Consider the following 72,089-nt stretch of genomic DNA (forward strand, 5'->3'; position numbering starts at 1 on the left):
GTCAGCAAATATTTTTGAGCTCTTGCTAAATATCAGATCTAGTGCATAGATCTGGTCATATTACAGTAACCAAAGTAGACATATATGGTCCTCTCAAATCTTAGATTTTATGAAAGTAAGAGATAAATACAAAATTTTATATAAAATTACAACTGTGATCCATGCATTATTAAAAAAGGCTTAAATTATGCTTTTAAGTGTTCTTGTTAATAGACAAATAAATCAATGGAAAAAAATGGAGGGGGAAGAAATTGAACCACATAAATGTAGTCAACTCATCTTTGACAAAGGAGCACAAGTAATTCAAGAGAAAAAAAAATCTTCTCAACAAATGGTGCTGAAAAAAGTACACATTCACATGCAAAAAAAAAAAAGAAAGAAAATGAAAATCTAAACACAGACGTTATACCCTTCATAGAAATCACCACCTTGATGGCTAATCTTTTGTGTCAACTTCACTGGGCTGAGAGATGCCCAAAGACCTGGTAAAGCATTATTTCTTGGTGTGGATGAGTGGTTCCAGAGGAGATTAGCATTTGAAAAGATGTACTGAGTAAAGACCACCCTCACTAATGTGAATAGGCATCATTCAATCCTTGCAGAGCTGGCATAGAATAAAACTGGAGGAAGGGTGAATTTTCCTTCTGTTTGAACTGATACAATCATCTTCCTGCCTTCAGGCTTTGGCACTCCTGGTTTCTTGGCCTTCAGATTTGGACTTAGAATTTCATCATTTTAAAGGACATTTCTCAGGTCTCAGGACAGTAACTCAATTATCCAACTGGCTTTCCTTATTTTCCAACTTGAAGATAGTAGATTGTGGGACTTTTCAGTCTCAATAATCATGTGAGGTCAATGATCAAAATAAGACTCTTTGGATATCTATATCCATATCTTGATATCTCTATCTCCCATCAGTTCTATTTCTCAGCAGAAACCTGAGTAAAATAAATTCAAAATGAATCATTAACCTAAATGTAAAATGCAAAACTATAAAACTTCTGGAAATAACATAAGAAAAAATCTAGGTGACCTTCGGTTTGGCATGACTTTTTATATATAACATCAAAGACATGATCCATAAAAGAAATACCTGATAAGTAGGATTTATTAAAACTAAACACTTGTACTCTTTAAGATATTAGCAAAAGAAAACAAGGCAAGTCACAGACTGGGAAAAACTATTTGCAAAAGATGTATCTCATAAACAACTCTGACCAAAAATATACAAAATGCTTTTGAAATCAACATTAAGGACATGAATAACCCAATTAAAAAACTGTGACATTTAGGTATTGTGATTCTTTTTTAAAATATTTAATTGATTTTATTTTTTAAATACATGATAGTGGAATGCATTACCATTCTTAGTACACATATAGAGCACAATTTTTCATATCTCTGGTTGTATACAAAGTATGTTCACACGAATTCATGTCTTCATGCATGTACTTTGGATAATGATGTCTATCACATTCCACCATAATTTCTAATCCCCTGCTCCCTCCTTTCCTCTCCCACGCCTCTACCCAATCTAGAATTCTTATATTCCTCCCATGCTCCCCCTCCCTACCCCATTATGGGCCAGTCACCTTATATCAGAGAAAACATTCGCCATTTGTTTTGGGGGGACTGGCTAACTTCACTTAGCATTATTTTCTACAATGCCATCCATTTACCTGCAAATGCCATGATTTTATTCTCTTTTAGTGCTGAGTAATATTCCATTGTGTATATATGCCTACATTTTTAATCCATTCATCTACGGAGGGGCATCTAGGTTGGTTCCACAGTTTAGCTATTGTGAATTGTGCTGCTATAAATATTTATGTAATTCTTTAGCTTTGTTTTTTAGATGCAAGTTTATTATTACTATCTGGGGTCTTTCCTTGATTCCTATAAATTTCAGGATTTTTTTTCTAGTTTTGTGAAATATGTTGCTAGTATTTTATATAATTTCTGGAATCTGTAAATTACTTTGGGTAGTATGTGCATTTTGACAATATTAATTCTCCTAATCCATGAACATGGGAGGTCTTTCCAATTTATTGTGTCTTCTTTATTAGTGTTTGGCAGTTGTCATTGTAGAGGTCTTTTACTTGTTTGTTAAATTTATTACTAGTATTTTATTTTTGTTGTAGCTATTTTAAATGGGATTACTTTCATGATTTCTCTCTCAGCAAGTTTATTATTGGTGTATAAAAATGTTATCGATTTTTGCGTGTTGATTTTATATCCTACAACTTTGCTGAAATCATTTATCAATTCTAATAGTATTTTAGTAGAGTCTTTAGGTTTTTCTTTGTATAGAAATACATCATATGCAAACAGGAATTATTTGACTTCCTCCATTTCTATTAGTATGCCATTTCTTTCTTTTCCTTATTTCACTGCCCTGGCTAAAACTTTCAGTATTATATTGAATACAAGTGGTGAAAGAGGGCTTCCTTGTCCTCTTCTATCTCTTAGAGGAAACATTTTCAGCATTTCCCCATTTAGCATGATGCTGGCTGTGGATTTGTTATATGTAGCCCTTGTAATATTGAGGTATGATCCTTTTAATACCTAATTTGTCTGAGGTTTTTAGTCTACATATGATCCAACTATCAGACTTCTGGGCATGTACATAAAGGAAATGAATCTAGCACACTGAAGAGTGTCTGTTCTTCTCTGTTAATTATGAAACGGGTCACAAAGGCTAAGATAGAATCAACCTTGGTGCCCACCAACAAATGAATGGATTAAGAAAATATGGCATTGGTACACAAAGAATTATTGTTCAGTCATAAAGAAGAATGATATTCTGTCACTTTTCGGAAAATGGATGGAGCTTGGCATCATGCCACATGACTATAATTCCAGTTACTCCAGAGGCTGAGGCACTAAGATTATAAGTTCAAAGTCAGCCTCAGCAACTTAGCAAGGAGACCCTAAGCAACTCAGTGAGACCCTGCCTCAAAATAAAAGGGATAGGGATGTGGCTCAATCCCTGGTACACAAAAAGAAAAGAAAAGAAAAAAATGGATGGCACTGGAGGACATCATATTAAACAACAAAATAAATACTTAGACAAATATCACACATTCTGTCTCACATGTGGATGCTGAAGAGCCCATCTGAATGTGATATCTGGAGTTTGTAAGTGAAAAGGGGGAAGGGAAAAGGAAGTTTGGATTTTGTGTCTTAAAGCACAGTTAGATAGAAGGAATGAGTTCTGGTGTTACATAGCACAGTAGGATAGCCATAGTTTAGAACAAACTTTATATGTTTTATACAGATCTAGGAGACAGAAGTTTGAAAGTGCCAACCATAAGTAAATAACAAGGATAAGTAATTAGACTGAAAATCTAATTACCCTAATATGGAATGCATGCTATAATCATGTGTTAACACATATTCCACTGTACCCCATTCATAAGTACAATTATAGGTTAATCAAAATTACAAAATAAATGGGCAAAAACCTAAATAGACACCTCACCAAAGATGAGAAAATAAGCATATGAAAATGTGTTTATCATACTATGTCATTAAGAAATAGTTTGAGATGAGTTTCAGCAAATTAGCAAGTCTTCCCTCTCAAAATAAAAAAATAAAATAAAGGGCTGAAGATGTAGCTCTGTGTTAAAGCACTCCTATTTAATCCCTGGTATCAAAAAAATATTGAAAATTAAAACAACAATAATGTACTAGTGCACATCTGTTAGAAGGAACAAAACATCACACATTGACAACACTAAATGCTGGTAGAGATGCTGGACAACAGGCAATGTCATTAATTACAGGTGGAAATGCGAAATTATGCAGAAGACCTTAGAAGATAATATGGCAATTTTTTACAAAATTAAACACACTCTTTGTTTAGTCGGTGTTTTTGTGCTCTGACTAAAAGATCCTATCAGAACAATTGTAGAAGAGAAAAAGTTTATTTCAGGGCTCAGGGTTCAGAGGTCTTAATCCATCAAAAACTGGCTCCATTCCTGGGGGCTTGAGGTGAGGCAGGACTTCACGGCTGACGAGTGTGACAGAGGGACAAAGCTCACGCAATGATCTGGAAGCAGAGAAAAACTCCACTCCCCAGATACAAATATATACCCCATAGCCACACCCCCAATGAACCACTTCCTCCTGCCACACCCCACTTGCATCTAGCCACCGATCAGTTAATCTCATCAGGTATCAATTCACTGATTAGGTTAAGACTGTAACCCAATCATTTCTCCTTCAAACTTTCTTGCATTGTCTCATAGGTAAGCTTTTGGGGTATCTTATACAGATAGACCATATCTGTATCATAACACTGTTACTATAAGACCCCCAAATCATTCTCTCTGGTATCTACCCAAATTAGTTGAAAAGTTACATCTACAAGAAAACTTACATGTGCATGTATATAAAAGTTTTATTCATAATTTTCAAATATTTGAAGAAATAAAGATGTTCTTAGGTAGGTGAAGAGATCAAAAAACTGTGATAATCTGGGCAGTAGACTTTTATTCAATGCTAGAAAAAAATTAGGTCACAGGCCATGAAGAGACATGGAAGAGAATTAACTGCATATTACTATATGAAAAAAGCATTTCGGAAAAGACTATGTACAGTATGAGTGCAATTATTTGGCATTCTATAATTAGAAAAAACAAAGAGAAAGTTCAAAGATCAGTTGTTCACAGAGATTGGGGAAGAAAAAATTTATTGGTTGAGCACAATAAATTTTTAAGGTATTAAACTATTTTGTATATTACAAATGTAGGTATCTACCACTATACATGAGTAAAAATCTATAAAAGGTACAACACAAGGACTGAATGAACCCTGATATAAACTCTGGACTTTGGATTATGTTGATATGTCATATGATTTATCAATGATAACGAATGCATCACTCTGGTGAGAGGTAATTGAAATGGGAAAGCTCAGAGGGAGGGAATGCAGGGGTACATAGAAGATTCTTTGCTCAAACTTCTCAGAAAATAAATTCTATTACAACCTTTTGTTATTAAAACACACAGTGGCTAGTTATAGAAGTTTTCTGGTGGAACTTTTAGGGTCTTCTAGGTATAGAATCATATCATCAGCAAATAGTGCTAATTTGAGTTCTTCTTTTCCTGTGTTTATCTCTTTCATTTCTTTTGTCTGCCTAATTGCTCTGGCCAGTGTTTCAAGAACTCTGTTAAATAGAAGTGGTGAAAGAGGGCATCCCTGTCTTGTTCCAGTTTTTAGAGGAAATGCCTGCAATTTTTCTCTTATTTAGAATGATGCCGGCCTGGGGCTTAGTGTAGATAGCCTTTATGATGTTGAGATATGTTCCAGTTATTCCTAGTTTTTCTAGTGTTTTGAACATAAAGGGGTGCTGTATTTTGTCAAATGCTTTTTCTGCATCTATTAAGATGATCATATGATTCTTACCTTTAAGTCTATTGATGTGAAGAATTACATTTATTGATTTCCGTATGTTGAACCAACCTTGCATCCCTGGGATGAATTCCACTTGATGGTGGTACAGGATCCTTTTGATATGTTTTTGTATTTGATTTGCCAGAATTTTATTGAGATTTTTTGCATCTATGTTCATTAGAGATATTGGTCTGAAGTTTTCTTTTTTTGATGTGTCTTTGCCTGGTTTTGGGATCAGGGTGATATTGGACTCATAGAATGAGTTTGAAAGTGCTGCCTCTTTTTCTGTTTCCCAAAATAATGGAAAAGTATTAGTACTAGTTCTTCTTTAAAGGTCTTGTAGAACTCAGCTGTGTATCCATTCAGTCCTGGGATTTTCTTGGTTGGTAGACTTTTGATGGCATGTTCTATTTACTCACTTGAAATTGATCTGTTTAAATTGTGTATATCATTCTGATTCAATTTGGGCAAATTATATGACTCTAGAAATTTGTTGATGATCTTTGATATTTTATTGGAGTACAAGTTTTCAAAATAATTTATAATTATCTTCTGTAATTCTACATTGTCTGTTGTGATATTTAATTTTCATTATGTATCTTAGTGATTTGAGTTTTCACAATTCACAATAGCTAAACTAACCTAGATGCCCTTCTATAGATGAATGGATAAAAAATATGGCATATATACACAATGGAATATTAGTCAGCAATAAAAGAGAATAAAATCATGGAATTTCCACATAAATGGATGGAGTTAGAGAAGATAATGCTAAATGAAGTTAGCCAACCCCCAAAAAACAAATGCCAAATGTTTTCTTTGATATAAGGAGGCTGATTCATAGTGGGATAGGGAGAGGGAACATGGGAGGAATAGATGAACTGTAGATAGGGCAGAGGGGTTGGAGGGGAAGTGAGGGGTCATAGGGTTATTAATGATGGTATAATGTGATTATCATTATTATCCAAAGTACAGGTATGAAGACATGAATTGCTGTGACTATACTTTGTATACAACCAGAGATATGAAAAATTGTGCTCTATATGTGTAATCAGAATTGTAATGCATTCCGCTGTCATATATAAATAAAAAAATTTAAAAAGTGGCATAAATCCTCTCCTTCATAAAGTAACAAAAATTCTGGCAATCATTATCAAACTCAACTTTTTCATAACTTTGGAAATTAATCAAAGACTTAAAACAATATGAATGTTTTTAAAGAAAAAAAATATGTCCCTCAGTAAGAACACAAGCTTTGGAATAATTTAACATCATGCATTTGCATTCCCCTCTCTCTAGCTCTATAGTAGCCTTGACAATCAACAGCCTCATAACTAAGGTAGCTGTGAGAACCAGAAGCTAAGATAGAACAGGAAAGAGGAGGTGCATGTCCAGAGTTCTCCAAAATTCACATGTCCCATGAATTACCAAATTATTCTACTTGTCTGCAATTATATGAAAAGTGTCATTCACAGAAACAACATTTACTTGAGCTTTTTACCTGACCTCAAGCAAACCTGTAAGACTTTAGTGACTGCAAATGACACAAAATACATATTTTATAAAATTAATCCAGGAGAGCCAGTAAGCAAAAATATAGCAGAAACAGTATATAGCAACAACAGCAAACGTTAAGGAGGAAAGAAATTCTTATTCTCAGAGTTGCCACAAAATATTACTTAAAATTTCCAGTTTTTAATGAAAATTATGAAATATAAAAGGAAATGAAAAATATGACCCCTTTGGGGGGGCTTGTTAACAGAAACTGTACCTCAGCACAGAAATTTTACTTACTGGACAGAGATAATAAGCTAGCTATTCTAAATATCTTCAAAGGACTAAAGAATACCATGTTCAAAGAATTGAAGGAAAATATGAAAATGATGCCTCACCAAATGTAGAATGCCATTAAAGAGAAATTACACAAATGAACCAAATAGAAACTCCACAGTTGAAAATTACAATATCTCAAGTTTAAAATTTACTAGAAGAACTCAACATCAGATTTGAATAGTCATTAGAAAGAACAAGTATAATTTAAAAATGTGTTATTGAAGGCTATGCAGTCTGAGAAACAAGAAGGAAACATAAAGAATAATAAACTGCTTCAGAGGTGTGTGGGATACTATGCATAATGAGAGTAACATAAGGAGAAAAGAGAAAGTGGCAAAAAAATATTTGAACAAATAGTATCCAAGCCATTTCAAAGGGATGAAAAAATTAATGTGGACATTCTAAGAGCTCATGATCTAAGAGAAAGAATCTCAGCTCCAAATAAGAGATACAACTTTATTCCAAGTAAATATAAAATGTGCCATATCAAGACACATTATATTCAAACTATCAAAAGTTAAAAATATAGAGATACTCCAAAAAAGAACAAAGTGGCTTTGTCATATATTTTAGTAAGTTTTTTCATCACAGTGAACAAAACACCTGGCAAGAACAACTTAGAAGACAAAAAGTTTATTTGGGGCTCATGGTTTCAGAAGTCCCAGTTCACAGATGGCTGACTTCATTGCTGTCACTCAAGGTAAGGAAGGACATCACCTGGGGAGGGCCTAGCAGAGGAAAGCGGCTCAGCTCATGGCCAGGTCAGGAAGTGTGTGTGTGTGTATGTGTGTGTGTTCAGGGTGAGGGTGGGGTTGTCATAAGAAAGTTGAACGCTTCCAGGGCACACCTCTAGGATTCACCTACTCAAGCCATGCCCCTCTCACCTACAGTTACCATACTGCCCATTCAAACTAGGATGGACTGATCAGATTACAGCTCTCAAAACTCAATCCTTTTACCTCTGACTATTTATGCAGAAGCACAGCAGCTTTGTTGGGGGCGGGGTGTGTAATATCAAAACCATAACATCATGTATAAGAGATTTTCTATAAAACTAACAGTTGGCCACTTGACCTCACATCTGATATCTTGGTGGCCATAAGGCAATAGAATGCAAAACATAGAAAGGTAAAAAGGAACAGAAAAAAGATGGGAATAAAACTTTTGATCAATACTTCTATAGCCAAACGAATAATTCCTCTTTAAAGAATAAAGGCAGAATTAAGATATTCCTAGTTAAAGAAAAACAGAGAGTTCATTGTTAACAGACAGTCTCTATAAAAACTACAGAAAGTGTTCTTCATGCTGAAATGGGCAGAGGCTAGATAGAAATCCAAATCCACAGAAAGAAATAAAGAGAACCGGTAAAGGTAATCACATAGGTAATTATGAAAGACAAGATTAATGCGTATTCATTTACATTTTTTTTCATTTCTATATGACTTACAACACAATGGCTTAAAAAAGTGTATTGGTGGATTTACAATGTAAGAAGATGTGTGTAGAAATAATAGCATAAATGAAGGAGTGGAGAGCACAACCATACTGAAGTAAAAATTTTATATATTTTTTTAAAATTAAATTGATATTATTAACTAGATTGTTTCAAGTTAAGATGCTAGTTGTGCTTGCTAAGTAATCATTAAGCAAATAAATAATATTATGGTAAAAATAATAAGGAAATTAAAATCATGTACTAGGAAACTAGTTAAAAAAAAAAAGAAGACAGCAATGGAGAAATAGAGTAATCACAAAAAAAATATGTGGAAGACAAATAGAAAAATGCCAGATATAAATCTTACCTTTTTAGTAAGACTATTAAATATAAATAGACTAAACACTCTGCAAAATTTAGAGATTGGTTTCATAGATAAAAATAATCCAACTATAAGAATTCTATAAAAGATACACTTTATATTCAAAGACAAAAACATGCTGAAGATAAAAGGATGGAAAAATATATATCAAGCAAACAGTAACAAAAAGAGTGCTTGATTATTTACACTAATATCTTACAAAATAGACTTCAATGCCAAAAAAAATTATAAAGGACTAAGAATTTCTAAATAATAAATGTGTCTATGTGCCAGGAAGACATAATAATTATAAACACATGCATCTAATAACTATGTACCCAAATACAGGAAGTTAGAAATGACAGAAATAAAGGTAGAAATAGACAATTAAATAATAATAGCTATAGACTTCAATTTCCCATTTTCAGTGAAAGAATAACCAGGCAGAAGATCAAGAAGGAATGGACTTCATTAACACTATAAGTAAAATAGACAATAGATATCTAGAACACTCCACTGAACAACAGCAAAATACTTTTGTCAACTGTACACAGAGCATTCTTCTGGATAGATTATATATGTTAAGTCATAAAACAAATCTTACTAAATTTGAAATGATTGAATTATACAAGGTATGTTTTCTGACTGTATTTTCTAACATTAGAAATTTATAACAAGGCTGGGATTGTGGCTCAGCAATCGAGTGCTCATGCAAGGCCCTGGGTTCAATCCTTAGCACTACATAAAATAAATAAATAAATAAGGTATTTTTTAAAAACTTATAACGAAAGGAAATTTGGGATGTACAACAAATATCTGAAGTTAAATAATTCATTGTTAAACAGCCAATGGATCAAAGAAGAAATCAAGGATAAATTAGAAAATACTTTAGGATGATGAAAATTAAATCACATGCACAATCACTTATGAAGTGAAGCTAAAATAGTTGTTACAGAGAAATTTATAGTTCTAAATGATTATATTTTGAAAAGACAAAATATTTTAAGTTAACAATCTAACTTTTTACCCTATGACTCCAGAAGAGAAAGACCAAATAAAATATATGCTATCTGGAGAAACCAAATAGTAATGATTGGAGAAAAAGAAACAAAATGGAGAATAGAAAAAATATGAAACACAAGTCATTTTTTTAAAAAAGTTCAATATAATAATAAAACATTAGCTAGACTGACCAAAAATCAGAAGGCTAAAATAACTACAATGAGTGACGAGCAGGAAGGGGAATTTCTATTGGTCTTACAGAAGGAAAAGATGTTAAAATACTATCAACAATAGCTACCCAAATATTAGGTAATTTTTATATTTACACACAAAACACCACAGTATTCAGAAGCTCTGATAGTGATTCATTAGGTACTAGAAATGTAAATAGATTTATAGCAATAAAGAAATTGAATTAAAAATCAGAAACTTTCCACAAAGCAAAGTGTACTCATAATTGGTTTCACTGATACATTCTACTAAAGATTTAAAGTAGAAATAATATCAATGTTTCACAAGCCCTTCCAAAAAAATTAGAAAAAAACACTCAACAAATCATTCTATAAAACTAGTGTTACCCTGACCCCAAAACCAGAAAAAGTCATCACAAGAAATAAGTCTATGAACATAAACAACAACAACAACAACATATCTTTAATACCAGCAAACTGAATCCAAAAATAGCCTAGTTAAAGGATTATATATGGTGAATGAGTGGGATTTTTTCAGGAAGGTGAGCTTGGTTTAATATAGGAAAAAAATAATCAATGAATGTATGTAAGCATGACTAGAATAAAATAATAAATTATGTGATCTTGGGAGATGCATAAAAAACATTTGATAAAATCTCACCCCTCTTCAACATAAAATATTCATAAACTAGGATTAGAATAATGGACATTTGTTGAAAACCCACAGCTAACTTCATACTTAATGACAAAATACTTAAGATAAAGATCTATAAAGGGATGTTCACTTTCACCACTATACTCAATATCATATGAGAAATGCTAACTTGGATAATTAGGTAAGAAATGAAAATAAATGATATTCATATTGGAAAGAAAGTAAAACTTTATTCAATTATCACACGATCTTTTAGATAGAAAATCCTAAGAAATCCATGGAACAGTATAAGAAATAATCAACAGTTTGGACAAGGTTATAGGTATAAGACCAAAATCCAAAATCCACATGTATTTCTACATACTAACAATGAATAATCCAGAAATAGAAATTAAGACAAAAGTTCATGTTAATACCATCAAAAAGGGATCAAATAGTAAGAAATGTAACCAAAAGGAAGCAAAATTTTTACTCTAAAATTATAAAACAACATTGAAATAAATGAGAGAATATATAACAAATGGAGGTTACTCTATATTCATGGGTTGGACAATCTAATATTGTTAAGATGATAATATTTTCCAAACTAATTTACCAGTTCAACAAAATCATAAATAAAATGTGAGAAGTAGAGAGTCTGGTAGTACATTTTAAGAATATTGTCTTAATTGCATCCAATTGTAGCCATTTTAATTAGAGCCTTTTGCTTTGCACACCCTGATTTTTAAATTAGATAATTGTGTCGATTATAACCCTGAGCTCTCCCAATCAGGGTGATGCTATTTAGTAGGGAATAAACTATCTTTCCAATGAATGGTCCTAGGCTAACTAGATGTTCAGATGCAGAAGGGTAAATTTGGAATGCCGTCTCATACCCGGCACAGAAGTGAACTTAAAATGGATTGAAGAGAATAATGTGAAAGATAAAACTATAAAGCTTTTTAGGAAACAAAAGGAATTGAATCTTTATGAGAAATGGATTAAGCATTTTTAGATATTACACCAAAAGCATAAGTGACCAAAGAAAAAATTAAACTTTGCCCAAATGAAAAGATTTTGTGCTTCACAGGACATTATCAAGAAAATGAAAAGACAATCCAAAAGAATGGGAGAAATTTTTGAGAAATTATAAATCTGATAAGAAACTGTATCTAAAAATATACATACTAAATTTTTGAAAACTCAACAATAAATTAACAACTTAAACAAAAATACAGAAAGGAATCTAAATAGATATTCCTCCACAGAATATATACAAGTGGTGAATAAGTGTATGAAGACATGGTCAGCAACATGAGTAATTAGAAAAAAAAAAAACAACTCACATGGAGATCCCACTTCATTCCCACTAGGACCATCAAAACTAAACACCAAAAACCAAACCAAACCAAATAACAAGTGCTATAGATGATGTGGAGAAATTGGAACTCCATATATTCCTGGAAAGACTGTAAAATAATGAAGTCACTTTGGAAAGCACTTTGGCTCTTCCTCAAGTGCTCAAATAGGGAGTTGTACAACCCAGCAATTCCACTCCTAAATACATACCTGACAAAAATGAAAACAAGTATATCGAGCACTTGTACATGAATGTGTGTAACACATCACTGGTCATATCCAGAAAAGTGAAAACCAGCCAAATACAATTAATTTTTTAAAAAATAGCCTGAGTCTGGGAATGAAAGCCTGAGAACTTGAAGAATCATGGGTCAGAGTTCACCCTGAAAGAGTGAAAGGAGCTGCATTCTGATGTCCTCAAGGGATGGCAGTAGCAATCAACTTACCTGCTCACGAAGAATCTAGCTAGCCTTTGCTATGATTTTCTCCTTCTACTTTTAGCTCCACTGGGTCCTCAGCCTATTGGCCAGAGTGGCCTACAATCAGGATGGATCGCCTCACCTCAGTTTGCTGTCCCACATGCCAATCATCTCTGGAAACACCCTCAGAGACACCCTCAGAGGATATGAGGTATCCCTTATACCAATCAAGGTGACAATCAAAAGTAGCCATCACAATGTAGTTTATCCATACAACGACATATCATTAGACTGATACATGCTGCAACATAGATGAACATTGAAAACATTATGCTAAATGAAAAAAGTTCATCATATAAAGTTACAGGTTGTATGATTCTATTTTTCTAACATGTTCTAAAGAGGCAAGACAAAAAATTGATTAGGGGTTTCCAGAGGGTGGGTGGAGTAGGCAAGAGGAGTGATTACTAATGGATAGGGAGTTTCTTTGGGGATTCATAAAAATATTCTTACATAGTGGTGAGTGTTGTACAACTGTGTATTTACTAAAAACTGAATTATATATTTTAAAAGATGCACTTTACCATTTGTGAATTATGTCTCAATAAAGCTGTTGTATATTTTTAAAATGCTTCTTACCAAGGGATTTTACTGGGATGAGTGACAATACCTGATTAACCTAGAACAAGGGTATGTCCTAGGACTCAAGACTTCTGGTGCTAACACTGGGAAGAGCTCAAGAAAACAGGGATATGTTTGGTCATTCTGAACCCGAGGGAAGAGAGTTTGAATTTAGGTTTGCAGGGCAGAAAAGAAATTAGTGGATGCAGTGAGGAGATAATTGCACATACCAAGGTCTGGTAAGAGGAAGGAATCATTTAAGGGACTGAAAGAAGAAATATGGCTGAGGGCCAGGTGAGCTTGGTTTTCATCAAGGCTGGGGAAAAGAGGCAAGGTTCAGGTTTGAGTGCTCTTGAAAGGGATCATAAAACCCTTGGGTGTTTATACATAATCTATCTTGTCAAGTCTAACAGAGCTTCCATAAAAACACTGCTGGTGTCTTGTGTCTTCCTCAGCATCTGGGGCAGTGCCTGGAATCGGGGAGATGAGCAAAGGATACCTGGGGACTATGTATGTGTCCAAAATCTTCGTTTCTGGCCTGTGGCTCAATAAGGTGCAAATACTTGTTCTACTATTTCCAGTTTCCCAGCTCCTCTTTCATTATTTTCCCTTTGCCTGTTACCTGTCAGCTGGAAAGACTAGATTCAACTTCACAGAGCTGAAAGGAGCCCAGACAGGTGCTCCTCAAAAGCGAGGACACCAAAGGGAAGACAGTGCTCTCAAAGGAGAAAAGTGACAACCAGCGCTAAAAGAGTTTTTGGCTTTTAATTAAGTAACTTGTGCCTGAAACTGGCGTTGGGTGTCTCTGTTCCCCACACCTCCCTCACATTAACATAAGCCTGCCTGCCTGCCTCTTTCTGCCTGTCAGGATGGAAGCACCTTGTGTTGTCAGAAGGCCAGAAGCAGCTCCTTGGTAGCAAGTAGAGCAGATCCATATGTCAGTGGAAACATCAGAGAGGGAGACGGAGGAAACAAATAGAAGACAGGGGAACAGAGGGAAGGGCAGGAACTGAGAGGAGGGGAAGGAGGGAGAACGACAGGAGGGAGTAAAAGGGAATCTAGGAAGAGCGTAGCACGGGGTGAAAGAGGCCAATGGGAGTAAATCATGAGCCGTGGAAAAAGCTACAAAACAGCCATGAGAGATGGGCTGTACAGAGAGAATAACTCTATCTTTGGAGTCAGAAGAGTGTCTCCTGTCTTTGCCCCTGCTGAGATTCAAATGCCGGCAGCCCCATCACTAAAATGTTGTTCATGAATTCACCAGGCTCTCTTGGAAATTGCCGGATGAGCTCCACATCAGAGCAGCCCAGGGAAATCACCCTCATCTCCCCTTAAATCTGTGCGTTCAGGGCTGCTTTCTTTTTCTCTGCCCAATTATCCTATTTGCACTCAAAAGGAAAGTTGTACTTGAAGGCATATTAGAAAATATTTATTTAGAATGCTATTTACCACATTGTGGCAAGGTGACAAGGCTAGGTAAGAAGTAGGGGACACTTTCTTTAGAAAAAGAGAAAAGAAAATTTAAACGCTTGCATCAAAGGCAGGATTTCTATTTCAAAAAACAAGAAAATAACCTTATAATGAGGAGTCATAGAGGGAGCTGAAGATGCTGCTGTTAGTACACATCCATCTTCAAAACCCCATTGTTCTAGTTGAAAGGGAGAGCACAGGAGATGGAGGGAGTCGGTGAATTAGAGGAAAGGAGAAAAGTATAAATAAGTTATGCTCCCTTAAAGGCACATAGGCGAGATGAAATTCATATTTTAAAAAGGGATCTTTCTGCTGTTATTAAAACTTAAAGAACTTTGCAAAGCAGCTAAATTACTTTGTACCATTTATTCTGTTAGCTTAATTTCTCCATCTCAATTTGTAGCCTGAGAACACAGGAGGGGAGGGACGCATTTCCCTCTGGTTTTTGTTATTTGGTTTACCCAGTTTCTTTTCCTTATTGTCTACCTTTGTACATTTGCATCTATGTCCACATCAGCTCTTCAGAGGGAAATCACACTACTCTAGTTTTGTTTTTATTACAAAATCTAAGCAAAACATATCACCACTCTTAAGAAGAATCGATAGCATGTGACCTTTTTCTTCCCTGTTTATTGAGAACCTATTAGCCATCAGACACTATGCTAGGTACTTTCACACTACCTCACTTAAGGAGTTCTTTACTGTGGAAGAGTACAGAGCCCATTGTCATCCAGATCTTTTTTTTTTTTTTTTTCATCATGGACTTTTACTGAAAATGAATTGCTTACCAGCTCTTGAACCCACATGCTGCTGTCTCCTAACCTATTCTGAAAGGGTATTATCTGTAAGAATCTTTTTATTTGGAAAATAAATCTTATGATTTTCAGTGTAGAACTCAAAGTAGAGGCATCAGCAACTCCTGGGAACTTGAAAGAAATGCAAATTTCAGATCTTCTCTTAGACTTACTGATTCAAACTCTAGGGGTGGGGCCAAGCAATGTGGGATTCTTTTGCATGTGTCAGCTTGAAACAATTGCTTTACAAGATGAATGGCAAGTCAACTCAGGTTCTTAGTAATTGTTCCTTTTTAATATAGAAATGGAAGTAAACAGATTGCCATAAGTTTAGAAGATGGGTACGAAAGGAGAAGAGACAGAGGATGGGTTGGGATAGCTTTATTTAGACTTACTCACTTAGAAAATTTAATCAAAGACCTATTAGAAAAGCCAAAGAAAGCAACTCATTTAATATATTTCTGAGGAGCTACTTGAATTATTTGTCAACTGTAACCCTCCCTAACATGGATGATTAGAAGACAGGTATATTAACTTCATGATTTATGAAATCCCATGACTCTCTTTTGTTGAATATTAATTAGTCCCACCCTCTTTCTTCCCCAAAGACTTCCAAGCTTTATAGTCTTTTTTTCCTTAATTAAGATGCAGAGGGGCTGGGGATGTGGCTCAAGCGGTAGCACGCTCACCTGGCATGCGTGCGCCCCGGGTTCGATCCTCAGCACTACATACAAACAAAGATGTTGTATCCGCCGAAAACTAAAAAAATAAATATTAAAAAAAAAAAAGATGCAGAATCTCTGTTCTTGTTACTGCATTGGCCTCTGATAGGATGCTGGGTCTTGGAATTTCACTGCTGGAAGTTATTCTATGAAAGAACGCCCTTTCATTTGTATAACTTGATATCGTTTTCCAGATCAACAATAAAAGCAGATATTATGATTTCCTATAAACAAACTAAGGAAAGTGGAGCTAACAAAAGGATAGTCATGAATTTTTGTCCAGCAACAAAAGGGGCTACCTACATTTAGGATGCTAACATCTCTATCTTTTTACATGTCTCCTCTCTGATGCACTGATATTTCAACTTCTTAGTTCTTGCTGCCTGGGGAGGAATCAAGCACAAACCAGTGGTAAAAAGATGCTGGAATTCTTGGCTGTATCCCTCAGCAGCCTCTCACTACTGGACCAATCATGATTCCTAACTTCGGATACCAAGAGCTAGAATGAGACTCACAGAGCTGGATGTTGGGGGCAGGGAAGGAGGCTATATGCTTGATGCAGATCTTGGTTTCAGAGTCATGCAGCAGGAAGAGCAAGTTTTACCCTCTATGTCTCCTCTATGTTCCCACCATTTTACCTCATCTGGTATGGTTGAAAGGATGTCAAGAGTAGATTAGATGTAAACGTGAATCTCAGTGGTGGCCTACCTATGAATTCAACATTGAATGGCTACCTATTTTCACAATCCCAAAGGAGCACAAGTATTTCTTTGCTAATCAATGTGCTGTCTGTTTTTACACGTCTCCATGGCCTGACCTTCATTTTATTTTCTCACGGGTTCACATACCCTACTAATGCATTTTCCTTAATCTTAGAAAAGGTTAAGGAAAGTGTTTGTACAGGTGTGAACAGGTTGAGTTTTCTGGGAAGCAGACATCAGCATGCAGGACTTTTAGGAGTACTCTTGGGATCATGTGACCCAATCCATACCTCTAGGATCTGCAATGGCCCCTCAGGGTTGTGCCTCACTGGGTGTAACTAGAGATGTAGCTAGATGTTAATTTATTAGTCATTGGGTTTGGGCTGTCTGGAAGGAAATGTGACTATAGAGAAGGAGATTTTCTTTAGTCAAGTGGAGACTATTATAAAAGAGGGCAGACAGATGAGGCCGTTTATGGAAGCATTTCTATCAGGAAGAAGAAATCACTCCTGATAAGTGATCTGGGCGGCTCAGCATAGCATCTGCCCTAGCAGGTGAGGCAACTGTACAATTCACATACTTTATGTTTTACTAAAAAGTACCTGGGTGTGGTCACCAATTTAGAGTCCATGCAATCTTGAAAGAGATTCTTATAGGACAACCACTGATACTTGGCTTGTCTTTTGACTACATCTTGCAAGCAGTCCCCAAAATGAATCCTGCTGATTACGTATGGTAACTATGAGACTTTGGGGGTTTTCTCTAAGGCCAATTGAAAGAGGTGACTGAGGAACAAAAAGTGCAAAATATTCAGGAGAATATTGGGCTTGTAGAATTTTATGAATTCCTCCTACCCTTCCTTCCTCAGGGGTGATCTTCCCTGTGTGGAAATGATACCATCTCTGGTGTGGTTTAATATTGTTCACTGAGGCTACCGAAAATGATCATGGGACTTCTGTTTTGGGCCCAGCACACTTTTCACATAGCATGGGGACATCAGATAGTTCTAAGGAGGGATAAAGAATGTAATTTCCCTAACAACAAAGTTAACACTTGGTACAGTTGTTCCAGTAAAATACAAGTGGGAATCCTTTGTAAAACATGATCAACCTAGTGGTAGAAGCCATAGTTAGAAGGTTGGCAGTTAGTTTTGGAATTGTTTTTTCTATTCAAATCAAGTCTAGTAGGGCTATGGAGGCTCACAGTGACAAAAAAAAAAAAAAAAAAATGTGTGTTCTCTAATTCATTAAGATGCTGTATGTTGCATCATGATAGCATATAAAAATAATAATATAATGTTATGTAGGCTTTGCCACTCCAAATCTTGATGGCTGATTCCACTAAAATGGAGGGTTTGACTTGAGGCAGTTACCACAAGGTGAAGAACACCAGCTTTGTCATCAGACAGTTGTGAATATTAGCTCTTCTCCTTAGTCTTAATGGCCTTGCAGGATTACTCCTGTGAGCTTCAATTTCCTCATCTATGAAAAAGGGATAAAATTTCACTCAACCTCATATAACTGCTTTGAAATGAAATGATACCTCTAGCTTGGTGCATAGTGCCCGGTACACAGTGAATTCAACACATATTAACTATTATTATTGACTCAAGAGCTTTGGATTTCCATAAATAACTAAATTCTTCCTACTAACAGGCCTAAAGAAGGAAAACAGGGAGTCTTAGGAGTCCTCATGAGCCTAGGACATCTGGCCTTCTTTATGTTCCCAGGAAGTTTTGACTGCAGTTATTTTTTTGAACCATGACTTTGACTTACATTAATTACCACCAGCTAGAGTGGGAAGGCCACAGTCGTTTCCTTTAGAGAGGTGACCTGTTTCAAGCAACTCGTTTGTATGTATGTATTTATTTATTTGCTATTCAGATTACCAAAACTGAGCTTATGAGATAAACTGTCTTTAACTTCATTACCAAAGAAATTACATCAATGTACCTGGAATGGCTATATCTATTGACTTTTTTATCCTTGCATTTATCCTTTCTTCTCTGACACCCAAAGCAATAATGAGATTTTACACCTGGATCCTATTAAGCATCCATGGTTGGTAAAATGGATACTGATGTTCTGTCTTGACCACTTGCAAATTAATGTGTGCCAAGACTGACTCTCTACAACAAGAGAGTATAAAGATCAGATATTTGTTCCTGACTAAACATTCATTCAGGCAGGGAGGAAAACCCCAAGCCTCCTACTCAGTGTAGGGCTGCTTAAGAAGGCCGTCAGAAGAGACCTGATAACTAATTAGGGTAAGTAGCTAAAGCTGAATAAGACACATTACTGAAAGCTTATTTTAATTTCTTGAATCATAATATTTGATATATTTATAAAGCATATGCAAATCATCAGAATCTTTCAGTCTTTGAGATTTCATTTCATAGATTATTTATGAATATCTTATTACAGATTCCCATTTATACCTCCAATGGATTTCTAGCTAGGCAATTGTAAAATTCACATTACTTTATGTTTTACAAATTTCCACTGTGTTTAAGTAAATGTATCTTCCTTTCCCATATGTCTATTTAAGGCATTTTCTGGTTTAGAAGTGCCTCTCACCTAAGGGGATAGGAGGTAGTAGAGCCAGGAGGAATAAAAAGAAACTGGAGATGTTGTTAGTCCCAAGAAGTTTCAAATGTTGAAGAAATAGCAACCTAGGAAAAATAATAATTCAATAATTATGTACTTTTCACTCACTGTGGCTGAGACTCCATTAGGCACTGAAGGTAGAAAAACAAATATCATAGATATTGTGCTAGTCTCTGGGGTTTGGGATGCACCTGTTCCCTGGGATTACCCATGCTCATATGTCTAAGAGATGATGGTGAAAACTCCCTTACTCTTATTCATTAAATGACAGCACATGATCTCTCTACGTATGGTCTATATGTACATTTCTGTGAATTATACTGGTGGCTCTTACCTGTTTAACTTAGCAACATATTTCTGGCCTGGGGAGAAACTAGGACATGGATTCTTAGGAGAAGTAACTAAACTAACAGTAATGAGGCTGGCATTTTCACCTGCTCCTGCCTTGTTTTGAAGACAGGGACTAATGAACAGGGTAAAGAACTGTTTGAGCAGCATCAAGGGCCCTTGAATAAATATATAACTTCAGAGTTTGAGGACTTTGGACAAATATACAAATTCCAAAGAATTTGCCCCCAAACATGTTATGTGATGTATTAGTGATCTACTCTATAGCTGGGAAATTTTGGCTAATTTTAAGGAACTTCTACTCTTGTTCCATGTGGTGACCAGCAGAATTGGATTCCTGATACCAAAGAATATGGACCCAATAGAAATTTGCATACCTGAAGACCTGATTAGCTTTATCATGTTCATAACTCATATAAATACATCTCATCTGATAGTAGTCTGTGGCTGCCTATCACCACTTGTTACAAGGGATTAATCACACTACATTTTCACAAGAATAGCACTGTTTGCATGTCCCTCCAGCAACCTCAGAGATACTAACTGTCCAACCTAGGATGCCGGCTCCCCTAGGAGAGACAGCACACAATTTTATTTCAATTCTGAGACTAGTTCACAACTGAATTCCCAGTGAGGCTTCACTCATTCTTGCCTAATGATAGTGGTGGGCAGTGACCCAATTCTGAAGTTCTGAATATCATTCCCTGGAGAACACAGGACAGGTTTCAATCTAAAGTTCAGCTGGGAAAATGAGACCAGGGTGCATAGCTAACTTAGAGTTGGCTGCTGTATACCTTCCTATAGCATGAAAGATCATTGTACAAGATAAGTCAGATCATTGATTTTGTGTTCATACTTGATTCCAGTATTTATAAGATATGAGTTTAGAACATAGGACTCTTATGAGTTTTGAGCATCAGCATTCTTATCTGTGGTCACTAACTGACACCAAAACATGAAAAAGTAGCCAGGTCTAAGATAGTCTAATGGACAGTGCAGGGCTTTCTGATAGATTTCAACACATAATATATTGAATTTCAATATTTTCAACAGTCTGTATTAAGCTTGACTAATGATAACCCTCAAAGACTCTGATTTAGAAGAAGACAGAGATGATATACACTTAAATAATCACAATGAATGTCAGAAAATGATAAATGCCAGGATATTTTAGAGGTACATGTACATTTCTTAAATCAGTCTCCTCTTCTTTGTTTCTGCTATCATTCCTTTAATTCACAGGTGAACTTTTCTTCTCTTGTCTGGACAATTAGTATCCTCCAAACTTACCTCCTTGCCTCCAGTGTTACATCTGGTGCTGCAACTGTTGCCTTGTGTAGAAGTAATAATAGGCACTGGCTCCAAGGTGCCTTAAGCACATGCCTTACATGACTTTTTGTGCCAGATGCATAATGGATCCTTATTTTTTAACAAATGAATGATACCAAGTACAGCAGCCAGAGTGGTTATCTCTAGTGGAGATCCTGAGGGAGGGCATATGAGAACATATACTTGAACTGTTCCATGCCAAGAAGCAAGCATGTCAATAGGCATAGAAGACAGAGGCTCTTCCTGTAAGGGCACATGGCATGCACAGAGGACCCAAGATTATACCTTGCAAAATCTTTGAAGCCATCTTTGTGTTTTGGAGTTAGTTTGGTTCAGGAGGGGCTTCTCTTGATTGACAAAATTCATCCTAATTTTGCAGACAACCCTCACCCAGAGAATCTCGATTGTGACTCAGAAAAGATTGGTGGAAGGATAACCATTTGGGGCACTTCAAATGCTTTTTCTGAAGCAGCCCGCTTTTCTCTGACTCCTTGGCAAAATTCCACTCCTGAGATGAAGCCAGCATCCTGTTTTAGTTTCTGTTTCCCTTCATTATGAATCTTTCTGCCTTTCTATGTGACAGATAAAGCTCTTTATCACCAAACTGTTTTTCTACTTGAATTTATAAAGTATTGTTAGATGATTAAAAATAACTGCTAAAACTGACCATTGGCTACAAAATTATAGTTGATTCTACACAGAGAAACTTCATTTTTCACTTCCTTTAATGAATAAAGACAAAACCAAAACATACAGCAGGTTTATTGCCTTTACTCTCTCATTGTAGCAGCTTGGCTATTTTGAACTCTGGAATCTCAAGAGTCATTTTGAACATTTGTTTATAGGAGTAAGTTTTGACAGGATGCATTGTGATTTCAGTCACTGGATGATGATGGGTTTGATAATCCCTAATGATGACTTGATCATCGTCTATACAGACAGACTAATGCAGGAGGCTGTACCACTCCCACAATAATTCAGCTCATGTAGATAGACTATCAGTTGTTCTAGAATCCAATCTTTATCCTCCCAGTCAATTTTGAGTTTATTTCCTGAATGGTCAAGAAATTGCTCCTATTCTGGAATTTACAACCGCCAAACTCCTGGGAGATACGGATTTACTAACAATATGATTTGAGACTACAAATTTAGATGATAGGTATGGAGGTTAACTTATCTTCCTCTAAAACATTGTCATCTATACAGCGTAGCATTTTGGATACTATTGTCTGTGATTCTGAGAAATGGAATGGCTAGTGCCAAAGTGAGGAAATAAAGATGCTCAAATACAGAGAAATTGATGGTTTTCTTTTTTCCCTTTCTGTTGATAGCCTTTCTTTCCCTTGCTGATGATTTTCACTCTCCTTCTCATGCTTTTTCCCCACTTCATATTCATTTATGCCTTTAAGATCTGACAGATTCATTCAGGCACCAAAATACATCAAAGGCTTACATTAGACATGGAAGACATAGAGATACATTCATTCATTTATTCATTCAATGAAGTTTCATTGCTCTCTTGCCATGTACAAGGTGTGGTTCCTTCCTAATAAGGAGGTTATAGCATAAAGGAGAGAAATGAGTAGGCCCTATGATCATATTCAGGTACTGTGTCAGGAATGATTCATAATGGTGGCTCATAAAAGAGAGTGTGGTCACACCTGATTTGGTGAGGGTAGTATAAGTATCAAGAGATCTTCTAGGAACCACCTACAGATTCCCCTAATCTACTGAGAAATTGCCTAGATATAATTGACCAATTTACTATTATTTGGAATGATTATCATAACCTTGATTTTTTCATTATTCCTATTTTACTGCTAAAGAAATAGAAGTGCAAAAGTGGTTAACTCATTATGTCAGTGTGTTTGTTATATGGTATATGATTCAGATTGAAAATGCCTCAAAGGTCAGGTTGATGTCCCCCCCACACCCCGCCGCTTTTTTCTTTTTTTATCCTTTTGAAATTCCATAGAATTTGCCAAGTTTTCAGTTCAAAGTAACTCATTATTTCTTAAAAGCACTTTACTTAATAAGTATTTTTCTAGTTATTAAGTAAACATTTGCACATATACACTTTCCTAGTTTTGATCTTAGTTCTGAAAAATTGTCTCCATTTGCCTCCTCATTGTGGAGAGATGGTTGCAGGTGGCCTGAATAAAGACTGACAGCTACTTTCTGGTAACCAGTCTTTCTGTCTCTAGGAATAGATTTTTCCCTTAAGATTGGAAAAATAGTAATGACATTATCTAGTTCATTGGTGCTTATCCTCTCCCCATAGGGAAAATAAAATACATTATGCACAAAACTGCAGACTCTTTTCTGTTGTTGAGAGACTCACTCCCCACCCGTCTATATCAGTGTTTTACAATCCCTGCTAATATAATATAAAAAATGTGGATTGAGAGTCAAGAAGTTCAGGTTCAAGTCTCATTGTTGATATTAACAAGTTGGTTGCCATTATGTATCACAGAATAGCTTTGCATTTAGTGTTCCTTTCTCTGTAAGTTTAGTTGCAGATTCTCTTAGAATTGGTAGTAGATTAAACTTAGATAAAGTATGAGGTGATACTTTTAGGAATAAAAAAGCACTAAATGTGTGTATTATGATTAGAGATAATGATATTAATAAAATGAAGAATGATTTATGATATTACTGCAAAGTAGTTTGTTTAAAAAGAGCAGTCTGGTTGGAAGTCTTCCCAGGAAAGCCACAGAAAATATGTTAGGGTCAGAAATAAGACTGACCCTGATTTCAATTAATAAAACCACTAAGCTTTTACAAAATCTGAAATGGACTCTGACTAGACTTATTTTTAACTATTACCTCATTGCAAAAGCAAAGGCTCTCCATGTGTTCTTAGAGGATATATATTCATCAGAATTCCAAGAAATCTATATATTCATCAGAATTCCAAGAAATCAAATTCGTACCTATTTTAAACAATTGTATAGAACTTTTCCAAGATATAACATGCCTGCTCAGCAACATTCTAACTTAGAGAATGCCAAAAACGAAAATTCACCACAGTGCTTTATAGATTTTCTTCCTTCCTAATTTTTAAAGTCAAAGTGCTGCTGAAGATTGACAGATCTGGGATCTTAGTGGATATCTGTGATCCCCTGAGATCACTTGACAATCATCCAACAGGAAATCCTTCCCAGAGAGATTGTTAAGAAATCTGCTCTTAAAACCCAGCACCCTACAGAACTAAAAAAAAATCATAAAGTTTTAAAACAAAGGTGATTTGCACATGTATTCTTTAATTTTTTTTTAATCTCTAACTAGTCATATAATTGAAAAATATCCAAATCACAGAGTGGACATATGCATTTTCTTCTCCTTTAAAAATCCTTCTCTACTCTCTCATTACCTTCTTCCTGTTTGCACTGAGCTTTGATGTATGGTAAACCTCTAAATACTTGGAGACTATTACTCATACTTAGTGAGAACCCAGGAAATACAGAAATCCTTCTGGGCAAAAAGACACCTAATTTTATTTTGTTTTCTAAATTCTGGTTCATTGTTGTAGCTTGAGAATAACAATAAGAAGTCTATAGGCAGATAGAGTGAGCTGAGAAATAGACAGTGCAAGGAGACAGACATGCAATAAATAAGCCCATTGATGTGAAGCCTCTCTATATAAACAGCTGCTCAAGTTGGTTGGACATGAAGGGACAGCTGTTAGCTAGTCAGGAATTTAGTTGGTATAGAAGAGGTAATTGGTACAGTAGGTGAAAGGATTGACTTGGTCATGTATACAAGTGTGTACTCCCCATTGACATTTCAGAGAATAATACCTAAAGACCCATCTCTAGACTGTGTGCACCATCCATTCACCTGTAATGAGTTCTGTGAATCATGTTTCTCTTGAGAGACAGCCTTATTTGTCATTGTACTTGACAGCTGTCAATCATTAGCAGCTGTGGGGAGCCTATTTGGCATTATTCCTTTGATATTTATCAAATCCAAATTCAACAACAGACTCTCCATGAATGTGCAGATGCAGATTGCAACTACTCAATTGTATAAGAGTCCCATACAATTTGTTTTCCATCATTGCTCTGGTGAAGCTTTATTCCAATAAAACACATCAGATCGGACTATTTTTAACACAGAGAATTGACACTGCGTACAAAGAGGTAATGAGTTTGGTTCAAACTGCAGTCTTTCTCCCTGCAATAGTGATATCACTCCTCAGTCTCCAAAGGAGGCAGGCCTCCAATGCTTCCCCTCATGTGTGAGCTAACCTGTCTACTACAGTATGTAACAGGAAAACCAAAAACCCTAGGGGTGTTGAGACTGCAACAGCAGATGAGATAGAGAGGGAAGATGAGAGGGGAGGGGAGGGGGGATAGTAGGGGATAGGAAAGGCAGCAAAATACAACAGTCACTAATATGGCATTATGTAAAAATTGTGAATGTGTAACTGATGTGATTCTGCAATTTGTATTTGGGGTAAAAATGGGAATTCATAACTCACTTGAATCAAATGTATGAAAGATGATATGTCATGAGCTTTGTAATGTTTTGAACAACCAATAAAAAAAATTGAAAATGCATCAAAAACCGTTACCTTGTCAAGAAGACTTTTCTAAATTTATGTGCAGTAATAATATCAGTTTTTAATACCTTTCCTGTAGCAAAATCCCAAAGTATTTTATGAGCTGTGTACAGAATATGTGTACCTCACCATGACACGCAGCCATCTCCAGAAGAGTGTATGGAAGGAGACAGAGCCTACGCAAAGCAGTAGAACAACTGCAAAACAGTAGGTGATAAAAGGTTCCTGGATTGGCCATTGGCCCAAGGTTTTGATCTCATCTTCCATGTGCTGGATGTGCCTTTAAAATAATTTATTATCATGCCTGTGGAGGATTTGGAGTTTCTTATTCAAGATTGTTTTTTGCCTCCATTGTAGGCATTTCTTGAACATCACCTTTTTATTTTTTATGGAAGCTTAGTGATGAGCACAGGGTAGATACAATATCAAGATGTGGCCAGTTTGGGTGAGAAGTATTTACTCTCACAGGAAAGTCATGATGATTCTGTGAAGAAGAGAATGTGAGTTTACTGTTATCCTTACTTTGAAGTTCTGGAAACTATGTCAAAGGTAGAGTCATCCATTTTATTGGGTAGCACAGTCAGGAAATGCTAGATCTTGAGCTTAACACGAGGGTGCCTGATTTTGAATCCTATTCTGTTTTTTGATATAGTACTTTGCTTCATAATCATGAAAACTTTGTATTTCTGCACTTTTTTGGATTCATTGGAGTTGGACTCTCTCCCAGCAGGTAGTTTCCTTTCTCTAAATGCATCTTCTCTAACTCTACACATGATAGGGCCTTGGCTAAGATCCTTAGTCCTGCTACAGGGATATTATGAGAGATTTTCTCTATTTTCTGCCCAGTGCAAGTAGCCAGACCCTCAGGCATTTACACCTGCAGGTTCTCCTTCTTTCTCAATCAATTCATCTTCTTTTCTTGGTTACTTAGTTCCACTTTTAGCTTTTTCTTCTATTGTTCAACATCCTTTAGCTAGTTCTTCACTTTTGTACATTACAGGTTAGCATCACAAGCCAAAATAGAGTATCCAGAGTGGAAAGACGTCATGGTACATCATATTTATATACCAAGTAGTGTTAAGGAATCTACACAGAGAAGACAGAGCCAGGAAGGTTAAGCCTCCTCTCTTTGGTCTACACTCTGCTACAAGCAAGGACAAAACTACAAGCTATAGCACTTAGTTCCTGGATACAAGATAAAGTAGTAGAAATCATGAGGTCTTTTTCAAATATGACGAAGTTATTTTCCAATATGGAAATTATTGTAAAGTATTTCTAAGGTGGTAGCTGGACAGACATACTAACAAATACATAACTACCTTTTACTCCTAAAATTGCCCTCTGTTTCTAAGAAGTGTATCGTCTTCTTCTTTACCTGGAAGGTTTAAATGAAAACTTCCATACATCCATCACTTCTGGCTACTATCTGGCTCAACAGTCTTTTTTATATTTATGTTATTGGCTCAGGGATGGATATTTGATGTACAATTCACAAATCAGATATTCTCCAGAATTTTCATTTTCAGTATATGGCCAGTAAAAGTGTGTGTGTGTATATGTGTGTGTGTGTGTTCTGAAATAGTAGACTCGGTGGCTATTGTTAACCATTAGAATATAAGCACGTCAGAGCAGAGTAGTAGAAGAAAGGAAGGAAGATAGAAGGGAGGGAAGACCTGCACCAGTCAAGTGCAACGTTTATGTGATCACTTTAGTTTAAATGCTGAAATACTATATGTTACAAATCATTTAGCCTAGACAATTCTCCCCAAATTCATCCCCTCTTAGGTAATTACTGCATCATTATGCTGAGTTTATAATGATCCATTTACAATCATGGAATGGATCAGCTCTGTCACACAGGCTGATTCTTCAGGCAACTATTCCCATCAGCTAGCCTCAGGGAGGAGTTCCCTATAGCACACAGCTTTCACAAAAGATCTGCAGAGCAAACACCAAGTGATAACCAGGGAAAGCAGTAGCAAAAAGAAGGGTAATGGTAAAGAGAAAATAATATGACCGAGTCAGTCAGTCTGACTCCGTCATTTCTGTCAATGACCTGGTTAACAAAATCATTTACAGGTTTAAACTCCTTGAACCTCTAATATTGTATCTGATTCTGACAAAGCTGAAAACCTCTGTTCCTAACTCAGAATCCTGGTTAAAGCAATAGTGACGTTGAGGCCTTCTTCAGCTTTAGACTCTGAGACTATCCTTTAGTTAGAAGTTGATATGAACTGGAGCCTATAAAAACAAAATACTGGAATTCTTTGCCCACTCTAGGGACAAAGGGGCAGTCATCAGTCAGGGGAAGCAGTGAGGATGTGTAAGAACAGTGTTTAGTGGGGCTGGGGTTATAGCTCAGCAGTAGAACGCTTGCCTCACACTTGTGAGGCACTGGGTTTGATCCTCAGCACCTCATAATAAATAAATAAATAAAATAAAGATATATATATTTTTAAAAAAGAACAGTGTTTAGTGTGGAGAGGAAGCAAATATTGGAAGAAGGAGAACAGACCATTCTCAAGTCAGCATGAGATTTAAGCATACCCCTAGAAAACCTGAGCAGAGTTAAGGCATCCAGAACAACAGGTGACAGAGTTCTTTCCTTTCCTGAGAAAGTGAAATCCTGACAGCATATTGTCCCCTGCCCAAGCTACTGAGAAAACTCATGTTTCTTCTTCTCTATTGCCTCTTTGTCTTCCTTAGCTTAGTGACTCACTGGTTCTTTAGTTGGCTAATTGATTCTTTCATTTTTTTCTCATTCACACATGTGCTCAAAATTTTATTGAGTTATCTGCTGTACATCAACCAGTGTCAGGACCTATACTGAATGCTGTATTGCTGGGAGCCATTAGCCAAGTAGGTATGACAATTTCCTTGCCAGCGTACCCCATGTTGCTGACATGTTGCAGCGACATTGAATGTAGGTGACCTTGCTCAAGGACCAAGGCAGATTAGGGTGTTCCCGGTTTTAAGATAATCATGTTTAGGGCGTTCCCAGTTTAGGTTCCAGGTTTAAGGTTTAAGATTATTCCTGCTGGGAATAGGGCGTATCCTGCTGCCTGAGTTCCCCTTGAGTTCTCACGGGATTCAGACAGTATATTTTGGAGATAGAAGCCCAGTGGAGGTGGATTTGGGCAGAGAACGTGGATTTGGGCAGAGAACGTGGATTTCCCCAGAACGTGATTGTAGAAGGCTGGTGTGAGTTCGGGAATAAAGAGTTGCTGTTTGAATCTACAAGCTGTGTGGTGGCTCGTGATTTTGTGCCCAGCCAGACTGCGGCACTGTATGGTGCAGCAAGCAGCACAGGTGGTTGGATATTTTATGGCATTGATGTTACTGTTGTGACTGGCAGAGGCAAGGTCATGACTTGGATTCAGCCTGTGCTTGTTGGTCCTCTATGGTCTAGTGAATATGTAATGTTTTACAAGGGCTATACATGACCCAGGGGACTGTCGAAGGTAGAAGAAGACTTTCCACACGCAGAACTAAGTTGTAATTGGTCATGTTAAACTCAAAAGAAGAGAGGATTCTACATGGAATTGCTACCTTCATAAAACAGAATCATAGTGACTTCTTTGTTCAATGTTAGTACTAGGATTACTGTTATGGTTTGGATATAAGGTATGCCCCTAAAGCTCCGGTGTTAATTCAGGAATATTCAGGGGAGAAGTGATTAGATTATGAGAGCAGTATCCTAATCAGTTCATCCCAGTTTGAATGGATTTACTGGTTGTTTACTGTGGGAAGGTGGCACATAACTAGAGGAGATGGGTCACTGGGGGCATGCTCTGGAAGGGTTAATCTTCCCTATGACACCTTCTCTTGTCTGTCTGCTTCCTGGATATAGACATGAATTGAATAGCATTCTTCTACCATGCTCTTTGGCAGTGATTTCCTGCCTCACCTTGGGCCCAAACCAATGGACTCCAACAACTATGGACTGAACCTCCAGAACCTTGAGCGAAAATAAACTTTCCCTCCTCTAAGGTGTTCTTGTTAGGTACTTCAGTTATAGCAATGAAAAGCTGACTAACACAAATACTAAAATAAAAACGTTTGGAGAATTTTCTTTGTATTGAGCCTAGTATGCTTGATATACATAATGCCAGATAATCTTTATAATAACTCATTAAAACAAATATAATCCATTTCCTGGTGGCAAAACTAAGACATCCAGAAGTAGATACCTTCCTTGCCTAGTAGATACAGGGAACATTTGGAATTTAAATCCAGTTCTATCCAGGTCTATGTGATTTCAAAGAACATGCTATAAACTCACTGATATAGTGACTCACAAATTCTTGCAATCACATATAAAATGTGAAAAGAAACCGTAGATGCTCCTCGAATAGACTAAATCTTCTTTCCTTGGTTTATTTTCTTTCCATTTATAAGTGGCTGCTTATGTAGGAGAACAACTAGAAATGAGCCTAACATGCTCCTGGGGAAACACTTTTAGACTTGAAGACTGTCCACATTTGGGGGACTGCCTCATGAAGTGGTTTCTGTCCCTTCAGGAAACACTCATGGGCAAATAACTACATGACTCATTTTGTAAGAATGCTATGAAAAAGTGCTTGATCTTGAAATGGGGACTTGACCTTGAGGGCCTTAGCTTATTTGCAGCCCAAACATTTCATGAATTATTTCATGTTGCTTTAAAAACATAACCTTGCGTTAACAGGTATGTTTCATTTTTGGATTTCAGGTCACAACCAATGAACTACTCTTCTTTCTCAGCAAAACTATAAGTGTTCTTTCATAAGGTAATAAGAAGAGGGTATAGATTATTAAATATACTAGTATGTGAAAAACATATCAGTGATGCAGAACATCCAGAGTTACACAGCAGCCTCTTGCCTAAGAATGAGTATGTGCTTTAATAATCAGTTGCTGTTTATTTGACACATGGCTGTCTGGGCAAATTTAAATGATGTGTGTTTAGGAACCTTGATATAAACCACTACCTCAGAAACATAGTCATTTATCAGGAACTAAGTTGTTGTTAATAACCTTCCTCAGGGGAATTGCAGGCAAATAGTTATGTATTTGATGATATTGGGCCTTCAGTCAGACACGCTGGGAAACTTAATCTTCCATTTCAGAAGAATAATAGGATGTTATGTGGTAGAACAGTGACAGGGTCTGCAAAATAGATGACATTATTCTCTCTGAGTAGTAGGGCAGAGGTGGGTTCGGGGTGCACATGAATTTTGATGCAAAATGAGCTCAGTTTTGCATTAGAAGCTTCATAAAGATGAGGTGGGGTTCTCTCATGGAAGATCATATATTGTTTCAGCTGAGGGCAATTTGAAATCATCTAGTTTAATATTATAGTTGAACAATTGAACACCTTTATTTTTACTGATGAGGAAGTGAGCCTAGAGAGTTGACATGGGGTGGGTGGCCAAATCTTGTTCTGAAACTAAGTAATGAACCAGTAATCTGGTTCTTCATGGAGCTTTTCAGTGCAGAAAACCAATGGCATGAACATGAAGGAATGAAGTAGGAGCACCATGGATATGAGGACATGACTTGCTGGGGGATACAGTCCAGAACTACAGAGATCCCCTGAGGCTGGCACAACAAGGGATGCCTCCTGGACAATGTAACTGTTTCCAGTAACTTTATATGAAGATGACATTTAAATGGTCAATGATAAACACTGAGAGCATCACGGACATAGAAACCTTTGGCTTGAAATAGGAATTTGGGCCAAATACAACAAAATTAGAAAATAGTGTGTACTGACCTGGAAAGGTATGAGGGGAAGATGAGATGGGAGAGCTGGCACTGTGCTACAGCACCATTGGGATGAAGAGGAAAGAAAAGTCCAGTCATCAAAGGATCTGTAAGATGTTAAGATTCTATAGTTTAGCTGGGGATGTGGCTCAGTGGTTAAGCATCCCTGTGTTCAATCCCTAGTACAAAAAAAAAAAAAGAAAAGAAAGAAAGAAAAAGAAAAAAAGAAAAGAAAAATTCTACAATCTAATGAATTTTGCAGTTATATCTATCTAGACAAAATAAAAACCAAAAAAAAAAAAAAAAAGCATGTTTCTAGTGAAAGACTTTCATAATTTTGTCTTCAATCAGGGTATTTAGGAGAGGGGGTGTAACTGAAATAGCACCTCCTCCATGAGGTAATATTTCAAAATATCTTGTGCTTAATTAGTTTTTGTACTGCTAACTAACAACTTACACATTGTCTGCAAGTTTTTTTTCTTAGCATCTGTCTCCCCTTATACTGTTCATAATTTGAACTAATACCATTTCTTAATAATCTTGATAATTTAGATATGTAGCACAGTTTTTAGGGGGCAATGTTCAAATTATATTCAGGAAGTAAATTAATGAAAAATAATGAGTATTTTGTATACAATACTTTCTAGTTATCTCAATGCTTGCACATCAATTATCGCTTTTAATTCTCACAAATATGTTCGCACAAAAATGTTTTGGGAAACAGTTCTAATTATTATTCATATTTTAAAGATGATGGCTTGCTTATAGGGGTTAATTATTTAAGATCATGCAACTAGAAAGTGACAGAGATAGGAAGTCCCATGTTCTTTCCAACAAATCATGCACTGGAGGGAGGGATGCAAAACCAAACTATCTAGGATAATTGCTTTAAAATTCAGACTCATTTTGCTCCTGCCAACCCAGCTGTCATACTAGAATGCAGCTAATAAACTAATTCATAATGACACCTGCAGTCTATTCAGTTGCCTCAGTTAAGACCATCAGTCATGTTTAAACCTATATCCCACCGGGGACAAAGACTTCCACTGATGTATGAACAAAAGACTTTGGGACCACAGAAAAGGAAACCATTGGTTATGAGTGAAGAAACCCTATAAATTTCCACTGAGTACCTTGTGTTGGGCTAAAACGTTGGAAGACCCATGGAAACATGGAATTCTAGGAAGAGAAAGAAGGCTTTCCTGATTTGTTGGAATCATCTGACTTTAAATGCAAGGCAGTTTGAATATGTAAGAATGTCTGAATGTTGAAATGTAGCTTCTGACTGAGGGTTCTTGGGGCCCAATATTTTGTAATTCTGACAAACATCTGAGTTTGGAATAGCAAGTGCTTTAGTAATTAAAAAAAAAAAAATCAACCATTGTGGTAAGAATAGAGGAGAGGGGATATCTGAGAGACATTACTGAGGTCCCAGGAAAGCCATACTTGACCTATATTTTGCCTTGAGCTGAGTTGCATCAGGTATTGCTAATTTGTAGCTCATAGTTTTTCTATACCTCCAAAGAGTTTATTGTGCTATGAGCTATGTGAACATTCAAGCAGACTATTTTAAAATAGAAATTTATCAAATGTGAGTGTATTTCCTGGCTCCTGTATGACATTAAAATTCCCTAAAGGTCACAGATTATATCATAATATCTTCCTGCATTCCATTGAGCACATAGCAGGTGGAACTAACAAATACTTATCAAACTTAGTATGTTCCTGAAACATACAAGGATATTGACTTTTTTATTAAAGGTAAATTATATTTTTCTTTCTAGAAAAAGAAAGGTGAGGCTTGCAAAGTTGATCTGTGGACACATAAATGTTCTATGCTCAAGAATCTTTTGAAGGATGAATAATTGTTGAGTATATCTTATTTAACAGGGAAAGATGTACATTAATCAATGTCTTACCCCATAATATCACTCTGGAAAAGAAAATCTAACACACACACACACACACACACACACACACACAAAGAGAAAGAGAGAGAGAGAGAGAGAGAGAGAGAGAGAGAGAGAGAATGAGAATAGTCTTATTTATGTGTTTTACAGAAAAATCTTGTGCCTCTAAAACCTTGAGGTCTGAATGAAAAATCTAAGAATTCAAGAATTCGATGAGAATAGGGTAAGTTGTGGCCCTTTGAAAGTGATAAAGTCTGATGGCAGAAATGGTAATAGCTGACACCTTTCTTCCTCAAGAGAATGGAAACAAATTGGTTCTAAATTCGATTGAGTTTACTTTGATTCTTTGAAATTGCTTTAGATCCCTGAGCTGGTAGAGCCTGGGCATGGACTTGGCTTAAACCCTAGTAATAAAATGTCCTTTTAGTTCTGTAAGTCTGGGAATGAAAAAGCTGAATGGTCTAAGTAAAAGGTCATGGCTTTTAGAGATAGACAGATATGGGTTAAATCCCTCCTGGCCCTATGAAATATCAGAATTATTGAGTCATTGTGGACATCTTATGAAATTGTGCTGGGCTTCCACGTCTTCATTCATAAAAAATGGTAAAAATCGTGCTTGTGAGGGTTAGATGAAAGCTGGAGTTGTCACCACACACAGGTGCTTTCTCGTGGCCCTTCATACCTTCCTTATTCTGACTTTCTAGTCATATCTGAGTTTTGAAAAACTCTACATATGACTCGAAAATGGAGTGACTAAAAACCCTGAGTGATAATGTTTTCATCAAGTTTGCATCACTGTGACCAAAGACCTAAAGAAAACAACTTAGAGAAGGTGAAGCTTGTTTTTTTTCACCATTTCAGAGGTTTAGTCCATGATCAGTCAACCTCATAGCTTCAGATCCAAGAGGAGGCAGAACATCATGATGGAAGCATATGGTAGAGAAATGCATCTCAGAACATGGCAACCAGGAAGCAAAGACAAAATATAAACCCCAGGGGCACACCCCCAGTGACCTACTTCCTTCAGTTACACCCTATCTGCCTAGAGTTACCACCTGGTAAATCCACAGCTTTCATAATCATTTCACCTCTGAATAGTCTTATATTATCTCACACATAATCTTTTGGGGGACACTTTATATCTAAACCATAACATAATATTACAAGAAAATAGATTCTTTTCCTGTAATAAGCTCAACCATGGCTTTGGTTTCAAAATTATCTCTGCATATGTGAAATGCCGTATATTGTCAAAGAGAATGTGAATAATATAAATTGAATGCTGTGTTCTTTCCCAAATGTTAGGGCAGGTGAAATGTTGTGTTGTGTAGTCTGCCACCTTTTGGTTGGCTGGATAAAAAGAAATGAATCTCTTCCCAGACGATAAGGTTGATGAGAGAATATACACCCACAAGTCATTTCCAGTGAGATCAACCGTCATGATAATTTTCTTAAACCAAGCCTTTCTCTCATCTCAAACTTTATCCCTTGTCTCTTTTAAAATGCAGTCTTTATTTCTTTATGTATTAATACTGTACTCAACACTGGCTAGGTGTGTGATCTGGTGTAATTCACTCATCCTCTTTGGGTCTGAAGAAACCAAACATAAAATCCCATGTTCTCGGTATGACTCATAAATATTTAAAAGAATGAAGTCCTTATTTATGCAGTAAAGGGATTCCTTATCAGAAACATTCTTAATAAATTTAAGAAAATTAAGTTCAAAATATATAATGCTTATAAATAACCAAAGACTCAAATGAATAAAAGAACCTCAAGAAAAAGTTTAATCTTTGTATTCATCCTGTATTCTGATGACAGTGAAAAGAACATTCATAATCACCCTTAGTTTGCATTATACCTTAGAATTTATACAGTACATATTCCTCAGTTCCTTAGTTCAGTGACACTTAAAAATCATTATGTTATTCATGGATTGAAATCCAGCTCTTATCTTCCATACCTATAGTTTTGATTTCCCCAGGAAAGGTTTATTGAACATCTAATATAAGTCAGGCAATCTACTAAACTCTAGAATTATGATAATTTCTAAAACAGAAATATATCTGTTCATAGGAAACTTCTTCTCTTCTAGTGGAGAAAAGCAGAAAATAGACAAATATACAGATGATATGAAATGTCAAGACAAAAACAAGCCTGGGTGTGTGGAGTGATTTTACTGTGGGCAGGAAAATAGAATTGGTGGTCCCAGGCTTCTTCGTAGGTGATTTTTTAATTACAAAAACAAAGGAAACACAGGAGCCACTTAGAGTGCAATTGGAGAAGAGCTTTCCTGACAGAAAAGCAAGTGCAAAGGCCCAAGGGCATGGTGTAAATATCTTACTGAAGGAAGCCAAGGAGACCCTTTCTGTCTGGGGCAGAAGAAACCAGGGGAAGGTGGAAGTCCATGGCCACCGTATGGATGTTGAATGTTTCCAAAAGGTCCATGTGTTGAAGCTTGGTCCCCAGCTCAAGGCATTATTGAGAGGCGGTGGAATTTTTAGGAGGAAGGGGTCCCCTGGAAGAAAGTCTGGTCTTTGGGGTATGCGTGTGAAGGGGATATTGAGACCCCAGCTCCTCTTCTCTTTCACTTCTCAGCTGCAATTAGGTTAGAAGCTTCCTCAACCAAGTGTTTCCACTACAATGTACTGCCTCACCATAGGCAATGGGCTAACCAATTATGAAACTGTGAGCAAAATAACCCTTTCTTCTTTAAAAGTTGACTATCTCAGGCATTCTGTTGCAGTGACAGAAAACTAAGAAAGAGATGAGATCAGAAAGGCAGAAGGGAGGCAGAGGACTTGGGCCTTTGAGGCTACAGGGAGGAGTTTTGTGTTTTGTGAGTGATATGGGAAGCTCTGCCAGAACTCTGAACACATGTGACTCACAAGATTCCATTCTTCTCTATTTTAAAGGGACACCCTGGTAGCTTGAGGCATAGAGTCCCTACAGGTAAGAAGTTGAAACAGGGGAGGACACACCTGAAATTTACTCTCTAAATCAAGATACTTCTGAGAGGAAAAACACACACTATTCGTAATTATATACAAGAAACATAATTGACATTGTTTTGAGCAAACCAGGACGCATATTTATCCTAAAGCAGGGAGATGATGTGGAAGCTACTACCTGGGTCCCCTGGGGAGGTGACAATGAAACAGCATGCCTCCTGCTGTGGCAGATACTTTCCATTGGACCCTCTGGAAACACTTTCCACCTCTCTTTGCCTTGATCTGTTCCCTAGGAAACTGACCTCCAAGGACATCTTTGCTGAACTCACGAGCCCAATAGATTTAAGGTGAATTCAGCCAAAGGAGAACATAAACTAGAGATGGAAGATGTACTTGTTTCTGTGGTTCCTTTTCCTAAAGGTTGCTATGGACTAGCTGCTTCCCTCCAGATAAAGTCACTCCACCTTTCCAGGCAGCCTACTTGCAGGACTCTTCCCCCTCTTGGTTCTGATAACCTTTCCTTCACGATCCCTTCAGGCCTGGAGCTAACACCAGCTGCTGCTGACAGCCTAAGGTTCCTGTACCACCCCCTGGGGTTCCCTAACACCCCACCTGCACCTTTTATAGTTAGACATTTTGTAAATAAACTCTTCTTGAATTATCCTAAGTTGACTGTGCCCTCTGTTCTTGGTGGGAGAACGACTGGCACACGGTCCTTCCCTGAAGATGGCTCTAGGAACCATCACTGCAAGATGTGCCTGGCAAATGGGATCTTAGACACCCATGCCTTAGAATGGCCTCCATAAATCAGAATGCGTTTTAATTTCTTAAAGGAACAAAGGAAAAGCAAAGAGGAGACTTTTCTTCTCTGACTCCCTTTAAACTCAGGAATTCATTAAGCAGCCCTTGAAGGGAGGCGTTCAAGACAAATCTCAAAATTCTGTGTTTTTCAACTGCAGTCTGAAAGGACTGTTTTATATTTCAAAATAGGTTATCAGATGCCTTTATAATGAGGAGAGTTTCTCAGCAAAGGCGGCTCCTGATCCTGTCTTTGCCTTTCCTTATTTGCACACCACTGAAAGGGTTTCACCTCAAGAAGGTGGTAAAGAAGAGGCACAGCTGGGTGATGCTGAAGCATAGCTCTGTGATGTTGAAAAAAGGGGATCAGAACGAGAATGATTTAAATCAAAAATAGTTACTTGAAGTCAGGGTGAACATGAAATGGAGTTTGGTGCCAGATGAAAAAGAGCTTTATAGGAAGGCTCTGGATAATAGCGATGTTGTGTGTTTGTCTCAATGACCTTGGAAAAAGGAATCCAGAAACTCAATGTCTTACTCCTTGTGATGTCCTGGGGAGAGAGGGACAAGCCAGAATTGGAAGGGGATAGTAATCTCAAGGAGCCTTACATTAGCCGAAGACCTGGTCAGGAAGTGTTCCCTTTAAATCTCCATATTTCTAGCACTTAGCAAAGGACCTAGCAATGTTTTAGACATTCATAAATTTTTATCAGGTAAATAAGCAAGGAATGAAGTAAACAAATGACAAATGGATTTCAAGATGCTGCAAGATACCAAAGTGAATTAAATTGGTGAAAAGAATTAGGAAAATAAATAGATTGCCTGCCATTGTGTAACCTAAGCTGCTGGTTGCTTGTCCAGTGTTTTTCATAGTTAACCTTTTGCTCTGAATTAATGATTCTAGTAACGAGTCTAATAATTTTGTGTTCTTATTGTGATAATACCATTTGTTTCCAATTTAAAAAATGCCAAATGCATGGTCTTTTGATAAATAAGGATAAAGTAATTTGGGGGAAGAATGAAATGGCATTCAAAAAGGCAAGTGATGATACACTAAAGAGTGGAAAGATCAGAACTTCTAATGGATAACTCAAGATAGGATAGCTAACAGTCCCTAGGAGTAAGTATTATCCATCCTCAGTAATGGTAAGAGGAGGTGTAGGCAGAGGAATGGCAGGATCTCAGGAAAAACCAGCTGCCTTTATGGATTCAGTCAATGGCTATGAACCTCAGACTGTGGAAAGTCCCAATTCACTGTCATCTCCATTCATTTCCTCTTTAGGGTAAATGAACATAACAGAATTATTTCTCCTAGAAGCTTTAGTATTTAAGTCTTAACTCATTACTGTCCTCAATAAATAGATATCAAACTTCAGAAAGAGAGTTATGGGGATGGAACAAGACATAGCCTTTGTTTCTTAAGTCATAACCCATTGGAAAGACCTATTTAGTATAAGACAAAGCCTAGATCATTTTCGTTGTGTTTCTTTCTCCACAGTGAGAGAAAACACCAACTCATGTGGTTCATTATAAATATCTTATTTAATCAACATTGCTGAATTTAGCTTTTAAAATTAAAAAAAGTAATGTCATTTAAAATGGATAGCAACTACAGATCTCTTTTTTTCACAAATAAGATTTTGCGAAATTACCAATCAAGAAAGTGGGGGCTGTGGATGTGGCTCAAGCGTAGTGTGCTCGCTGGGCATACACGGTGCGCTGGGTTCTATCCTCAGCACCATATAAAAATAAAATAAAGATGTTGTGTCCACTGAAAACTAAAAAATAAATATTTAAAAACTCTCTCTCTCTCTCTCTCTCTCTCTCTCTCATACTCTCTCTCTCTCTCTCTCTCTCTCTCTCTCTCTCTTTCCCCTCTTTCTCTCTACTCTCTAAAAAAAGAAAGAAAGAAAGTGGATGATTCTCAATTAGAACATGTTTCTCAAACCATTGCCCCCATCTCCTTACAAAATCCTACCTTTTTGTCTATTTGGTCTCTTTTGCATCCCAAATGTTTTATATTATGCTCCTTTCCTGCATTCTGCTACATATTGGGCATGTTAATACATGCAGACTATCTAGATAGGTAAGACCCCCAAGTATATTTTTCTAGCTACTATTCAACGATTTCAGGTGAAAGAGTTTCTTTGCTCCAATTATCTGAGTAATTTAAGTACATAGAATCAAACTGAGTTTATACCCAGAGCTGAGGCTCAAACCATTTTCTTCCTCCTTTCTAAGTGATAAAATTTTTAAAAGAACAGAAAAAGCATTAAATGAATATATTTTTGTGGTCGTTTGAAGGTCTGTAATGAGAACAGGAAATACATAATTGAACACAGAGTAGTACAAGGTAAGTCATCAGTGTAATAAATTGAAACACACAATCATGCAATGTAATAAACTGGAATGCTTTTGCATGAGGTCAGGTGTGTTGCTTTGAAGTTGGGCTGCAATTTGCCTTTCCTAGGACAGAACCGTCTTATGATTCCATATGCTCATTGATCTATAGACTTTTAATGAGGCAAAGGGTGACCAACAGGTAATATCAGGAAATTTGCTCTAGTACCCACAGGGCGAGAGATCAGCTACAGCCTTGAACATGCAAAATTAGGTTTATTTTTTCTTGAGGTGATTATCAGACTGAGCTCAATTTGCACTGTGGCATCTTATAGATACCTTAATATTGTCCCTTAATGCTTATTTTCTATGACTAGAAGTAGTAACATCGAGCAGATTCCCTCCAATTGCTCAGTGAATAGACCAGGATTCTGGTCTCTGCTTTAGTAGGATTTATTACCCAAAGGAAAAAACTTTATTATAGAGGACTCAAATTCAAAAGGGTCCCTCCAAATCCTCATTCACTCCTTCTGCTCCCATATTTCATAGTAGTGATTAAAATACAAACAAGTAATGAAAAGGGGGTGATTTCTGGGATCTTCTAGAAAGAAAGATAAAACCAAACCCCAGAAATTGCAATGTAGTTAAGAACCTAGGATGTAAAAAATTCCTGGCAGGTGTCTGAAAATAAGCAAAGTCCAATTAGCTAGAGAACTCTTCCTAGAGATATTTGATGAACTTGACTTCCAGCTGGGCTAGAACTTCTACTAGCATTTCATTCCTTAATGGCTTTTAGGAACATTTCAAAATGTTTTATAAACATTAATGAAGACTTAGAATCTGTCTTGGAAGAAAACTTGAATGAGCAAGAATTGGCATTCCAGATATGGAAGGGGCACTTGTTGGCAACAATGAAGGAACAATGCCTTTATTTGAGCTCTGTTCAAGTCTGAATGTAATGGTGCACCTGATATCTTAATTCGAGGGATAATTTTTTATGTCAGCAGATTTCTCCAGAGAGGAGCATAATGCTGAGCAGCTTTGAGGGTTTGCCTCTGCTGTTAATTGAGTTACTTAACAAATATCTTTGGAATACCTACTATGCATCCAATCTGAATTATGCATTTTGAGTCCTTAAAATGGAAACCTGAGACAATATGTCACATGATGAGGGAATAGCACAGAGACAGATGAAGAACAATGAGCCAGAGGAGAGAAAGCATGCCCCTGAGGTTGAAGAAGACCTGGTTTTTAAAGACCCAGGTTAATGTTTGACTACTAGGGCATTTTTCCCCTTATTAACATTAACATATGCAGAGACTGGAGAATGTGCAAAGTGGAAGCACCTATCAATAAGACTCTTCTTGCATTGCCAGTTGCATTTGGAAAATCAACTCCTTCTCCCCCACCCTATTGTTTAAAGTTAAAAATAAAAGGTTATATTGATAATTTCGAACTTATGTATAAATTGTTTTTTTTTCCTTTTCGAAGCAAAAATTCCACCTGATTTTAGAGCAGCAAGTTAGAAACTTGGTATTCAATAGAAACAAATCTGAAATCTTACAGGAATGTTCATTCTATGGCTCTTAGCAACTAATATTCCTTTACAAGAAATCAGAGGTGCTGAGTGTGTGCAATCGTTACCCTCATTACAGGCCATTTACCATTTTGAGATGCTGCATATGTTAACCTGACCTCACAATGACCTTTATAAAACTTCAGTGAAGACAAAAGAAAGAAGGAAGATAAAATGCAGAGGCTAAGCTTGGAATCACACACGCATGGCTCAGGTTAGTTTAGTACTAATGAGGTCAGGGTTGAGGGTGAAGATCCACTGCTAAGCTTTGCCTATTTCCCTGACTCTGGAATCTTCCAAGAAATGGGGCTATCCATCTTTAAGTGGACACAGTCAGAAAGCTGAAGAACTCTAATCCAAAGAACACCATGTATGTGCATGCCTTGTTAGGCTTGGAATTAGGCTTATGTCCCAGAAGCGATGGTAATCATGACTGATTCCAACTGCACATTTTGGGAAGCTACATTCTCCATAATTGTGGCTATTCTATCATATCAGGAATTTTATTTTTTGTTCCATCAGGCTACTGTTTCTCCCACTCTTTCCTTTACTCTCACCCTCAAGAGACTTGGCTTTTTTTGATCTCCCATAATGAGGTGCCAGCAACTGAAAATAAAGGCCACGCTGATGTGATTCTATTCTGAAACATACGGAATAAAAAAAAAAAAGTGGGTTGTGTTGAACAGACTGCCCATCTAAGTCTTCTCATTATTTAACATGAGATTCCTTATTTTAAATTGAAAGTCGTTTTTTCTTCTCCATCCTTCTTTAGAATCTTTGTCCTCTCATTAGTCTGTTCATTCAACCATTCGATTAATACTTACTGAGTGCCAGACACTGTGCTAGATGAGAGGATAAAATGCGGTGCAAAAGCGCAAATAAAAGTCCTGCTCTGATGGAACTTTCTGCCTATCGGTGGAGACAGACTTAATTAAGCGATCACACAATTAAATCTAGATTCTCTTGTGGAGAGTGCATCAAAGAAACAGTACCCAGTGTCTTAATCTAGGTAAGTGCGATTTCCCTTTGGCTAGTGTTAAGGTCTCTTGATTTCTAAAAATGAGTCTTGTAACTATTCCTACTGTTCAAAGCAATTTGGTTCTTGGGTCTTTGAAGATTTGCACAGCAACTACATCTTTTTTCTGTTCTCCCATTATTTCTCCACTGGTCACTGGGCTAGGAAGACTCTGAGGCTCCTATAATAATGTGGGAGAGTGGATGGCACAAAGCCTCTCCCAGGAAGACATATGATCTGGCAGAGAGCTCAGATCCATTATTTACTCACCCTGCAACCTGGCACAATTCTCTCATTCTCTATCCATAATTTCCTCACCTGTGAAATGGGATGTCGTGATTACCATCCCCCTAGTATGTGTGTTATACTAATATGCCTGGAAACAGTTTATAAACTGTAATATGGAATAGCAAAATAAAATAAGACTATTACAATCATGTATTTTGTCATGGATATAATGGCAAGAGCAAGATGAGGTGGAGTGAGTAAATATAGAACTTCCTCAGTCTTTTTTTTTATTCTTTGTTTCCTGCTAGAATACCATAAAGTCAGGAGCAGGAGCTCTTCATTTTCACTCAGGCCAACCTGGTCGCAGCCTGAACTCACTAGCTTATGGTGACCATAAATTTCCTACACCAAAAATTGGGATACTAATCTGACACAGGCTTTTCCCTACCGATTTGTGCCTTGATCTTTACAAAAATCTATAGTAATTATAATACTTTGAAGTATAATCAGAAGGTTTCAACTTTATGTGCAAAAATAAAGTAAAATAGTATATTCTGAGAAATACTGAAAAATAGTATTATACTACCTTTGCCCCACCTGATGAAAACACTTGCAGATCAAGTTTCTTCTGGTTCTGGTGGCTTTCAATGCAGGGTGAATAAATCTGTCCCCTTGGGCCAACTTCTGAAAAGATGATCATCTAGACTCGGAAGATATTTATTTACCTCTGCCATGATTTAGTGACAAACTCCTCCTTCGCAGGTTTCCCCCCTGCCCTTTGCTGCTAACACATCCCTCTGGATTTATGATGCTACCCAGTAGTGGAATTTGTGAGATCAGATCATGTTGCTGGCAATACCCTGGGTAAGACACATTTATCACAGCTGTGCTTGGTCTTATTTGCATTATATTTTTTACTACCTATATTGTTAAAACCAACTGCTTTTAATTATGGACTGGTAGGCACACTGTCTCCCAGATCTATTAGCTACACAAACTTCTGCTTTTAAAATCAGGAGAGTAGAACTAAATGGTGCCCAGCTGCTGACTGAGTCTCCTCCAGCCAGAACACTGAACTAGTAAAAGGAAAACTCCAGTTCATCTTAAGAACGTATTATCAAAGAAGTCAAGAGGATGATGATCCTTAGTGTACCAGGAACCGAGGAATCTTTCTGAAAGGGCTGCTCCAAACTCACATCAGGTAAGCAGATTTTTGGAGATCTTAATATCAGAATATTTATGACTTATAAGAGATCAAATAACTGAGATCATAACAAGACAGGATGTGTCAAAAGCAGAGACAGACTTCAAAACATCAAGTCTATAGGGTCAGGACTACAGAGCCATGGAAAAGGTGGAAGTGTTGAAAAGATGAAGCAGCAATCTGGCCACAATCTAGTGGTACTTGAGCAATTTCTATATTTCCAAGGACAATACTTTACTGCTTTTCATCTGTGAAGTGCTAGTTAGTAGAACAAAACCAAATACTAAGTCACTCCAAAGGCCATTTACAAAACAAATTATTTCTTATGCCTAGTGTAAGTGTTGAAAAGGGAATGTAAGTTCCTGTGGTCATAAATATTTTTTTTTATTTATTTGGGTTTTGTGATTGTTGCTTTGATTTTGCCTTTTCTGGAAAAATAAAGGCATAAATAATTCAATTTAACTTCAGACTTAAAATCTGTTTAGGTTTGGATATAAAGTCTCCCCCAAAGACTTGTGTTAAATGCTTGGTCTCCAGTGCAGCAATGACCAGAGGTGCGGCTTGTTGGAAGTGATTATAATGAACACGAGGGCTCTAATCTCATCAATGCATCATGGCTGAATATGGAGAGGTGGTGGAATCTGTTGCAGGCAGGCAGGGCCATATTGGAGGAAGTAGGACACTAAGGACATGGCCTAGAAGGATTTATCTTGTCCCCAGCCCCTTCCCCTCTCTCTTTGCCCTCTCACTTCCTGCCTGCCATGAGCTCTGCCACACTCTTCCACCATAAGCTCTGCCTCACTGGTGCTTAAAGCAATGGAGCAAGCTGACCATGAATTGAAACTTCTGAGCCCAGATAAATCTTTCCACCTTTAAGTTGTTTCTGACAGGGATTTTGGATACAGTGACCAAAAAAATGTCTAAAATTTCTACAATGAAACCAGTACCTAGAACAATGCCTTGCTGGGTATTGCAGAACCATCCCACACTGCCAGGGTTTTCATTCTCTTCACAATGTATCACCTCCCTACTCTTAATGCAGTCTTCTCCAAAACCTGCTCCAGCTGCCTTCCCCTGTCCATGCAGTGGAACTTTTAGTCCATAGTTTTCTCCTCCAGCCTACACTAAGCCTCTCAGCAGTTAACTACATTCCCTGTGATATCTCCTGTCTTATTATCTTTGTTGTGGTTTGGTACTAGATTGTTTAAACTTTTAGTGTGTGCCTTGTCTTGAAATCTAGATGGTCAACTGAGGGAAGGGATCCTATGTTATATGTACTAAAAAGGCAAACATCAATGAAACATATGTGGATATGACATTCACTTATGAGATAAATTTGGGCAACTTTCAAAAAATGCCAAAGATCTAGCTCTCAGTAACTTTCAGTAACCCCATACTAGGGGACTGAGTAGTTTGGATGTACTATGTTCACAAGAATTTTGTTACTTGCTGAAATACTCTGTTCAGATCCACCTTATGCAGCCTGATTAGATGGGGCTGGGTAGGTCCGAGTTGGTCCAGGAGGGCCAGAATGTCTAAAGGACCAGGCTAATAGAAGAACTAGTCCAGAAGCATTATTAATAGCCAGAAAAAACGAAGGAGAACAGATAAGAGTGTAAGAGGAGGCCCAATAGTGATTGCCTGAAGCCCAGGCAGCCCAGAAAGTTTAGTGCTAGGTGGACAGGAAGGTTGGTAGCCTAGACATTCAGGTAAAATAGAGAGAAAAGTGATAGTGGAGTGCAGAGCAAGTGAATCAAACTGTTCAGATTTCAATCCATGAACTCTGGGCATGCGGTTGATGTTTCTTTAATGGCATTTACAGTAACAGCCAGAACAATGGCTAAGTGATAGATATTGCTTAAAAAAATTCTATTGCCCATTACTGTGGTTTCTTTTACTCCCTTGTTACTTTGCATAGCTACCTTAAGATTATAGTAGGGACAAGACAAGTCTGTTATGAATAGTTCCTAGTTATGGAGCCTCATAGAGAAGAATGCTAGAGAGGATTTTACTTGGAGCCTTGCTGTGTTCATTGGTCTCAGCCTGCAGGTAAGCCCTGTCAGCTAGTGAGACCTGGGCTTTTGATCTTAGTGGATTGATGCAATTCCATTTTCACATTATCAAAAAAAAAAAAAAAAAAAAAATCCATGGTGATACCATGGAGCTACTTTATCTAATCTGAACAAAACTGCATTTTGAAATACTTGCAATTTGGAGGGTTTTTCATGCATTAGAATTTTTGCTCACTGAATAGTAAAGGAAAGAAGGGCAGGAAGGAGAAATGGGAGAGAAATAGTCACTATCATTTGAAACCTTTGTAAGAGAATGAATCCCTGTATTTCTCTTCTGAAAGACTAATTGTTACTTTCTTTGTATTTACCACAATGAAAAGTTAAGTCTGAAATCATATTTTTTGGCCTCTTTTGATTGACTGAATATGTTTATGCTGAGACTGGTAAGGAAATTTTTCTCTGGATTCCAGCATACGTTATGGATTATGTATTTAGATACATAGGTGATTAATATCTAACCCCCCCTCACTCTTGTTCTTGCTCTCGCTCTCTCTTTCTCTCCTTTCCTCTCCCATAGTTTAAGCTAGACTTGATATGGCCGCCAAACATAGTCCTGCTCTTTGATGTTTAACAAAGCCACTCTGCAAGATTTGGGTTCTCAGGAATCTTGTTTCTCTATTTATGGGAATGAAGATGGTATTACTTGTGCTTTTACAGCTACTCTGAACACAGATTTGTTTTCATCTCCAATCTTTTGGACTAAATCCAATAATAGCCACTGGCTCTCCAATGTAGTTTATCCAGTGACCAAATAGAGACTGTAAACTGAGTTGAGATTTATAAATGACCCCTTGAAGCATGGCCAGAAATGACAATAGCCTTGGTCACTATAACCAATGATGTTCTGAACAAAGCTACAAATGGTGAATAAATCTTACAGCTGGTTTACCTTCCCTAGCAAAGATGGGTATAGCTATGCAATTTAAGAACTCACCTCTTTCTAGGAATGTGAAATTAGTTGCCGTCAACTGAAAAAAAAATGCTTCTAATTACTTTCATTTTCATTGAATCATTTCATCCTCACAATGTTTGATTAAAATAATTGTTACAAATCCCATCTTATAGATGGGAAAACCAAGGTTAAATGATGGCAATGCATACAAGACCCACCCAGGGATCTTTTTGCTGAAGTCAGTTCCAGATCTGGACTTCTTGACCTCAGGCTGATCCTCTTTTATTAGAGCTATGTGCTCTACCAAAAACATACAGTATTTTACAATGAAAACAGGACACTGACTTAGATGCAGAGAGCCAGAAACAAAACAACAGTTACTGCACAGATGTAACATGACCAATTTTCAACTGTAAGTGTGTATTTTGTGATTTAGATAAAAATGCAGAAATCTGAAAGTAGACTAGTGTGCTCTGTTCTTTATATGCGTGGTGGTGGTTTCAGGCTTGTAGGGAGGTTTGTATGAGGATATGGAAATTGCAGAAAGAGAGAAGAAAGGAGACTATTCATGTGTTTCAAGTCATCCTACCTTGGGTCAATTATTAACCCTGACTAGTCCTTAATTTCCTCCTCTGTACAGTTAAGATACCTTCCTGCAAGTTATAGAGTAGATAAAATGGGTTGATGCACATCAAGAATTTATAACAATAGCCAGCACTTATTAAAGATTGAATGTTATAATTGTAACTGTGATGGTCATCTAGAGTGAAGAATGTGAGACTGAATTTTAAATACTTGACCAAGATTACATGGCTGATAATGGAAGAGGACACAAATCCACATCCAAGTTCAGAGCTTTGGAAGTACCAAAATGATGTATGAAATATTCTCATGTCATTATTTGAGAAAACCTGAAATCTTTCCTCAAGGCAAACATTTCAGGCAGAGGACAGATCTAGCTACTTATGCATAGAAGAGGAAGCAATGGGGTTGGGAGAAGACTCTTCCCTAATAGCCTCATGGATGAGCAGAAGGTAGTAGAGAGGATACCTATTTAGCATCATTATCCTAAGGGAACGAGAGAGAAAAATCTAAAGAAACCACAGTAATTAACAGCTCAGTATATGAATATTTCACGTAGTAATTTTTCTTTTTTTTAATACCTGACCAGTTCCTGTGTTAAGAATTCTCCTCAACATATTTTTAAAACATTTTCTCTCATTTTCCCAAAAATTCACTTGAGGCGCAACAAACTGTCATTCCTTACTGTGAATGAAGGACAAGCAAACTTACCATTTCAGTGCCACGATGGTAGCAACACATGCTCTGTCACTTCAGTGGGACTTGATCATCTTTAGCCTCCCATAGTACGTTAAGCGATTTCTGAGTTAGAGTGATCAACCATGCAAGTCTTTTGGCATAAAACCAATTACCCATGACAACTCGGGTCACATTTCTCTAGGGACAGATGGAGTTTCACAGTGCAAACAGGATACTGGGTTATATCCTAAGAGGAGCCAGTACTGTACTTCAGAACATTTTCCTGTAGGTGCAGGAAGAAGGCAAATTGCAGTGGGACATTTCTCAGAGCTTCTTAGAGCCCAAGGATCTGTCCTATGCCAATCTTACATTCTATAATTCCCCTTTCACCTGGGTTTGCAGCTTAGTACAGAGGAAGAATGGTCTTGTTCTTCACTTACTATGGCTACCTCAAGTCTTTCTAAAATAAACATACACACAATTGTCTGTCCTGGCTCTCTTTTGTGGGAATCCTTTATGTATAAAATTTGTTAACACCCCTCCCCCAAAAAATGGTAGCAGATACTATTTCCTAACAGAAATCTGAGATGAGAATAAAAAGACCATGTCCAATGTCACATTAGATATAGGCTTTTAAGAAGACTAATGCATTGAAAAGCAAATATATTGACACTATCCATAACCCTGACGTTTTGACAAATTCCTCAGTGTCTGCCTGTGCGATGAAATTGATTATCTTTGTGAGTTTCCTTCAAAGACAGTCACTTCTGTGGCACCTGAAGGGAACGTGAGGAACGAGAGACCAGTAAGTGAGTAAATGAAAGAAGGAGCCCAGGCAGAGATACACATGAGAATTTATTTGTCAGAGCTGACGAATAAAGGCCATCTCTCTACAGGAGAGAGAGGCAAAACAGGCTTGAGTTCTGGGATTTTTATGGGGGAGGCTCAGGAATCAGAGCTGGGCAGGTCCTGATGTGGCTGGTTAAGGGTTGGGTGGTATGAGGGAGTGATGAGCCTTTTTCAGAAAGGCCCTTGGATGGGAAAGCAAACCATTTTCCTTAAAATGGCAGCTATCAATTAAAGTGGCCATACAGATTCTAAGCAAGGACCTTATATTCCCCTCTTTCTTGTTTTTATTGGGCCTCTTAGGGAACAGGGACTTAGGTCAATCTTCTATAACTGCTTCCTGCTGGGAAGTGGTGGCAAGTGAATCCCTCCTTAGGGGCGCAATATGTCATTGGAAGGATGACGGAGGTTGAGTGGAAGTGGAATGCTGTCCCCAGTGCCCCAATTTTGGGTGAGGGACTGGTATTCCTGTAACAAAAGCTGGCTTATAGTTTTGTTAGAGATTTTTTGGATCTGTCTTGAACCAATCTAATGATGCAGGGCACAAGCATTAACAGAAGGCCTATGACAAGGAGAGGGGTCAGGAAAGGAAGTGCCTGCTGGAGAAGGGGGTTACTTAGCTGCCATCCTTCAGTAGAGGAGAGCTGTTGTTTCCAATGTTAAAGGTCCTGTTGGAGTTGTTTAATCTTGGCCTTTACTGTACTGGATTGATTGACATAAAAATAGCATTCCTCCTGTAGGCACAGACAAAGTGTGCCTTTTTTGGCCATAAAAAGATCAAGGCTCCTTGGATTGTGCAGAATCACAGCAGCTAAAGATTCAAGCTAGGATTGCATGGTTAATATGGTTTGAGAAAGTTGCTCTAAGTCTCCTAGAAATTGGAATGGTAGTTCCTGGTAATGGTACCCCTGGGAGGTAAGTGCAGAATAAGGGAGGAGGGCAGAAATTAAAAAGGGAAGGATGGTACTCATGGTTCTGGAATGTCTTCATGGTCCTTGGAGACCAAAAAAAGATTGAGGGTTCTGGCCTTGGAGAAATGCAGCTTGTGAGGGTCTGAGGGTGTCACTGTATAAAAGGACAGAAAAAAAAAAACATTTTAAATGGGAGTTATGAACCCAATATAGGATACCCTCAAGGCGGCTGCCAAGGGAGTGGTAAGAATGATCTGATAGGGTCCAGTCTGTTTTGCAGAGAGTTGAGAAGAAAAGGAGGGCCTGTTATGGTGGGGGAGATAAAAAGTAACAGGTTGCCAGGAGACAGAGTGAGAGAAAGGGAAGAGGCAGAAATAGGCTTTGCCAGAACAGCATTATTGTATTGCCAAAGAAGATTCCTAATGTATGTAAGAAGGGGCCAGACAAGATGAGGATCAAGGGGTAGTGGAGAATCAGAGGGTGGTGATAGACAGCAGGGAGATAGGCCTTCCATATAGAAGCTCAAAAGGGGAGATGTTGAGTGGCTTCTTTGGGAGGGCCCATAACCTAAGAAGAACCAAGGGAAGGAGTTTAGTCTAATCTAAGTGTAATTAAAGGGATAGTTTAGTGAGTAGGTTCTTCAAGGTCTGGTTCGTTTGTTCCACCTTGCCAGAGGACTGGGGATGGAAGGGGATACGAAAATGCCAGGAGATGGTGAGTGCTTTAGCTACAGACCGTGAAACATGGGAAGTAAATTCAGGACCATTATCAGACTGGAACAAGGAGGGAGGCCAAATCAGGAAAGAATATGTTCAATGAGGATGTTGGCCACTGTAGGAGCACATTTATTTTTAGTAGTAAAAGCCTCAACCCATCCTGAGAAGGTATCAACATATACCAAGAGAAATCTGTACTGCTTGACTAGGGGCATATGGGTGAAATCCAGCTGCCAATCAGAGCAAGGGAGATGTCCTCTTGCCTGGTGTAAAGGGAAGGCAGGTGGGCAGAGATTGGACGTGGGATTAATTTGGGGGCAGATTTCACAAGAGGAAGAGTGGGTAGAAAGAAATTGTAGGGCCTCTGGAGAGAGTTTAATGTGGGAAGTGAGAAATTGTTTTAAAGATGTGGTGTTAGGGTGAAAGAGGTTGTGAAGGAAGGAAAGCATCTGTTGAGTGTCAGGTGGGTAAGAGTCTGTCAGGGGACTAGCAAGGCAGAAGACTGCAGGTGGAGGACAGTGGCCCTCGCCTCAGAGTCTGCCTTGTTGTTGCCGGGTGTCACAAAGGAGGTGTCTGTCTGATGGGATTTACGATGTGAGATTCCAAAGGCAGTGGGAAGCTTTGAGGCCTGAAGGAGGAGATAAAGGGAGCATTGGTAATTGAAGTTCCCTTGGTGGTAAGGAATCTGTGCTCCTTCCAAATAGCAGAGTGGGAGAGAAGTATGTGGAAAGTGTATGTAGAGTCAGCGTAGACACTGAGGAGGCTCCCTTTGCCAAAGTGAAGGCTCTGATGAGGGCAACAAGTTCAGCCTGCTGATTGAGTGTATTATTGGGGAAGGGAGCCACTTCCACAACTGAGGTTAGAGAGACTATAGCATACCCTGCCCAATGAACTCCCTCCTTAAGGAAGGAGGAGCCGTCTATGAACCACGTGTATGGTGTCTGGAGCAAAGGGGCCTTCCTGTATGTGGGAAGGATGTGGAAGAAGCTCCTCCAGAGTTTCAATGCATGAATGGGTAAGAGGAGAAGAGGTGGAAGAGTCCTGAGGAGCAGGGAGGAGAGTAGCAGGGTTTAAAGGTGAGCTCATGTGGAAAATAAGACTGGGATCTTCCACCAGGGAAACCTGTAGAGATAAAAGGTGACAGGGAGATAAGAAATGTAAGCACTTGTAGGTGAGGAGTTCCTTCAGATAATGGGGAGCCAGGATGGTGAGTGGGGCTCCAAAGGTGAATTTCATTGAGTCGTTAATGAGTAGAGAGGCTGTGGCCAATGTTGGTAGGCAAGGGGCTCATCCACAACAGTAGGGTCAAGACCCATCGACAGGTAAGCTACAAGGGCAAAGGATGGCTCCAGCATGTGTCTAAGGGCCCCTAAAGCAAATCCCTGCTTTTCAGCCATGTAAAGGTGAAATGGGTGTGTGAGATCTGGGAGATGGAGAGCAGGGGCCTGCTGGAGCCTGGTGAAGGGCTTTGTAACAGAGTGGAATAGGGGTTCAGAGAGTGGGCCCGGGCTGCATCATACAGAGGCTTAGCCAACATAGAGTAGTAGGAATCCAAGCTCCGAGGAATCCTGCCATACCTAGAAAGAAGAGAATTTCTTCCTTAGTAGAGGGCATTGGTATATTAGCAATAAGGACCTTTCTATCCACCATAATGGCTTTGTGTGCAGGGGTCAGGAGGAGGCCTAGGTGTGTTACTATTGCCAAGGAAAGCTGTACCTTGGATGGAGAAACCCTATAGCCACGGGCAGAAAGGAAGTTAGGAAGTTTACAGGTTCCTGATGACTGACCTCAAAGGAGGGACTGCAAAGAAGGAGGTCATCAACATACTGTAGCACCATAGACTGAGTGAGATGTGTGGATGCTAGGTCCTTAGCCAAGTCCTGTCTGAAGATATGAGGGCTGTCTTGGAACCCTTGGGGGAGAACTTCCCACGTCAGGTGAGTGGAGTTATAAGACTCAGGGTCTGTCCATGTAAAGATGAAAACGTCTTGAGAGTCAGAATGGAGGGGAATAGAGAAGAAGGCATCTTTCAGGTCTAGTACCGGGAAGTAAGAGGTCCCAGAAGGAATGGTGGAGAGAAGAGTATAAGGATTGGTTACCACAGGATAGATTGGGACAACCACAGAGTTGATGGAACAGAGGTCTTGGACCTAGCAGTAGGAACCATTAGGCATTTTTACCCCCAAGATGGGGGTGTTATAAGGGGAATGAGTAGGTCTTAGGAATCCCTTTCACAAGAGGTCTTGAATGATAGGCTGTACGCCTAGGAGTTTTTGTCGGGAGAGCAGGTATTGTGATTGGGTCAGAAAATGGAGGGGGTCTTTGAGACGGATGTGAATGGGCTTCTGGTGTGAGGTGATAGAAGGACTAGAAACATCCCAGACAGAAGTGTCACCTCAGAAGGGGGTAATGGGAAGGCACTGGCAGACAGAATAGGGGATGGTCCTAAGGTAAGGATGAGGATCAGGGGAGCAGAAGGCAAGTCTGGATTTATGAGGGGAGTGTTTATGAGGGGAGAAGGAAAGCATAGCCCCCAACTTTGTGAGGATGTCCCTTCCCATAAGGGAACAGGGCACTGTGGAATGACCAAAAAGGAGTGGATAAAAATTAGGGCCAAAAGCTCAAACAAGGCTAGGTGTCTGTAAGGGTTGGTAAAGTTTACCAGTGAGTAGTAGGCCCACAAAACTCCTTGAGGACTGGATATGTAGCCCTGGTGTCTAGGAGGAAGGAGACAGGCTGACCTGAAATATGCAGTTACCCTGGGTTCCCATGGAGTGATGGTGGGGATCAGGTGATGGGGACCTGGGCCTCACCAGTCTTCTGCAGCCAGTCCTAAGAGTTGGAGAGGGGAACCAGAAGGGCCGGATGGCTGGGGGCCACTATAGGCTTGGGGACAGTGTCCCTTCTGATGGCATTTAGGACAAGAGCCCCAAGGTTTGCAAGGCTTAGGAGCCCAGTGACCTGTCTGACCACATTTAAAACAGTGTCCAGGCGGTCCCAAGGGACCCTTCCATGGGCCAGTGGAACCAGGGACAGATGCTAAGGCCGGCTGGATGTCTTGAGTGATCATCTGATATTTCTGCTTCTGGGCCTTCTTGTCTCTCCCCTTATATGCCTTAAAGGCCACTTCCAGAACCTTGGCTTGGGGAGTAAGGGGCTCTCTCTTGAAGTTTAGCCTTAATATTGGGGAAACTCTGGGAGAAAAAGTAGGTCATTCGTAGTTGTCTCCCATCTGGAGTTTCAGGATCAGATTAGTATATTGTAATAAAGCCTTGGTCAGGTGGTCAAAAAATGTTGAAGGGTTTTCATTCTTATCTTGGAAGATTTTCTGGAGTCTTTCATAATTGATAGCCTTATGGGCTGCCTTTCTAAGTCCTGTCATGAAGCAAGTAATGAATTGGTTTCTACTAGTTACTCCTCTAGGCGAATTATAATCCCAATTGGGGTCCTGACCAGGAACTGCTTCAGCGCCAATTGGATGGGCAGGGGAGGTCTGATGTACCTCATCAGCATAATTTCTAGCTTGCTCCCAAACTCTCCTGTGCTCCTTGGGCAGGAGGGTGTTAGACAAGATCATATGGACATCGTGGAAGGTCAAATTATATGATTGAGTCAGATATTGAAACTCTTTGATATATGTGGTGGGAACTGAAGTACAGGACCCAAACCTCTTTTCTATCTGTGACAATCTGACAAAGAGAAATGCTCATGAACCTGGATTACACCATCTACCCCAGCCACCTCGCGTACAGGGGGCTGGGGTAGATGGTGTAATCTCAGAGTAGACACAGAGATGTGGGTTGGGCAGAGGCAGCCCATGAGCGTGGTTAAGGGTTGGGTTGGTATTAGGGAGTGGTGAGCCTTTCTCAGAAAGGCCCTTGGGCAGGAAAGCAAATTATTTTCCTTAAAATGGCAGCTGTCGCTTAAGATGGCCATCCAGATGCTAAACAAGGACCTTACAGTACATTCTTCATGGTTCTATGAAACATGGGACCTGCTGCCAGCATGCTGTTTGTATTCTGCAATTCTTCGCTGCCTCCTTCCATTATTCTCATCATCAAAAGACAAGCAGTTCAGGGAATGCAGTGGGAGCTAGCTAAAGAGTAAAGTAAATATGGCTAATTTCTCAGTTTTGTTAGGGGACCTCTTTGGGGGAAGGAAAGCTTTGTTAGAGAGAGATTAAGACAATTTATCATTTCCTTCTCTCTTGAAATTTTTACTGAGAGGTGGTATCCAGGTGAGTTACCCGTTTTGACTCTGCCAAATGGCAGCTGTGGAAACAGTCCTCAACCACAATTCACTGTGACAAATGTGCCTGCTTATCACATTGACTTAAGCACAGGAAGTGTCTTGCAAATGTTAGCTGGTGGTGGTGTTCCAAGGAAGAGAAGGAGAAAAAGGAGGGAGAATATTTGAATCTAAAATGAACCCTTTAAAGAAGACAGAGCTGCTAAAACTAATTCATCTTAGTTTGCATTGAGGTATGAAGAAACTTCATCATTTGTTCATTCAGTAAATATTTATTCAAAATTTACTGAGTCTCAGGCCCTGTGCCAAGCACTGAAAATGCAAAGGGTGGTTGCCCTGTGGCTTATAGGCAGTTTGCCTGATGTCTATTCTGGTGGCCCTTCCTCTGTTTCATTCTCTAGTCTGTCAGGGAGAATAGGATTAGAGGTTGGAAACGTGATATCAAGTTTTCCTTGGAAGAGAATAAATCAGAGCTGGAGGCATATATAAGGGAGGAGATGAGGAAAACAGATTGACATGGGGAAGTGATGAAGGATGCCTTTTTGTGCCATGGATCCATTTCTGTTAATAGCATCAGCATTTAGTCATTAGTCTGAAGCAATCTTGCTTTCAAAACTACTCATTCATGTTCTCTCTTTTCCAATATAATCAACATAATTCAAATTCAAGCCATCGTCTTTTGCCTGGAGTACTATGGTAGCATCTAAACTGTTCTCCATTCCAGGCCATTCACACCTATTCAGCCACCAGTGTGAGCTTTGTGGGACAAGTGATGTCCCAGCTGAGTCCCTGCTTCCCAATTCTCCCCACCCACATGCATTATGTATTCAACCACCAGAGTTATCACACTGTGTCTCAGCTCTCACTCCACACCTTGGTTGACTACATTGTCTACTACTGCAGACTCTCTGTAGTGTTCTGTCCTATTGGTCTTACACCCTCTTCCCCTGTGAAGTGTACTACTTGCCACTTAAACTGGACTCTGACCGGTCCCTGAAGCCCTCTGCATCATCTTGTCACTTGGTCTTATTACTTGGGTTGCATTCTTCCTTTGGAATAGTCCTGAAAATCCCTTTTTCTCATGCCTCTAATCATTTTTTTTTTTTAAGTATTTTTCAATTAGCACATCCTCCATGTCACCTTTTTGCATCAGCATTACTCAGCTTTCTGTTACCACAACAAAATGCCTGGAAATAGTCGACTTAAAAAGACAAAAGTTTGATTACAGCTCAGAGTTTTAGAAGACTCATTTTAGTTTTAGTTTTAGAGAACTCATTCCATGGTATGTTGGCCCCATTGCTTTCGGGCCTGTGGTGAGATATCACACCATGGCACAAGTATGTGTTGGAATAAGCTCACTTCGTGACACCCAGGAATGAGAACGTAAAGAGACCAAGGTCCCATAGTCACCTTCCAGGACATACCCCCAATGACATAACACGTCCCACTATACTCACCTCTTAAAAGTCTCAACTGCCTTCTGATAGCGCCAAGCTGAAGACAATCCTTTGTAATATATGGGACCTTGGAGGACATTAAGAAACAGTCACATCAGCACCTATATTATGAGTTGTGATCACCCCTTCACCTGATGTTCTTTACCCCTGCAAACCAGTTGGAAGGCACAGAGCACATTCTTCTTCAAGCTCCCCGTGGGCCTCTTGTTTACACTTGACAGTCTAGGAGTAAAGGTTGTGACGGAATCTTCTTTTCCCTGCCAAATTCAGTGCAGTGCCTGAATTTTTTAAGAAGTAAATTGATAGTACAAGAGCACATCTTTTAAAAAGAAAAAAAAAAATTGAAGTCAATGCGTTTGTGGAAAGCTGCCTTCACTCTTTGACAAGAGAACTGTCCTGAGAATGGACATGAGCACCGCCCCAATGATGACAACGTTAGGGAGAGAGTGTGTGTGGTTCATCCTGCCCCTTTCTTTTGGTGACCTTCTTTCTACACTCTAAAATTGCTTGTCAACATACAGCATCTCTTGATGTAATCTTGTCATTATGTTTTAGTTCATGTTTAGTTTTTTTGATTGTTTTGAAATGAATTAAATATATGACTAGCAAATGGATGCTTGCCTATTGTCTGACCCAATACACTTCATTGGACTTTTACATTTCTATTAATGATTGTCTTGGCCCATTTTTAGGGGCTATAACAGAATACTACAGACTGGGAAACTTATAAAGAAAACAAAATTATTTTTTATAGTTGCAGTCAGTGTCTGGGAAGTCCAAGATTAAAGGACCCATGTCTGGTGAAGATCTTTGTGCATCATCCCTTCCCATAAAAGTAGAAGGAAAAGTGCAATAAAAACAAGAGACAAAGAGGAAGAATGGTCTTTTATATATTAAACAATCAAACAAACATTCCTGCAATAAACAACATTAATCCATGTATGCAGGTGGAGCTACCAGGAACTAATCATCCCTAATTAGGCCCTACCTCCCAATACCATTGCATTGGGGATTAATTTTGTAAACTATGAACTTTGATGGACACATTCAAACTATGCAACGAATACCTCAAGTCTACCCTTGGCAAGGGAGTCTCTAACTGGATTTACCTGCAAAAAGGTCACCTAGGGTCTGACTCTGCAATCTCAGACACTATTATGCTGAATACACAAGTCATGGTAACCATGAGGTAGATAAGGATCACTCACCCAAATGAATATACTATTACCACTAAAGGTAACATAGATGTCCTGATGAGTTCAGCATCCCTGAAAAAAAAATGAAAATAATGTGTAGAGCAAAATGTAAACCAAGATAAAACTCCTTGAAATTCTGATATTTTCCCTTTGCTAGGATTTTCAGGTAGTCATGCTTGTACTTGCTGCAGGGAGGGAAGCCTGGTCCTCCTGCTGGTAACTGAGGAAGGACCCCAGAGTGGCAGAAGCCTTTCCTGGAACCTTCTTTTCTGTATTCACTGACACTGAGGAGCTAAAACCCATTACCTTAAAATTGGCTAAATAAGGTCTCTCCAGTTAATTTTGCCTATAAAACCATTTTCCTATTCAAGAACACTGAACACTGGACTCCATCTCTCATAATAAAGAGGCCATTAATTCTCTGCTACTGCTCATTATTCTTATTAACTATTTGCAGACTTTTTGCTGCAGGCAAAATGTATCTATTAGAGCCAGCAAATAAGAACTGCTAACATGCTGAGGCCAGTGTCCTCACCCAGGAACTCAGCAGAGCCCGAAATGCTGGACCCTGCCTGCTGGGTTTTGTGTGATGCAGTCCTGAACCCAAGAGGGAAGGTGGGAAGGCTGGCTGCTCAAGAAACTGAGGCATTATTCAGATTTGTTTATTCAGAAGCCTCTGTCTTGAAAACAAAGCAAAACAGGAGTTTCTTTTTTTTTCTGTTTAGTTACATATGACAATATAATGTACTTTGACATATCATACATACGTGGAGTATGATTTCTCACTGTTGTGATTGTTCATGATGTTGGAAACAAGAGTTTCTAAGAATAAATGCTGATCACTGAGATTTTCTTTTTTTAATAGAAAAAGTTGGTTTCCATAAAAAAAAAAAAGAGGTTGGAAAAGAGGAGGAGACATGTTCCTCTTGTTCTGGCACTGTCTGTGAAATATAACATGACAGAGGATGTAAAGAAATAGATATTTCTTGGGCAATTAATTTAATTCTTCTTAATTCTTACCATAAACAGTTTAAAAAACACCTTTATTTAAGTGTATTTTACATGCCATAACATTTAGCCATTTCAAATATAAAAAAGCAATGATTTTTAATAACCTTTCCTAGTGGTGGAACTATCACTGTAAATCAGTTCTAAAACACTTCTTCCCTTCAGTAAGGTCTTATTTGCCCATTCACAGCTAATCTGAGGCATGCCTCCTACCCCTAGCCCCAGGCAACCATTAATCAACTTTGTACCTCTATACATTTGCCTTTGGGGGTCATATCATATTAAGGAATCAAATAAAATATAGTGTCTTGTGTCTCTTTTCACTTATCTCGGGGATCGAGGTTCATCTATGATATAGCATGCATCAGTAGTTCCTTTTATTACTGAATAAAATAGATATTACATGTATGGATAACACGCATTTACCTAACTACCAGTTGATGAAACAAGTAGATTACTTCCAGTCTGGGATGATTATATTGCTATTATGAACATCTATGGACATGCACATGCAGATTCTTCTGTGAACATGCTTTTTTTTTTTTTTTCTTTCTGGATATATATGTAGAAAGAGTAGAAATGCTGGATCACACTGTGTTTTATGTTTAAATTTTAGAGAAACTCTCAAACTGTTTTCCAAAGTGGTTGTACTATGTTATATTCCCATCAACAATATAGGAGGGTTCCTATCTCTCCATATTGTTGCCAGCATTTTTCTGTCTTATTTATGATAGCCAGTCCAGTGGATATTTTGTTGTGATTTAATTTCCTTCTTTCCTTCCTTCCTTTCTTCAAGGTACCTTTAACCACTGAGCCACATCCCCAGACCTTTTAATTTTTTTTTTTTTTTTTTGAAACAGGGTCTTGCTAAGTTGCTGAGGCTGGCTTCAAACTTGTGGCCCACCTGCCTCAACCTCCTGAGCTGCTGGAATTATAAATGTGTGCCACTGTGCCTGGCTAATTTGCCTTTCTCCAATCTATAATATTTTGAGCATCTTTTCATGTACTTCTTGCCGATTTGGAGCACATATCTATCCATATCCTTTGCCCATTTTTTTAATTGGGCTTTATTTTTGTCTTCAATCTAAATTACACATATTTGTAAATTCTGGGTGCAAATTCTTCATCAGACTTGTGCTTCACAAATATTTTTCTACCAATATGTTTCTGGTCTTTTTGATTTTTAAAATACATTTATTCATTTATTTGTGGCATTACTAGGGATTAAACCTGGGGCCTCTTATTTGCTAGGCAAGTACTCTACCACTTAGCCACATCCCCAGTCAAGGCCTTTTTCTTTTCCTAATGGTGTCTTTTGAAAGAGAAATGTTTGAAAGTTTGTTGATGCTGAATTTATTTATTTGTTCTTTTTGGCATTCTGACTAGGATATCTTTCTCTACCATAGTCTTAAAGATTTTCTCCAATATTCTCTTATAAACACTATTTTCACTCTTAAGTTTGTGATCATGATGAATTATTCTTTGTGTATTATGTGAAAGACAAATTCATCATTTTCATATGAATATACAGTTGTTTTGGCATCATTTGGTGAAAATACTATACATACACAAATGAATTAATTTCCTTGGCGCTTTTTATTTTTATTTATTTTTGGTACCAGGGATTGAACCCATGTGTGCTTAACCACTGAGCCACATCCCCAGCCCTTTTCATTTGTTATTTTGAGACAGAATCTAAGTTGCTTAGGACCACACTAAATTGCTGAGGCTAGCCTCAAACTTAAGCTCCTCCTGCTTCAGCCTTCTAAGCCACTGGGATTAGAGATGTGTACCACCATGCTCAACTTACCTTGACACTTTTTAAAGATAATCAGTTGGATGTAAACATAAGGTTCTGTTTCTGTACTCTAAGTTCTGTGTGTGCAACTGGCTTGTGATTTAAATAATACTAACCTGGTTGTGCAAGTGAGGAATTGAGGTTGGTGAGTGGTAGAAGGGGATTCCAAAGTTAGGTATTCACTTCTTTAATATTTGTTTTCTTTATTTTTAATAAGTCTACAATACAGAAAAAAATATTAGTATAAAATTTATACTATTTATATATTGTTAAACACCTCCTAGAGATTGTTGTTTTGGATTGAACACTAGGCTCCAACAACCAGGCTAAAAATCAAAATCAAGTCACTCATGCTAAAGTTCCACATCACCAAGCTGTTCATCTGAAACTTCTGAGAAACTGGTATAAAAGAGACAACAGCCAAATTTTGGAAACAAGCCAGTTTCAATTAATGCTATAATGAACTGCCATCTGCCTTCATTCTTATCAAAAAACAACAAAAAAAGGAGGTAATCTGAAGTAACTTAAAACACAGTCAATAGACCCTAATGAACACTTCTCAGAAGATAACATACAAAGGGCCAACAGGCATAGAAAAAAATGTTTACTAGTTCTATTGCCAGTCAAAACCACATGAGCTTTGACCTCACCCAGTAAGAATGGATAATACAAAAAAGATTAAAAATAAGAAATGCTGGCAAGGAGGAGGAGAAAAGGTAAAATTTGCAAACTGTTGGTGGGAATATAATTTCATATGGTTGTTATGAAAAACAGTGTGGAGGTTCCTCAAAAGATTAAAAACAGAACCACCATATGCTTCAGCAATACAACTACTGGGTATACATTCAAAGGAAATTACCACAGTGTGTTAAAGGGACATCTGCGTCCCCGTGTTCATTGCAGGACTACACACACTAGCCAAGAAATGGAGACAAACTCAGAATCTCAGTGCCCCTCAGCTGACGATGGATAAAGAAAACACGTTATAGGTACACAAAATACTATTCAACTAGGAGAAAGAAGGAAATCCTGTCATTTGCAACAGCATAAATGGAACTGGAGATCATTATGTTCATTGAAATATGTCAGGCACAGAAATACAAGTACCTCGTGATCTCACATATAGGCAGAATCTATAAAAGTTGATCTTGTAGACATTAAGAGTAGAAAGGTAGTTACCAGAGGCTGGAGAGTTGGGGGCGTTAGGAGTGGGCAAAGCTGATCAATGAGAACAAAGTTGCAGCTGGACAGGAGCAAGAAGTTCTGGTGGGCCACCGTGGAGTGCAGTGACTATAGACAATGATGATGTGCTGTAGAATTCAGAAAGCTGAAGGAAACGATTTTGTTTTAACTTTACAGTTTTAACTGTAAAGAACTGATAAATGTTTAAGGAGCTAGATATAGTTAAACTGATTTAAATGTTATGTAATATATACATGCTTCAAAAGATGACATATTATGATATTAATATGCACACTGTTACATATTACTCCATTGACATGTATAATATTAACCAATCAGTATTATTCAATCCCTGCATTACAAGGAAAGTGACTTTAAAGTGGCCAACCCGCATTGAAAATGGCCATCCTGCCCTTTGCTTTTTGTTTCTGCTTTCTGCAGCCCTTCTCTGTGTTTAAAACCAGCTTTCCATTCAGCTCATTGCAGAGCTCACTCTATTTTACAGAATGATGTGTTGCCCAGTTCTAAAATTAAAAAAAAAAAAAAAATCTCTTCAGCTTGTTAAACTAAACTATAGCCACTTTTCCCTTTGACAATATTGATGAAAGAATTAAGAATCTGGAGTTTATCTTTAATGACAGCCATATCATTCAAAAGCATGTCCATTATCTTTTAATCCTAGGACAAGTCATTTATATATATACATATCCACAACCCCTTACTTTAGTCATTGAAAACTTAACAAATGGATATTTCCCATATTTCCCTTATTCAATTACTCATACAACAAGTCTTCATTGTGTTTCAGTGATATATAGGAACTTAATAATCTAAAAGGTATTTATGATACATAACCCCCATTTTTTTCAGGATGAATCACCTGTTAGCTTCTACTCCCCATCTTCTGGTGGTTGTCAATTTGACCACATGTTCCCAATTACCTACTCCCTCCTCCCCAGGGCAAGGCTCAGAAGTCACAATAGCTTTGGTTTTGAAGTCAACAAGAACTATAAAAAAAGTGCACTGGGCCTGAGGCAAAAACCTGTCTCCAACACCAAATTCCATCTTGATTTCTTACTTCACATCTGTTCTCTTGCTAACTTGACTCTATTAATTTAGTTCCTAAGAATTCTTTGTTCCTGAATATTTGCTTTATTGTTTGACTACTACCTGTTTTGTTCTGTTTTATTTTGCTTTGGCTTTACACTTTTAATTCCCCTTTTGTACTTCCTCTGCATCTGTCCTTCCCTACTGATGTGTATAGTGACCTCTTATTTTGACCTTGCAGCCTCATCACAACCTCTTTGGTTTGGGTGCATTTATGTTAGGAATTATATGATTCTCTCTAGATGCTCAGTTCAGGCCTGACCATTAGAAACTAGGCTCTGACTAAAAAATTGTTTCTTCCTTAGTCCTCAGGCTCTGTCTTCTGTTTCTATTGATACCACCCAGGTCACAATATTACAGGTATTGTGTTTGTCAGGTAACAAATACCTGAGATGATCAATTTATAAACAGAAAAGGTTTATTTTGGCTCAGAGTTTTGGAAGATCCAGTTAAAGATTGTTGTCCCCATAGAGCATGTGGAGAGGCAAAGCCATCATGAAATATTTCATTATGTCTGGGAAGCAGAAGAGAGGAAGGACTGAACTTTCAATATCTCCTTCAAGGGCATGACCCCAATTACATGAAGCTCTCCTACTAGACCCTACCTCTTAACAGTTCCACTATCTCCCAAAAGTGCCAATCTGGGTACCTAAGCTTTAACACATAGTTCTTTGGGGGAACATCCAAGTCCAAACTATGGCAGGTCTATTTGTCTATTTTGTGTTTCTATAGCAAAAAACCCGAGCTTGGGTGCTTTATAAGTTAAAAGGCCTATCTCGTTCATGATTCTGATGCCTGAAAGGTCCAAAGAGCATGGCACCACCGTCCTGGTGTGGACCCCCTTGGCTGAGTCATAACTTGGTGGAAAAGTAGAAAGGAAAAAGGATGTATGCAGAAGAGACCAAGAACATGGATTGGCATCACTCTGGGCTGAGACCATCTGGGTTGAAACTTTGGTTATGTCCTTTACTATCTATGTATACTTGTGTGCAAACTTGGAAAAAGTACCTAGCTGTGTTCTAACCTATTCATTCACAAAATAGAATTGATAATCATATTTACCTCTTGGTGTTGTAGTAAGAATCAAAAGAGTTAACACAATCCTTAATGTCCAAAAAATAATAAGGTCTCAGTAAATTTGAGTTTTTCTTACATTATGACTTCATCCACACTTACAGCCCACCTTCTTGCCTCTAGGCTGCCTCCCCTCTAATCCATTCTGCACACTGCAGGCAGAGCCATCTTTCTGATATGCCAATGCACAGTGTCACTTTCTCTACTTCAGGGAAAATACAAAATCTGACCTTGCCTATAAGGGCTTCCTCACCTTGCCCCTGTCCTCCCCTCAGGGGCATCAGGACTAATTTCTTCCATAAGCTACAGTCCTGTTTTACTCTGTGTGTGTGTGATATACACAGGGCTCTTTGCCTTTTTACTTCTATTCATGCTTCTCCCACTGATTGGAGCATGCCATGTCTCATCCCTTTACTTTAATAACTTGTAATTAACTTTCAAGTTTTAACTCTCAAATTTTCCAGGACACCTCTCCTAGTTCCTCATGCAGTTTATGTATTTCCCATATGTTCTCATAGCACCTTGGAATTCATCATGCTCTCTGTAATTGTATATATAGAGGCCTTTGTCTTTCATTCATTTAAGTGAGGGAAATTCTCTATACTACTCAAAATTCACTTCTAATGCCTAACCCAGTGTTTAGAATACATAGTAAGCTCCTAAACACTCTTGTATTGAACTTCTAAATAGTTGAACATTGTCTACAATTGAAAGTGGGGAAAAGACAATTCATACATCAAAATCTGGAATATTTGTTAGCAGGCATTAGAGACGGAATTCCAAAAATTCCATAAACATCTTTCTTTACTGAACAGGTTAGACTAGAACAGATTGATTAATGCAAGCAAAGACAAATGAAAGAAGATTTCAGATGACTCTTATTCTTCTATTTATCTTCATAGAGTTCCAAACCTTGGGTAAAAAAATAAAAATCAAACACATACCTATGATGGAGAGAGAAAAGGGGGCTATTGACATAAACCTTCCCACTGCAAGATAGGTGTCTTCTCTTTTTGGATACCCAGAGGGTGGCATGTGAAATTACCACCTAGTATAGAGTCCATAGATGGTTTTCATGGAAATATCCCCATGCATTTCATTTGTCTGTCACTTTTGTTTACTCCAATGTATATACTTAACTAATTTGACTTGACATAATCAGGACATGACCATGAGAAACAAGATGACATCTTTTAAATATTTCATTTAATAAGAAAGTACTGGTTGCAGACTCCTGTTCCTTTTTATTAGAGAAGGAGACATGGATTAACCACCATTACTCACAGGGTTAGTATGAATTTATAATAAAATTCTCTAAGACATGTGCAATATCTACATTTTACTTAATGGAAATTGATTTAGAATTGTATTCATTTTTAACAAGTTGTAATTAACTTTTCTTTTACGTTGCCCCCAGTCACACATCAGCCCTTCAAGTGCCATGCAGTCTGAGAAACTTGTGCACCGTAACAATTTATGATAGTGTTCATACAGCCACATGTGTTTTGGCTTCCCCAAAGCCTCTTTAATGTGACATGGCCCAATTCAGCATGGCAGCTATTTCAGTGGCTTGCCCCCAAATCCCTATGAAAATTAAATGTAAAGGATAAGAAGTCAACTGATTTAAACTATACTTATTAGGTGGGAAATTAAGGATTTATAGGAGATCTATCTTGTCTTTATGAAGCTGTGGTTTCAATGAGCTAAAAATCAAATTCTCTTAATGACTGTTCCACATTTAGTTCAGTTCCCAAAGACCAGAAGGAAGTTTTTAAGAAAACCAAAACAAATTCTCAATACTTTTCATATTGTATTGCTTTAAAGGTAACATTTGAAAATAAGACACAATACCTCATTGGCACTGTCTGTGGTATTTTTCAGTCCCATGTCCTTGAAATCAGTTGTTCTTAATCAATAAAATAAGACCTGTCATTAAAGGAGAAAAGCGTGTACTGCTTATATGCTGAAATGGATTGTTTTTTGTATAGGAGTGACTGTCTTGCATCTTGCCTTAAATAAGTGTTTGTATTAGACTAAGCAAAATATTAAAAATAGTATTTTACAGTTATTAAAAAGCAGTTATTTGGTAGGAACTAATTATGGACAATCCAAAATCAATTATAAAACACAATCATCCCTGAATGATAAAATACTTATCGATAGCACAGCACAAGGCTCCACATCACCAGTCTGGATTGCACATGAAGCAGGCTTCTCCAAACAACTCTATGTGGTCAATTCATGGCAATTCCCCCCATTATTATTGTTCATTTAATCATGAGCATGGCTCCCTTCATTGCACCAGTGGCCAAAGATAGATCATAGGTCTACAAACACCACTAAACCACATCAGGAAGCCACAGAGGGAACAATGCTCACTTCACTCCTTGAGAAAATAAGCCCACCTGCTCTTCAATCTTGGCTGCCACTGACCTTGGGTACTCTATCAAGGTCTTATCTATAAAGAGCCAAAGAAATTTTCTCTTAAGTTCAGGAGCTGCTTACAAGATTTTTTTTGTCTTTTTGCACTATGATTCTAGTCTACAAATATAGACCTCAGCCATCTGTTGATTCTTTTACTCATTTACAGGTGGCATAAGGAGAAGTGAGATTATCTAGGGATTGAAGTCCCACAGAGCTCTACAAGTTTAGTCTTAGTCACCCCTAGGGGCAAAGGAATATGGCTTTTAGGCTTGAAAAAAACAGAAGCTCTGCTTCTTCTAAAGGAGTTTCTGTCCCTACCTGTCATTCCCTTGTTGCCACAGTCTTAAACTTTATTAGCTGTACTCATTCTAATCCAGCATGTTCTTCAATCACTCTTTGGATTCTGAGAGGATAAAAGGTTAGACACTAAAAAACCAATGATTATCCCTGAGTCCTAGGAGACCCTGAGCTATATCCATTCATTCATTCATTGAAGTTTCTTGAGTGTGTGTACACAGTCACTCATTCCTGTGAGCTTTAGGAAATCAAAGATTAAAAACCCTACCTCTCTTTCTACAATGGTTGGCATTTAAGAAAGAAGATAGAAAAACACAATAAAAGAATCTGCCTTTGTCTTAAGGTCTATATGAATTATAGTACAAGCATAGGAAGAGAAATAGCAAAGTTTCCTTGAGGAGGGAAGCAGGGAAATTTTCATAGAGGAAGATATTTGGGCCAAGCTCTGAGAGATGGAGGATTCTCAGGGTACAGGGCGAGGAGTCCTATAGGCAGGTGGGGGAGCAAGAGGGAAGACACAGGGCATGTTATGAAGGGGAAGCTCTCTGCTGGAGAATGCACTACTGCACTTGCAGAGGCCAGTCCTCTACGTGATACGGAAGACATGGAACAAGTACCTTCCTAGGAGAAAAGGGTGACTAAGTGCAAGGGGCTGCTCTCATCTGGCTAAGCTGCTTTACAGTGCAGGAGGCCAGATTCCATGAAGCAGAATCCTAGGTTGAAACAATGGCCTGTTCGACTTTCTCTTGCTTTGTCTGATTTGAACCACAAACAAGGCAACAGCCAGTGACTTCTGTCATTTTGATTAGGCAGAAAAGATCTGTGGGTGTGATTCTGAAAAAGGTCTCAAATAAACACCCACTGCAGTTGGTCCTCATTGGCATGTTGTGTGCTCACTCCTTTCCCCAAACCAACTGTGCTCAGAAGCATCTGCTTCATCTCTGGCACGTGTCCAGGCATTTCTGTGATCCTTGAAGCTGAAATACTTTGCAAATGTTGTGAGACTTATAAAGGGGGCACATCACAAGGGTGATTTAGAAGTTCTGATTCTAGTAAATGAGCTGATAGTTCATTAGAAAACAAACCTTTTCCTTTGTTGAATGCCAATCCAACAGGTGTGCAAGGACAGAAGACACCCTCAAGACTACAGTGGGGGTAGAAAAAATATAAAAATACAATGCAATTGCCTTCCCATATAGCAGGAACCAGACCGGAACCAATCAGTAGTACATAAATACCTGATTTCCCATTGGGCACTTATTTATATGACAATGATACATGTGGAATATGATTTGGTGAGCCATGAACTAGAAGATGTGTGTGATTCCAGATTACTGAAAAAAAAAATAGTTTCTAAAAGTTTCTCTTTGTAGGGGGCTTGTTAAGAAAATGACCTCAGAGCCAATTTCTTTGAAGAGTACTGAGTACTCCTTGCTGTCGTTGGTTAGAATCCTTTCCCTGCCAATTAAAAGCAACAACAACACAGCACTGAAAAAAAGGATATTGTTTACTAGATGCAGTTTCTCATTTTTTTTGTAGCCTATTTCTGGAGAGAAATGTCTTTCTCAATGTATAAAACTTAGAAATACATATGATATGGAGGATGTGATGTCATTAAACATAAGAAGTCACCATGATTTGCAAGAATTAATGGTGCCCTGTGTGGCCACAAGGGATGTCTTGTCTGAATTACTTTCCAAAACAAAAATTTGTGCCATAAGTTTGAAAGAACAGATGTAAAACCAATTACGCTGTCCCTTAGTAAGATGCTTCAACTCCAGAAGGAAGGTCTTGATTATACTGCACATTTGCCAACAATTGCCCTATATGATTTAACTTATTTTACATAAAACAGTTGGAGTGGGGGAATTTTTGAATATAACATGCAAATAAATGCAAACTGAAATTATATTTATAAAACATACTGTGATAATGTCCATATTTTACAGAAAAATAATTATTCTCAGGTAGGTAGAAAAAGATGTGCTCCTAAGATGACTTCTAAAGTGCTACATAGTGTGGGTTCAGGGGTCACTTTGTTTTATGATAGTTGATTACTCCTGCACTAAGAGTTCTCTCTTTTCTGTTTGTGATGGGAATCATGGTGTACAGTATTGGTTTTATGTAGCTAGAAAAAAAAAAAGTGACATAGGATGTAGGTAAATCATGCATTCACTCAGCCATATAGCAAAGGGTTAGGGAAACCTTGCCTTGTGTTAAACATTATTCTGTGCACTGGAAATGCAGCAATAAAACACATGCAAATCCTGTCTCTGGATTTTACATATTAATGGGATAAAGAAGGCCAGACATATCAAAAAAACAAGCAAAATATCTGAGGAGACAGAATGTGGAAGTTCTTTGTAGAAAAAATAGATCAAGGAAGGGAGAGAGGGGATGTTGGAAGGATTATTTTAAATAAAAGAGTCACTTGATGAGGTAACTTTAAACCAAAATATTGTTGAAATGGTATCATGAAACTGTGGAAGGTGAAAGCATTCCGGTAGAAGGAACAGTAAGTGTAAGGGCCCAAGCTAGAGGCATGCTGGACCAGTGGGGAAGGAGCCAATTGAGAGAAGAGGTAAATAGCAGAAGAAAAGGTTAGAGAGGTCACAAAAGTCTCTGGGAATGTGTGTGTTGTGTTTTGGCATGTATATGTGTGAAGGTGGAGTAGAAGGAGCCACCACCTTATTATCCATTTAAGATAGCTGGTGTAAGGTACTTGCAATAGATAAAGGTTCTCAAGGTTGGCAGACCAAAAGTCAGCATGTAAACTGATTTTGCATTTTAAGCTGTTGAGATAGAAAAGGACAGTCAGCCCAGAGAAGGGAAAGGACAGTGAAGGTCAGCAAGAGGGCAAGCATGAGAACAGCCATTTTAACATGCCCCAACATATTATAAAACAGTTCCCATTTCTCAAAGGGCATGAGTTTTCATCTTGCAGAAAGCAGCTGTGGGAATCCAGCCTGTGTACATGCTCCGGACAAATGAAAGATCAAGGACCAATCAAGAGGACCTTATCAACTTCTCCATCTTACAAGCCTTTAAAACAGGAATGCTTTAAAAAGGAAAAAAGCACTCTTGCCCTGCCTCGCCACCGCCCCCACCCCCAGGCTCACTGTGCTGTGAGTTCTGGGTCTTTTTCTCACATTGCTTTTATTTTATGGGGGTGGGTGGGGTGGGGTGGGGTGGTGGGGGTACCATGTATTGAATTCAGGTGCACTCTATGACGAACCACATCCCCAGCCTGATTTTGTAGTTTATTGCCGCAGTCCAGCTGGGCACAATAACTGGGAGGTGACAAGCGACTTGAAGGTTGAAATGGGAACTGCTTTTTTGCGGGGAAACTCAGCAGTAGCAGGAGCCGCCTTATTGCAAAACAGCAGAGGTATATATACCTAACTGGTTACACACAGCTTGACTCAATTAGCATCATCCAGTTACAGCAATCAGCCAATAAGGAATCCCTACCATCTTAATGGCTCGGTGGCGTTGCCTTACAAACCACTCCTCCTGGAAAACTGCCAGGCGCCATCTTGACTTGATATGTGGTCCCCAACAGTTTATATTTAGATACAGGTTTAGCACCTTGCACTTGTTTAGGCTGACTTTGAACTTATGATCCTCCTGTCAGCCTCCGGAGCCTCTAGGATTACAGGTGTGCACCACTGTGCCCGGCTCACCTTCCTTCTTAATGAAATTTCTGCTAGCTTGCTTCCCTTGATGTTGGGGGGCGGTGTGTTCTTTCTTGGGACTCCCTGGAACACGAACCAGATGCCTGCCATTAACACTACAGATTCTGCAGAAATTAATCTGATATAACATGATGCATATGTTACAAGGAATAAGTCAGTCATTTCTTGGATCAGATGCATCTGTGTAATACCTATGGTACCATGTAGACATGGAAGCATCTAGAAGCCAATTCTCTCACCTGGTTTACCTTTGTATTTTTAATCAAATCTGAAGACATTCCCTAGAGTAAATATCCATAGCACTTGTTGAATGAATAAGTGAGTAATAATACATAATAAGAGGTCTTTAGAGCTTGATCAGATATCATGACATAAAAATTACGTAACATGTGATCCTAGCATATACCACAACTGTTTGTTATGGAAAACTTAGAGCTTGCCTCACATGCATGGGAGAAAGAGGATTGACAGACACAAGTTTTTTCACATCATAGGAAGGTGAACACAGTAGAAAACCCTATTTAGGAAATCATTTTTTTAACCTGTTTTTTTCTTCTTAGGTAACGAATATACAGGCAGCATCCAGCTCATCATTTCAAACTGCTGAGTCATTTGCCACTTGAAATGAATTGAGGGCTGTTAAAGGTTTTATAGAAGAATTCATTAAATATGCATTGAGCCAGTTTAAGATGGAAATTGTTATAAAATCTGGCAACAGTTCAAACAGCAAAACGTTTCAGTTTATGATGGAGATATTTTACTCCCGCTCGGATTCTGTATTCCATTAGTCCATTCAACCTGGCAAAGCACGAATCATCCAAATCTGGCATGGTAATTGCTGTAACTGCTCACACTGCTGCTCTGGGAGCCAAGCAAAACATTGTGATTCCAGCCAGGTGTTCCTTCGCCCAGGAGGCTCGGTGTGCAGTGAGATCTGTGCGTTCACCTAAGTGCTGACACTTTCTGATTGCCTGCAGGTGGGATTTGAGACCATTGGCATAAACACGTGCATGCGCATACATATGCATTCTCAGAGAGGCACGCACATGCGCGCATGTACAAAAACTTTTACCCCTGTGCGACTTCCAGCTTTGGGGATGAGGAGGTGATGAAAAGGAAAAGGGAGAGTTGGGAAGGAGCATGCTATGATGAAAAGAGCAAGTGGTTTGGAATTAAACTGCTGCCTTCACATTCCAGTTGTGCCACTCTAGTTGAGTGACTATCTTCAGATTTCCTAAACTCAGCCTGTCATCCTACATGTTCTTATAGTTTTGAAAATAATACCTATTTTGTGCCCGAAACACTTTTGCTATAATGCCATATTTGTGTTCCTTATATTCTGGAAAAAATCATGTTCTAAAAATAACAACTTAAAAGAAAACAAGGTTTGGGCTCAGAGTACTCAAAATCTATACAATTTGATAACAAGAGCACTAATGAACTATTCTTTAAAAATGGTAGCAATGGAAAATGGTTGAAGTCCTAATAAATACATAAATATCAACTCTTAGGTTTTATATTGTCTGAAGAGGGGAGAAAAATGGTGGAGACACTTGATTATGAAGATAAGGTCAAAATACAAGAAGATTGGGATATTCACACTTCCCAAAAGGAGTATGTGGTAAGAAAGAGTGAAAAGTAAAAACACAAGATAGATGTGCAGTATGGTACTTCTTATACCTTCCTGAATTCAACTGAGTCAATGTAATTCTCCTTTAGGTGTTTTTTACTTGGAGGTACAAAATTTAATGGGCTAAGAAAAGTCACTTATTTTGCATTTTTCTGATTTTGTTCTCTTCTGTAAGTGAGCTAATTTGCATTATGAAAAATAGGATGGAAAGAACTTAATGTACACTTTGGAATGTAATAAATAGTACAAAATTGTGAAGAAAAATGTGATGGTGTAGATGATATATTAAAGTACTTGGCATAATGTCTGACACAGAATATATGACAAATAAATATGTGTTTCTTTCAGAAGACAAAATCAAGAAAGGGCATAAGTGTTTCAGAATCTTCTGCAAAACGGGTCCAAGAAATCAAGAAGACTAAAAACCTTGCTCTGCTTACATCATGTTGGAACAATTCCCAGTGTCAGAAATGGGACAGGAAGCAGCACAGTAGTTATGGACAGAGAATAGGATTGAGATCTAATTGCTCCAGAGGCAAGGCAGTCCACCAAATGCCTCCATGAACTCTGAGTTCCAAGATAAATGATGACTTTTCCAGGCTCCAAAGGTTCCCTTAATTACAAACTATACAAAGCAGTCCAATATGGAGGGGCTTAATAACTTATGCCTTGGTTGATTGTGCAAACTGGTACTCTAACAAAAAAAAATGTTTTATTTCCATT

The sequence above is a fragment of the Marmota flaviventris genome, chromosome 9, assembly GCF_047511675.1.
Source record: "Marmota flaviventris isolate mMarFla1 chromosome 9, mMarFla1.hap1, whole genome shotgun sequence".
NCBI classification, from domain to species: domain Eukaryota; kingdom Metazoa; phylum Chordata; class Mammalia; order Rodentia; family Sciuridae; genus Marmota; species Marmota flaviventris.